A 72089-nucleotide genomic window follows, 5' to 3' on the forward strand; every position below is an offset into this window, starting at 1 on the left:
ACTTACCTGCTCCCTTTGGGATTCAGTACGGGAACACTCAACACATATTTCTACTCCAGAGACTTCCAGTTTACAAAAACGTCACGGGTTCTATTTCAATCAGGAACATATATACGTGAAAAAATAAATCTCTTCTTGTACCATATGTGCCCGTGCCAAGGAATTACCTAAACGACCAGTGGGCTTGTTACAACCTCTTCCAGCCCCTTCTAGACCATGGACGGCCATATCAATGGACTTTGTCACAGACCTTCCATCTTCTAATCATTTCACTACCTTACTGGTAGTCGTTGACAGGTTCACCAAAATGGCACATTTTGTTCCTTACGGTCACCTTCCATCCGCCACCGAGACAGCCTCCTTATTCGTAAAGGAGATTTTCCGTCTGCATGGATTACCCGAGAACATAGTGTCCGACCGGGGAACCCAATTCACCTCACGTTTTTGGAAGGTGTTCTGTAACCAACTTCATATAAAACGCTTCCTATCTTCTGCATACCACCCCCAAAGCAGTTCCTTCAGTTACCGAACATGTCAATCAACTCTCTAAGACATTTTTACTGTTACATAACACCTTGGTCAATGCCCTAACCCGCTGTAAGACATTTGCTGATCGTCATTTGAGTGTAGCACCACCCTATCACCCAGGACAAAAGGCATGGCTCTCCACAAAACATCTTACGTTGACCTGTCCTACAAAGAAACTGGGGCCCAGATTCATCGGACCCTTCACCGTTTCACGTATAATATCCTCCTCGGCAGTGGAATTACAGTTACCGGCCTCCATACCCATCCGGTTTTTCATGCGTCGCTATTGAAACCCTGGAATGCCAACCCATTCCCCGATCGACGATCCTCCTCCTGTGATAATTGATGACGTTCCTGAATAGTAGAGGAGATTCTGGACTCCCGCTATCACCATAATAAATTACAGTATCTGATACACTGGAGGGGATATGATTCCAATGAGGACTCATGGGAATCAGCCAGTACTGTTCATGCACCTGACCTAATCTCTTCTTCTCATCGTCTGCACCCAGATCGCCCAGGTCCCGTTAGAGGCCTCTCTTTGGGAGGGGGTACTTACTCCAGACCTCGACGCAGTAACTCACCAGAGTACCCGCTACCCAAGGGTACCGGGTCCAGTGTGGCAGCTCCGGTCCTCCCCGTCTCCTCTGCATCCCTCGTGATCGCGCGCACCCTCACTCAACTTTATGCGTCCCCGCAAAGGGGCAATGCTCAGGTGGCAAATTTAAAACCGGGCACTGAGCATTGCTCAGTTATTGTGCTACCTATCCCGTTATCCTTGTGCATTCTCACTTACTGTTATACCTGTGTACCAGACCCGGCTATTTCTTGACGCTGGATATATACTTACCTTGATACCTGTGTACCAGACCCGGCTATTCCTTGACGCTGCATATATACTTACCTTGATACTCGTGTACCAGACCCGGCTTGTTCCCGGGTTTAGGTCTGGAGACATGCTGGGCCAGTCCATCATCTGTACCCCCAGCAAGGCAGTGGTCGTCTTGGAGGTGTTTGGGGTCGTTATCATGTTGGAATACTGCCCTGCGGCCCAGTCTCCGAAGGATAGCTGGTTCGCTTTCACTCAAGACCCCTGAGTGAGACGCATCATAACAGACAGGAACCATTTACAGTTTCCTTTCAGACCTCCAGATCCTGGTTTCCCACATCCCTCAGGACCAGACAAGGCATGCCTGGGACCTGGTTGCTATCCCTCTTCCCGAGCTAGGACTGGGAGTAAATTCTCTGGTCTTCCTGGTGCCCAAACCCTCAGGAGGATTCTGTTTGATTATAGACATGCGCTTCTTCAACACTCACCCCCGATATGTTGGGTTCAAGATGGACACTTTATGCCTCCAGGACTTCATGGTCTCCATAGACTTCATGTTCCTATCCATTCATGCCATCAAAAGTTCCTACGCATAGCCATCCCTCGGGATTCAAACATACAACATTTGAGTGTCTTCAGTCAGTTTCCCTATCTGTTGTCATTCAAGACGGCTTTTGAGTGGCCATTACCTTCCCTAGGCATATTGGCGAACGTCGGGCTCTATTTATGAAGGAACCATATTTTCCTGGATAAAGTAGTGCTTTCTCTGCCTCCTGAATTTACTCCCAACGTTCAGTCAGCCTTCCACAAGAACCAGGAGATAGTATTGCAGACCTTTTTCATCTCCCAATTTGACTGAGGAAGAGGTCCTACACTCCCTGAACTTTAAGAGGTGCCTCTCTATCTACCTAGAAATGACTCTGCCCTTCTAGAAGTCTTCACGCATGTTTGTGGCTTCATCCACAGGACAGGCTCTGCCACACCGATACTCAAACACACACACCAGGACAGGCTCTGCCACACCGACACCCAAACACACACACCAGGACAGGCTCTGCCACCCAGACACACACATCAGGACAGGCCCTGCTCCACGCTCCCTAGCATGCAATCACTCCCTCTGCTACCACACCAAAAAAAAATGTGCCACACTGACTGCAGATTAGTGGAAGACTGTGAGAGTCAGTGCAGTCTTCCCCCTTCTCACCCTGACCATGACTTTGAGAGGTCTTCTCCCCTGAAATCATTCCCTGTCCCTTTGTCCCTCATTCACTAAGCCATACCTCTCCTTTCCTTCCTCCCTGTGAACTATAGATCAAACACATATAAACAGCACTTGCATGTATAGATCACATACAAACCCTATATTTGCAGGTATGCATAAATGATGTATGGAAACATAGCATAACAGGTATAGATCAACAAAATCAACACAAAAACCAAGCTTTGCAGGTATAGATCAATTGAAAATCACATGTTAACTCAGCGTTGAAGGTCAAATAAACAGAATCAGACATACAAACCCTCTATTTGTAGGTATACAATAATAATGTATGGAAACGGAGCGTACCAGATACAGATCAACAGAATAACACACACCCGGCTTTACAGGTATAAATCAATTGGAATTCACATATAAACTCAGCATTAAAGGTATAGATAACCCCTAAATTACTGGCATAGATCACAGGTTGCACACCCCAAAGGCAGCCCTGGTGTCCACACTGCCCACATAGAACCTGATCAGCACCCAGATTACACAAATATTACAGCCCAGCTTGAGCCAACTTTGTCCCCTAACAGCCCAGTGTAACACATGTTTGTCGGGAAACAGCCCACCCTTCATGTACCATCTTTGCATTTCCCCAAATCACTTAAACATTCATGATAGACACAATCACTTACACAGTTACTCACTCATTCACACAAATCATTTACACATATTCATTAATGCAGTCTCACAAATCATTCAAGCAATTCATCCACACATTAATTCATTCTCTTACGCATTCACACAATTCATCCACACATTTATTCATTCTCTTACGCATTCACACAATTCATCCACATAGTAATTCATTCATTCTCGTACGCATTCACACAATTCATCCACACATTTATTCATTCATTCTCGTATGCATTCACACAATTCATCCACAATTCTACCCCCTCTCCCCCTCTCCTTCTTATCTGCCCTTCTCACTATGTTCCCCCTTATCAGTATGTACCCCCTCTCCCCTTCTTACTGCCTTCCCCCCTTTCTCACTATGTATTACCATCCCCACTTCTCAATATGTGCCCCTTCTCACTATCTAACCCCTCTACCCCTTCTCACTGACACCCCCCTCTGCCCCTTCTCACTATCTACCAACTCTGCCCCTTCTCACTGCCCCCCCTCTGCCCCTTCTCACTGCACCCCCCCCTCACCATCTACCCCCTCTCCCTACTTACTTACTTACTTACCGGAGTCCTGCGGTGGGGGTGCGAGGCGTCCCTCTTCCCGCTCTGCGCGCTTCACAGCTGAGCGCTGGAATATGACATCGTATTCTGGCGCTCCCCTGCCCGGGACTTAAATTAAAACATCTTAAAACATCGGGGGTTTTTTGTGTTTTTCTTTTAACTTTATTTAACATGGAGGATGTTAAATAAAGTTTAAAAAACAAAATAACAAACAAAAAAAAGGGGCCTGCTCGTGATGTGCAGAAATGTTGCATTGTTCAGGCTCCATTCTCTTTGAAGAACAGATGTTCTGCTGAGAAAATCTGCAGTAATGTTCTCCTTCCCATGAATATTAACCGAAAGGTGGAAGAGATGGAACTCGGCCCACTTCCCGATCTTCTGAAAAATACCGCCCCATTGAAGACTCCTTGCTTGTTCAGGAAAGCCACCACCGTGCAATTGTCTGACAGAATTCTCACTGCCCTTCCCCACAACCTGGATTACCAAGAAAGGAGCGCTTTCCAGACTGCTAGAAATTCCAGCACATTGATATGAAGACGACACTCCTGGCTTGACCAAAAACCTTGTCTGAATTCTTCTTCCATCGTGGCCCCCCAACTACTGTCCAAGTAGGCTCGGTCTAGACCAGACCCGAACTCAGTCTTTTCAGCCACTATCTGAGGGAAAGGCGAACACTGGCTGGAATGGCAACCTTCTTTGAGAGAGCTGGAATGGATCGATCCCATGTCCCCAGGACGAAACACTGTAGAGGTCCAAAAGAGCCATTCTCCTGAAGGGATCCGCAGGGGGCGTAGATATCCGGGGGAGAGCTGACAAGCTCCAGACCGTACCGTCTGGAAATGATTCCCAGGGTCCAGGCATCCGAACATAATAGAGCCCATTGATGATGAAATCTCTTCAGCCTGCTTCTGGTGTCATGCTTTCTTTGAAGCCCTGTCCTCCTATTTAGAGGAGGAAGGTCTGCCTCTACCACGGAAGTGCTGAAATCTGGAACCATAAGGTCTATCTCATGCAAACCTATAATGCTTTTGTGTTGCACAAAAAAGCAGACACTGGGCTGAAACTGTCTTTTTTGCAGTTTCAGCTCCTAGTAATTTCAGGTATCTAGTACCGGGATGCACCTGGTCCCCAAGTGGTGATGGCAGCAAGCAGAATTGGGGCTACCCATTTTATTTTTAAAATCCGCCATACAGCAAAGAAGCAGAATCCCCAAAAGAGATGCAGAGTGTGCTACCGCAAGGGGCAAAGAAAGGATACCACATTTTACTGTGAAAACCTGCACTCTGTCGGTAACTGCTTCAAGTTGTATCACACAGTTTCCCATTTTTTATTTGTTCCTGCTCCACTTTTGTATTTTTTTCAAATTTTTTTACATTTACTGTTTTTTAGATTTTATTTGCTCCACCACTTTGAAGAGTTTTTATTTGCACTGACATGTGTCCCCAGTGTCTATTCCGAGGGTTCGCTTAACGGTGCTAGATCAAATCCCTTCTTGGAGATAGGCCAGACTTTCCCTACTGATAGTTGGGTACAAGCATTTATCTTTACCCAGATGTAAAACTTCCAAGTTCCAACAACTGAATTGCTCATGTTCCAAATGTGGCCCTTTTGCCCCCAAACAATCTGACAAACCCATGCATGTGGGGTATCACTGTACTCAGGAGATGTTGCTGAACACATATTGTGACAGTGACCTATACCAGGAGCTGTAAATTCACACCTGAAGTACAAAGCGTGTAAAAAAACCCACCAAAAACAATTACCATCACAAACTTTGACAAGGGCTGGTGATGGGATTAGTGCATGGAAAGCATCTGAAATACCCTGGGGTGTCTAGTATTCAAAAATATATGGTTTGCCCCGTAATGTGAAGAAGAAAGCAAAAAAAAAAACATAAAAACATTGGGTATTTCTAAACTCAGGAAAAATAGTAGAATCTATTCAGCAGGTTTTTTCATTAGTTTTTGATGATGAATAAAATATTTTTCAAATAAAAGTGAGAAAAGGTTTTTTCTTTTTTCAATTTTTCGTCGTATTTTATTATTTTTATTATAGGAAATTACATGATATGAAAAAATAATGGTGTGTGAAGAAAGCCCCTCTTATCCTGAAAAAAACAATATATAACTTGTGTGGGTTCAGTAAATGGGTTAAGAGAAAATTACAGCTAAACACAAACACCGCAGAAACGATAAAACAGCCATTGTCACGAAGTGTACAAAAAATAGAATCAGCCTTTGTCATGAAGGGGTTAAACTTTTCAATGCTGGAGTGCAAAATATTGTGTGAGGACAAAATGTAATATGCCAAATAGGTGCTGAAGTGTAACTTTTATATGTTTTTTTAATTTGTTTTTTATACAAAGTACAAAAAAAGAAAAAAAAGGAACCCACAAAACAATAAATAAGCATACAACAAATAAAACATACAATTAAAAAGACCCACAGTTACAAACAAGACATTTCATGGATTCCATTATCTCATATGTTGCTAAAAATAAATGTATTAGTTGAGTATGTTATTTGACTCTTTTGGGGTTTAGTGTTTGCTCAATTTATTTCGCCCAAAGTGCTTCATTAGGATAATTTTTAAGAAATAATTATAGAATAGGCTGCCAAACATATTACCAATCCAATTTACCCTCTAAAAGGGTTTTAATCCAATATTCCCATATTTCATGGGTTTTATTAGTCCCTCTATCACGAGTTAGAATCAATTTCTCCATATAGCACTGATGTAGAATTTGAGATCTTACTTTTATCCACAAAATCGGGTCTGGAATGCTCCAATTTCAAGCTATTACTATCTTAATAGCCATCAAAAGGTGTAATAAAAATTGTAGGTCTTGGTTTGAAGCTTTAGGTAAATTTATATGTAAGAAAAACTATAGTGAACCTAATTCTCGTGCTCACAGGTGTTGGTGAAAATAAGTGAAAGTGATTTATTTTTTTTTTTTTTTTAATACTTCCCAAATGACCGCAGCAACCCAAAAAACACTCTTCCTCAAAGTGTGGATATACAGATGAACAAATGGTTGGGGCGCAGGTACATATAAGGGAAGAAAAAATATAATCCGTTTGTGAGTGCAACCACAACATCACTTATTTCAATTAATTTATACTTTTTACACTATATTTTTTCTTCCCTTACATGTACCTGCGCCCCAACCATTTGTTCAAATTTATACGTAATAAGGCTCTATCTGGTGTTAATTCCCAGTGAGGGCCAAATAGATCTGTAAGTTTCTTTGATACTTTCAACCAAACTCTATTTAGCATGGTACATCCCCACCCTATATGGAGGAAATTCGGTATATTATTAGGGAACATTTTCGCCAATCTTGTGGGTATTAAGTACCAGCGGTTAATTAATTTATATTGCAACTCATTCAGATTTAGGCAATGTATGTTTTTGTATGTTAACTTTTATATGTTGTAGATTGTAAGATCGTTTGAGCAGGTCCCTCCTCACTCATGGTTTCTGTATGTCAAATTGTTCTGCTATCTATTGCACAGTATTACAGAATATGATGGCGCTATATGAAACAATAATAACGTGTGTGGTTAAACTTTACAATGCTGGAGTGCAGTGAGGGGTGCTGTAACCAATATGCTGCATTGAAGTTAGTTTCTCTCCTTTTCGTTTTGGCAAGCATATTTTCACATCAAGGCACTTTTATACACAAATCAGCATTCAAATGTTCTCCAATCTAGTGAGTAAATCTAAAGTTAACATCTATACTACCTGCATCAAAAGCCTAGTTAGGATTTTGATAAACCACACCAAGGCAGATCAGGTACGATAATATTGGTATAAGTTCAGAGATTTACTTAAAAACTAAATGTATGAGGAGTTGTCTTAACATGTGGAAACTCGCCTCTAAATCAGTGAGTCCCCCCACAACAAACTTGGGATCTGTTTATACATTAGCTTTGGCAGGATTCCAAGTAATCACTTATTTTCAACCAAGAAAAATACAACCAAGGTCCAACTCGGGTTTGATGGACAAATCCATGAACTTACAAGGGGTATATATTTTCAATCACACACAATTGGAAATTATTGTAGCCTGGGTGCCCGAATAATTATAATTTTAATAAAGACAGGAGGCGAGTATTTTGCATATCTTCCTTTACTTCTCACCAATAGCAGCAAAGAAAGAAACATTGAAAAAGAAAAACAACCAATAGGCATACACCACAAGGTATATAAACCCTAGCCAGTCCTTCCACTTCCTCTTGCGACCGCTGCGAACCGGAACCAACGAAGAACAGCCAAACACCGGCGACGAACACCGAACACGAACTGGAACTCCAACCAGAAGTCGAAAGAAGGCGAAGAACAGCCGACGACCTCCGACAACGAGAAGACTGGATCCATGGCAGGCTCCAAACAGGAACAGGGGAGTCCGCATGGGAAAGAACCTCAACAGCAGGTAACGAAGGATCTCAACCCGGAGGGGTACCACCCGGACAGGGCATCAAGCTGAAAAGCAAAGAGAACACCTAACAGTACCAGATACCAACGATACGGTAAGGGAGAGCACAGGTACACAGAAGCCGTAACATCACAGGCAACAACCACAAGAAAAACGCCGAAATGCACAAATGACAATAACAGGAGTAAAAGACTCCACAAACGAAAATCACCTCACCATGGATCCCGAAGCTAAACGGGAGGGAAAATACTCGCCTCCTGTCTTTATTAAAATTATAATTATTCGGGCACCCAGGCTAGAATAATTTCCAATTTTAAGGCAAGACAGGAGGCTTCCTATTTTGCAGTTTTAACGCCCGACACCAACGCGGGAACTGCAGAGGATAGCGGACGAAAGTAAAAGGTGCGAAAGGTAGCAGCACGAGACCAGTCCGCTGCCGACAAAATATCGCTCAAGGCCCCCCCAGCCCGAAGGGCACCCGAGGCCGCCGCACCCCTGACCGAGTGGGCCCCAAAAGAGGTCGCTACACCCGCCAGGGAGAGCAACCAACGAACCCACCTGGCCAAGGTAGGGCTCGAGACCGGCTGAAAAGGCCGAACATACGAGATGAGCAACTGAGAAGAAGAGGGAGACCGAAAGGCCGACGTACGTGCCAGGTAAGCCTGAACGCATCTGGCAACGCAAAGTTTAGGATCGTCGGACAGGTAAGGGTAGGCTACCAAAGAGGACAGAGACTTAGTCCTCCTGTGAATGGAGAAGCGAATACCGTCAGGCGAAAAGGAGATAGCCGAGGCATCAAAAGCCCGAACGTCAGAGACCCTGCGAAAAGACAAAAGACATAAGAGCAAGGTAAGTTTAGCTGACAACTGACGTAAAGACAGGGAATCGTTATCGGGGATGGCCCGAAGGAAATCCAGGACCAGGGCCACATCCCACAGGGAATCATACCGAGGGGCCGGAGGCCTGGACAATCGAATGCCCCGTAGCAAACGGCACACCAAAGGAGCCTTACCCACAGGCTCACCCGAGAAACCCACCTGGCCAACAGAAACGGCTGACCGAAAAAGGTTAATAGTCCTATAAGACTTACCTTCCTGAAACAAGCCGGCCAGGAAATTAAGAACACCCTCTAAAGGGGCCGAATAGGGATCCATGTGTTGTCCCAAACACCAAGAAGCCCAACGTCCCCAAGCCGCCCGGTAAGACTTCCGGGTGCCCGGAGCCCAAGACTCTCGGAGCAGGGACTGAGTGACCTCCGATAGGCCCTGGACAAGCTGGGGTCCCCCGAGATCGTCCACAGGACCAGAGATAGGCGTCCTTCTAGGAGGAGGGGGTGAAACCGCCCCTCCGGGTCCGTCAGAAGAGACGGAAACACCGGAATGGCCAACGGATCCTGAACCGACAGTTCCAGCAGAGCCGGGAACCAGGGCTGTGCGTGCCAGAGCGGAGTCACCAGAACCAAGGAGCCTCCTGCACGCCGAAGAAAGTGGACGACCCGAGGAATCAGGGCGAAGGGGGGAAAGGCATAAGCGCCGGACACCGGCCAAACCTGAGTGAAGGCTTCCGTCGCCAGGGCCTCCGGATCTGGAAGCCAGCTGAAGAACTCCCGGAGCTGGCGGTTCGTCCTCGACGCGAAGAGGTCTAGGTGTAGAGGCCCTCGGAGACGCAGGATGTCCTGGAAGACCCTCGGGTGAAGCCTCCAGTCACTTGCATCTCTCCAATGTCTCGAGAACCAGTCTGCTAACAGGTTCTCCGGACCCGGGAGGTATTCCGCCTGCAAGGTGATGTTGCGAGGGAGACAAAAATCGAAGATGCCTTTGGTCAGTTCTGCGAGAAGCTTGGAGCGCGTACCTCCTAGGCGGTTGATGTACCGCACCGCCGAGATGTTGTCCATACGGAGAAGGAGACAGCAATCGGAACGGTCCCTTGCCAAGCTGCGGATAGCGAACGACCCCGCAATCAGCTCCAGACAGTTGATATGGAGGGATCGCTCCTCCAGCGACCAGGAGCCTCCCGTTGCCTCGGTGAGGGATGCTGCACCCCAGCCTAGGGAACTGGCGTCGGACTCCAGGATGAAATCGGGCTGGGACCCGAATATGGCCCGGCCGTTCCAGGCCTCCATATGACGAAGCCACCAGTTCAACTCCTGACGAGCTTCTTGATCGAGCCGGATCGGCTGATCGTAGGAAGGGAGAGAGCGGAGGTGTCGCGCCTTCAAGCGCTGGAGAGCCCGGTAGTGCAAAGGGGCTGGAAAAATGGCCTGGATGGACGCCGAAAGCAGACCCACCACTCGAGCTAGCATGCGAAGTGAGCAAACCTCCTTCCGCAAAAGGACGCGGATCTCCTTCCGAATAGTCACCATCTTTGATCTCGGCAGACGCAGCATAGCCGCCGTGGAATCTATGATGAACACCAGGAACTGAATCCGCTGACGAGGAACCAACTCGGACTTGAGCGTGTTGACGATGAAGCCCAACTGATGTAGCGACCGGACCACGAAATCCGTCTGTCCCTGGAGGAGAGTCCGACACCTGGAGAAAAGAAGAATGTCGTCGAGGTAAACAATACACGTAATCCCCCGAGAGCGGAAGAAAGCCATCACCGGCTTGAGGAGCTTCGTGAAGCACCAGGGGGCCGAACTGGGGCCGAACTGAGGCCGAACGGAAGAGAGCGGAATTGCCAAAGTTGATCGCCCCAGAGAAACTGAAGGAACTGCCTGTGATCCGGGTGGATAGGGACCGAGAGATAGGCGTCCTTGAGGTCCAACCTCGTGAACCAATCCCCTTCGGACATAAGGTCCCGTAAGAGGTGAATACCCTCCATTTTGAAGTGACGGTAAGCCACGAATGCGTTGAGGGACCGGAGATTTATTACGGGGCGAAATTCTCCGGAGCGTTTCCGGACTAGGAACACAGAGCTGAGGAAAGAGACGGGACCCCTGGACCGTTCGATAGCCCCCTTGGCCTGCAGAGACCGGAGCTCTGACTCTATGAGATGTTGGTCGGACACGGATCTGACTGCCGGAGGAGGTTTGCTTACCTGGAAGGGGGGAGACACGAAGTCTATCAGATACCCGCGAACCGTTTGGAGGATCCAAGGGTCTGACGTAATCCGCACCCAGTTGCGGAAAAAACGGGAGATCCTGCCAGCGACCTGTGGATGGGAAGAGAGACAGGAAACATCTGTACTCACCGAACCCTGAGCGTCCTCTGGGGATGCCGGTAGAAGCTCTGCCTCTGCTGCCTCCACGTTGTGGAAAGGGTCGCTGCTGGAAAGCCCCACGGTAGGACGGTTGAGGCTGCTGGGGGTATCTGGAGCCTTGGAAAGAGTAACGGCTGGCGACCCAGCCCCGCGGTCTTCCAGCCCTGGAGGAAAAACGAGGGGCTGGCTGGAAAACCTTCCTCATGGAGAGCTTCGCTTTATTCCACGAAGACAGGAGGGAAACATGACGATTGAGCTCTTTGACATAGGCGTCGCCAAAGAGCATACCGTTGGCGGCTGCCCCCAAATCTTTGGAGCCCAGTTCTGCCAGCCGAGGATCCATACGGAGCAGGACCGCCTTACGCCGTTCTGTGGCAACGGCGACGTTGGCGTTTCCCAGAAGGCAAACAGTCCGGAGAGCCCATTCCCGAACAAGCTTGGGATCAAGGGGAGAGGCCTGGAGATAAGCCTTGTCCGCTAAAGACAAAATTTGGGTAATGGGGCCAACAAGATCCAGGATCTTATCGTGGGCGGATTTAAGACCCTGTTCCAAGCCCTTTCTAGGGTAGCGTGAAGCAGACAAAAGGGCGACCACATTAGGGTCAAGCTCAGGAGCACCACCTTGTCGGGTATGCAGGGACGGGGACATTCCGCCCGAAGCTTATTGCGCACCTCTTTAGATAACGGTTTGCGCAGCCATTTGTGAATATATAAAGCAATGTGCTCAGGAGGAGCCCATTCCGTGGCTCTGGGATGGCGCATTGTGGTGGGGTCAAATAGGGCAGAACCGGAGGGGTCTACGACCGGTAGGTCCGTAGAAGTAGAGGCAGAGTGGGGGTTAACCGAGGGGCCTCCGGAACGATGGGGTTCATTAAGAAGGGGTTCCTCCACCAAACACTCAAGTACGTATCGTGAGTCTAGAGTCCTGGACGAGGCCAGGTTAAGTGAAGTCTCAGAATTATCAGAACCCTCTGCCTGCCATTCATCTAAGATGGAGAGGGGGAGTTGGAGGGAATCCTCATCCCCAGCAGTATGGTGCACGGAGAGCAGGGAAGGGGCAGGAATTTTCGGGCGTTTGGCAGGAGCCTTGCCCTTGCCCGCCGAGGCACTGTTGCCCTTCCAGGGGCGTTTAGAAGCTCTAGTCTCCTCCTCGGACTTTTCAGACCCAGAATCTGAGATGACATTAGAAGGAGCCACCGGGGCTGGAGGTGGAGGAAGGGCCAACTGGGGCATAGATGCCGACATTTTGGAAATGAATGACTCCACAGAGGAGGAGAATTTGGAATCTAGCCATGCCATGAAGGCGTCTTGGCTCGGGGCATTATCCTGAGACATGATATGATCACAGGGGCTCAGCCTGATGTATATGAGGATATGAGGATATGAGACAGGGACTCAGCCTGCCGAAAGCCAATGTGATAATGGCCCTCAATATATAAGCGCAAACAGGGGCTCAGCCTGTATAGTGTGACAGGGGCTCAGCCTGTCTGAAGCCAGAAGCAATAAAGGCTCCAACAATAAACTCTGAGGCACACAGAGAATAGAATAAATTCAGGGGCTCTGAAATAGAGGGACCTGCAATAAAAAACAAATGAATTGAAATGAAAAACGAGTAGAAAATATAAATAGACTGAAAACAAATCACAAATGGTGACCAAATCACGGAAAAACCCGAGATCCGGCCGCCACCAAAAACATGGCCGCCGAAAACGGCAGCAAGGAGACAAAAGGAAACCAAGATGGCCGCCGCCACTGAAAAACCGCGAAATAAAAAAAAATGGCGGCGAAATCTCGCAAGGCGAGATCTCCCCGTCAAACCAACATGGCCGCCGAGCGGCAACGAGGGAAGAAAGGAACAGAAAAGCCCGCGAAAACCGGCAATGGCTCCACCAGCACAACGAAAACGCCGGCAGCCAGAAACGCCGACAGAAGAGAGAGAAACCAGGTACTGAAAGTGCGGAACAGACCGGGGGGGGGGGGGGAGCTAGTGGAGAAACGGGAAAGCCCTCAGGAGAGGACTAAAATAGAAAAATAATAAAGCCTAGGGGAGCATTCCCTAAAAGGCAAGAAACATACCGAAATCACAGCAAAGGACAATAGACCAAATAGAGTAATAACACAGAAATCTGTAATACACGAAGCTGACCTGTCACTATCGGTGAGCAGCAAAGAAAGAGAGGAAGTGGAAGGACTGGCTAGGGTTTATATACCTTGTGGTGTATGCCTATTGGTTGTTTTTCTTTTTCAATGTTTCTTTCTTTGCTGCTATTAGTGAGAAGTAAAGGAAGATATGCAAAATAGGAAGCCTTCTGTCTTGCCTTAAAATTTGTCTCTTATAGATAAAGTGAGCAGTCCGCAAGATGATCTACATTCCTATACGTACAGAACAAGAAAATTTTGCTGTTCAGTCTGTTCAGGTTTCAAATTGATAAACTTTTTGAGGCCATTTAATAAATATAACGAAAGAAAAAAAGTCTGCCAAAAAATGATGAAGACCACATAACTTTTATTTACAATTCGATGTCAAGAGGATCAGTGATACTTCAAATGTAGTATATAATCTGAAGGTACATTTTTGAAAGGAACAAAAATGGCAATCTTCAACAGTTCCAAATACTAGCAAACAAAACAAAAAAAGGAAGAAAAAACTTTAAATACATTTTCAAAATGGACTATATCTTTGGAAACAACTTATGATTTGAAGGTTAAAACTATGAAATGACCATTTTGGTTGAATCAGCAAGTAATGTACCACTATATCCAAATATGATTTTTTCACAACAAATTATTCTGACATTTTGTGGGTTGTTTAGTATCGGAATTTAAAACACAAAAAAAAAATTCTGACATGGCCTTTAGAAGCAGCTGGAGAAATCCTTAACATTCTGGTACAAAATCCTAGACTGGAAAAGATAGACAGGATTGTCTACCACTTTTAATGGTGGGAAAACAAATATTCATTCTTCTAAATCAAGTGTGTTTAGTTCTTCCTCAAGCTCATCTAGATCTTCTCCAGTAAATAGATTTTCATCAACAGGGACAGCATCAACCAAGTCATGTTCCAGATCATCATCTTCATGGCCACTTTCCGCTCCGTTTTCAATTTCCCCTCCTGATGCCTCACTTAGCTTTATGTCTGAGAAGAAAAAATAAATAAAACAATAATAATAATAAATAAGACAACAAAGTACTATGTGCCAGAAATCGATTTTTTTTTTATTTTTTTATTCTAGTATACCCGATTAGATTAAGGGCCTGATCATGAGGTGTATTTATGACATTCTTTTAGTTAAAACAGTAGAGCAAGAGAGGGCAGGTAATTTCTTAATTTCAAGTGGAAAATAGTAAAACGCTGAATATTTCCTGCACGTGTGGTAACTATATACGGAAGATATAGTAAACTTAAAACAAAACCATGATAGCATATTCTGAAAGGTTTTTGCCTTATTATTCTTTCAGTTTTTAGGGTGGGGGAAAAAACTAATAAGGTTGTGAAAACTAGAGACAGCAACGAGCACTTACCATCTTTTTCTGCCGGTGTATTGGACGTGCTGAAGCGCTCCAGACTTGCAACTGTTATGCCAGTTTCATCAACATCTTTTAGAACAAACCGACTCAAGTCTATGTCCTGAATGTTATCTGTAGTATCAGCCTTAAAAGAATCACAATATTTATACAGATTTTTTTAAAATAGTCTACATTCATAACATGCATTTTAAATATAATATGAAGGCATCCTGGCCCTTACACTGGAACATTAATACATAATATTAAATGTCTAACATTTAATACAGAAGTGCCTACTCACCTCCTCATCGTCATCCCTTCCCTGTGTATAGTGTGTGTCATCTGCTTCCTCATCATCATCGTCAACAAGCTCAGGTCGAAACTCAAACACTTCTCGGCCACTGACCTATTAACATAGAGCATATGTAATTAGGTCAACAATACCACAGCATATTGGAACAAAATGGACATTCCAGCTATTATGAACACTGTCACATGAAATCATTCAGCTTGGGGAAATGAATTTTGGCTCCAGCAAGAAATATAGCTCTGCTGAAGCTTAAAGCAACAAGATGTACTAGTATGTCCTCTGGTGTCACATACCCCCAATGATTTCCCTGCTTTGAAATCAGCCTTTCTTTTTTCCATTTCTTCCTCAGCTTTTATAATCCGGTCTTGTCTTTTTCTTTTTTTCCATGCAAGAAAAGATTCTAACGTGATTCTAGTAACATTTGGTCCAAGAGCTGCCCGCTAATGTGAGAAAATAAAAGCAGTTAGAATTATACCTTGTAGTTTAAATTACTTATATTAAAACAATGGATCACTTGAAATTAGACACAGGGTAACAATATCAATCAACTTTTCGAGTCTGGTTTATCTCACCTTTGGTGACATTAAAAATATATAGCTATTTTGCTTATTAAAGAAGGTTGCTGCAAATCTCTAGGTATATCGCATACAAATTATTAGGGAGACACTATATTGCATTTCTCCAAGAAATACTGTACGGTAGTTTGTTATTAAAAACAAGAGCTATCAGTAAATGGGTCCCAAACTATTCAAGGACTGGCATACCTCTTTTTCTATTAAATCTTCCAATGAAATTTCCTCTTCCTTGTCTTCCTTCTTTTTGTCTTTTTTAAGCACGAAACCAGCAGGGAGGGCATGACGATAAATGCATGTATCCCCTCCACCAGGACACACCCAAAACCATCCATATTTGTTGGTTTCTATCGCATCAAGGAAAAACTTGCAAACCTACAACACATGGAAAATAAATAAATATACATACATACATATACACACACACACATGCTTATATACAAAAAACTTTCATAATGTGGGTTTGATTGTGTGCATGGACATCACACACTTATTAAGAGATGCATGACTAATGTATACACAGATAAATAAAATGAAATATCTGTTTGGATGAACCATGACTAAGGATGAGTTAGCTCGTATAGGCTTGAGTCAGATTAACACTCAATGTCAGGCCTCTATGGTTAGCAAAGGAGAAGCACAAACCGAAACAAAGGCACTTCCTCTACTGAATTTGAAAGCAGATGAGAACCATTTTGGGCTATCAAGTCTGCCCATGTTTCCATACGTAAAGACTCTATGGCCATAAACAGTCCTTGGTCTCATCTTAGAGTTAGGATAGCCATATGAATACCAGGCAAGTTTAAATTCCTTCACTGTTTTACCCTCTATCACTTCAAGCCCATCAGCCCTGAGTGCAATGCAACATTAACTTAAATTGCTGGACGAGGCTTAGCTCCGGCACTGCTACAGCTTGCTGGTCCACCAGCAAACATTAAGTGGCGTCATGACTATGAATGGTTATTAATCAGCATTTCAAAACTATGCACATTAAGTCTAATTTATCCCAGGCCCAGACTGCTTTAATATGGAAACAAGCAGTGTAGTCAATGTTGAAACAGACAACTTGAACCTTGATTAAAGAATACAACAAAATGATCATCAGGTTTGTGTGAGTTGGTGGCCATTTTAGTGAAGTCTATGGGCATATCAGAAACAAAATATGCTCTTTCCATTACTTTGCAACTTCCAGGAGAAAGACAGCAGTGTCTGGTCTCAAAACTTAGTTATATACTGCCAACACATTCTACCTAAGTGACTGGGTTCAGCTAGACAGGCTAATGTGCTAAACACCTGAAACTGACAAGGCTTGTGTTACTAACAGAGAAACTCTCCAGGATACAAAGGCTAATTTTTCAATAGTAAAAACAAGACATTTTGAGAAATATAAAAGTCTGAAACACCATGAAAATGCATCTTTAGTGTACTGAAACAGAGCAGATAAATATTAAATAAATTATTGTGTTTCACAAACTGAGAACAAAATACATACAATTTCTGTTTTGGGCTTCTTCTTTTCAGCTTCACCGTGCTTCTTGTTTACCACCTCTTCCAACTTCTTTTCATCCCAGTTTTCCATTGTATCTGTGGATAAGTATTTTTAATTCAAGACAGTTGTTTGCAAGACATTCACATATATGTGCTCTTTGTCATGACTTAACCAGTAATCTTACCCTTTTCAAGTTCGTCATCCCTTCCATCAACGTAAACACTTCTTTTTTCACATTTGCGTTCCAAAGACAGATCGTGAGAAAACTTGCACTTATCACCTTTGGTGCATTGGCCTTGCTTGAAGAATGCACAGACTACGGATTTTGGATCTGCACCTATGATATAACAATATTTAAGATTTTTAACATAAAATAGAAAATAAAATAAGTAGCAACATTTAACCGAAATGCATGCCAAAAGATCAAGAAACCCCCCCACCCCCCGCAAAATCCATACAGAAATGCTAAACAGACCTGAGAACATCCACATGAACATCAGAAATGTAAATGACACACAACCCCTAAACTCAAAATGCCTGATTCAACATATTTTATTAGGAGAGCAAAAGTTGGGAAGTCTGGGTAAGGCAGGTTTATACTAAATCACTAAGGTTTATAGGAAGCAGTCACCAAATATAACCAGACTATGGTTCTTACTATGACTGCATGTTAAACTAAGTTTGCTCTCAGCATTTGATAGTGGTCACTAACCAAAACTTCTTGCCTAGTAGAAAGCCTGTCATCAGTGAAACAGAGTTTCACTGTGAAAAAGTTAAGCATTAGCTCTTGTCAAGTCTTAAAAGCACCACTGGGAGGGGTGGGGGACGGGACTTTTATTATTACTGAAATGGAGCAATCACGGCAAAAAATAATTTTGTGATGTTGTGTTCAATGACACACTGACATTTTGCAAAAACAAAACTTCTGTTTATGTTTAGATGGGAATACTTTTCTTTTCCTTGCTCGGGTATATAGTAATTGAATTCAAGACTAACCATAAAACTAAGCAGGCAGTTATTTAGGACACCAAGATGATATTTCTAAAATAAAAAAAATATAAAAATGTTATGTCATCATGTCTTGTATATGCGAGTTCCATAAACATGATATGGGAAAAAAGGTACAATATAAGCTTGCACTAATTTATTATATCTGGGGTGGTCAACACCCTTGGTGTACATAATCTTTTTAACATCAACACTGGTAACAGCCGAGTACCCCCTTTACAACTAGGGCTGCAACTAACGATTATTTTAATAAATCGATTAGTTGGCCGATTATTTTTTTAAAAATTTAAAATAATGTAATAAAAAACTTTATTGCAATGGCCTCTCTCTCTCTATTCACCTTCTTATTTTACTGACATAATAAAAGCTACAAGAACCCAAACACAGTGTTTCTCAAACTAGGTTTTAATACAAAGTTATTAGTAAATAATAATTCATATGTTAACTATTTTTCATATTTAATAAAAACTGAGAAAAAAGACGTTTATATTTTCTTTTATTTACCAAACTGCCTCCAGTTATGCACATCTGACCCCCAGCTTGCCACTCTGCCCCCATATATATATGCCTTATACCTCTTATATGCCAGATTCCACTGTGCCCCCTGATATGCCACTGTGCCCCCGATATGCCTTATACTCCTTATATGCCAGTGATATGCAACTGAGCCCCCTAATATACCTTTTACCCCAGATATGTCTTATGCCCCCCTGATATGCCTAATATCGATATGCCTTATACCCCCTATATGCCTTATAACTTCCAATATGCCACTCGCCCAATTTATGCCTTATACCTCCCTATATGCCACTGTGCACCCTGATATGCCACTCCGCCCCCCCATTAATGCCCTGCACCACCCTGAAATTCATTATACTCCCTGATTCACCACTCTGCCTCCCCCAGATATGCCACTCTGAAATTCATTATACCCCTCCCATACTCCACTCTGCCTCCCATACACCACTTTGGCTCCTCCCCCTCCCATACTCCACTCTGCCTCTCTCCCGACTCCCTGGTATTTTGTGAACCTCCGTTGCTGACAGGCACTTTCACTGCAGCTTGATAGAAGGCTCAGCGTGAAGTGAAGGGCAGTAACGGAGGCTGTCTGTGCGATGCAGATCCCCACCAACTGACAGAGAGGATGATCCTCTGCAGGAGACCTCGATTCTCTGTCAGCCGGTGGGGGGTCTGCGCGATGCGCACAGACAGCCTCCGTTACTGCCCTTCACTTACGCTGAGGCTTCTATGAAGCTGCATTGAAAGTGCCTGTCAGCAACGGAGGTTCACAAAACACCAGGGAGTCGGGAGAGACGCAGAGCAGTGTATGGGAGGGGGGAGGAGTCAGATGGGTGTATGGGAGGGGGGAGAGAGACGGAAGTGAGAGACCGGCCGGCGGGGGATCTGGATTCTAGTGTTATAATCCGATCTCTGTTTGAGGTCGGATTATATAAGGAGAGGAGTTTTTCAGAGCATTTGCTCTGAAAAAAACTCTTTTTATAATCGATAAAAATCAATAATGAAATTCGAAAGTCAACGATTTTAATTATCGATTAGTTGTTTCAGCCCTATTAACAACCACTCAAGAATCTTGAGAGACAGTCTATAGTCACTTACAGCCTCATCAATGAAGAATGCAGATATTCAGTACTTTAAATCAGGGCTCGACAAATCCCAGGCGCCAGGTCGCCATGGCGACAGAGAATTTTGTCCTGGCGCCTAGGTTTTGTCAGCCTCTTACATCCATAAAAAAATGTGGATGTAAGAGGCTGAGTAACCACACGGGGGCGCTGCTGCTGCTGTCTGCCCAGGAGTCTGGGCAGACAGCACAGCCACTCAGAGCCCGCCCCCGAGCCTGAGATCACTCCCACGGAGTGATCCTGTAGGCTGAAACCGCGGTTGCTGCAAAACCAGCAATCGTGTTTTCAGCTGCCACAGGCAGCTTCAGGGAAGGGGGTTGAGTGTTGATTGGTTCCCCACACAAGTGTGGGGACCTGACCCAACACCCCCCTGCTGCCTGATCGCTCCATGAGAGCGACAGTGCAGCGTTAACCCCTTCAATGCCGCGATTGCGGCATTTAGGGGTTAATTCCCGTTTTGTACGGGGCTCTGCTGCTGGTGGTCTGCCTGGAAGCCCAGGCAGACCAGCAACAGCAAAAACGAGCCCCCACAAGCCCTTTGATGATTCCTGTAGGCATGGAAGCCTACAGCAGTCATCAAAGACTCCCCTCCCTGCAATGGCTGGTCTATAGACCAGCAATTGAGTCCCAGCTGCCAGAGGCAGCTTCAGGGACAGAGGAGAAGGTTCTTTGGTCTCCACATGAGTGTGGACACCAGCCCCAACACCCCCCTGCTGCCTGATCGCTCCATGAGAGCGACAGTGCAGTGTTAACCCCTTCAATGCCACACTTGTGTATGACACATTCGTGGCATTGCAGGGGTTAACATTTTTCCCCACAAGCTTGTGGGGACTAAATATCAGTCAATGCTGTGCTCCAATGGAACATCAGCATCGAAAGAGTTAAAAAAAAAAAAAAAAAAAATTAATAAAAAAATAACAGCACTGACCTGAAAGTCCAGGGTGCTTCCAGGTCAAACGCTGTGAGTTTAGTAAGTGGGCTGATGATGATCCGATCACTCCTAACCAACTGTTAGTTTAAAAAAATCCTGGCTCCTAACTTTTTTACCTGGCGCCTAGATTCACAACAAATTTGTCAAGCCCTGCTTTAAATGCAAGTACTTTAAAGTGCATTTCTTGACCTAGGCAGTTTAACATAAGGAGAACATGGCAAGAACATGCTCACACTGAAATCAACAGGCAAGCTTTCTATGCATGGAGAGTCTCATTAGACCACATAGAGTTCTTTCTTAAGATAGTGATCGAGCTGACAGATGGTGAAGATACAGTGTGTCCACTAGCAAGCAGACAAACACATCTGAAAGCTAAGGAGCAGATTAAGAGAAAATGCATGGGGAGTGTGGGGATTATGCTGTTCCCCCATTGCAAGGGGAGAAAATGGTACCTTCAAGGGGACACTATCACTTGTATTGAAAATGCATATGCCTGCTGGAGTTTCTCTTTGTTTATTCACTGGGATGTGACCAGGATTTCAAAACAACAAAATGAGCAAAGCTAAAATAATGAACTAACCACCAGAGGAGTTCAGGAATTCTAGGAAAGAGTGCAGGTACATTGACAACGGTTCTAAAACCTTTTAAAAACACATTTGAAACATGCAGATTATCTACCTTTGCTGACCTTTTGCGCAGCTACTACCGGTTTAAAAAGATCATTCAGTTCCAGAAGTTCCTTCTTTTTGGCATCTTTTGTAGTTTTCTTTTCGCCTTCAGTCTGTGTAACCTGTGAAATGATGGCATTTTAAACTTCCTTACAGTAGAGACAAGTTTAAAAAAAAAAAAACCCTACAAAGCCAGTGCTCAAACTGGCACACAGGATGGGTATGAAAAGTAATCTCAGATTTATCACAAAAAAACAATTCCATTTATACAAACAAAACATGCCCATGAAGAACAGCTTCTCATGTATAGCCTCTTATCTTACAGTGTTGTCCTGCCTTATAATGCGGGTTGATATTAAGAAACCCTAAAGCATTTCAATTATTTTTAACACACGCATACATAAACTATCTGGAAAAAAATATTGGGACACCTGACCATTACACCAACAGGACATTGCATTATAAATACATAGACAATAACATGTAGTTGGTTCCCCCTTTGCAGCTATAACAGTTTCCACACTTCTGGGAAGGCTTTCCACAGGATTTTGGAGTGTTTCTGTGGGAAGTTTTGCCCATTCATCAAGTAGAGCAATTGTGACGTCAGGCACGGCTTTCATTCTCCATCCCAAAAGTGTTCGCTTAGGTTGAGGTCAGATCTCTGTACAGGCCAGTCAAGTTCTTCCGCACCAAACTCATCCAACCATGTCTTTTTGGAGCTTCCATTGTGCACTGGGGCACAGTCATGCTGGAATAGAATAGGAAGCATAACGTTTTCCAAAATGTCTTGGTATGCCCCCTTCAGTTGATTGTGTGTATGCCCAATTTGGGCAATTCCTTTCTGCAGGTGTCACTGCTGACACCCACCGGAAGGTCACTTGAGGACTGGTGAGCCTCAGCAGGGTTTTTCTAGACCCTGCTGGGCTATCCCATTGGTTCCCTCTGGGTAGGCTGTAATTCTTGCAATCTGCGATCTCTCTAGAACATAAAAATATTTATGTGCGGTATGACTAATCATGAGATGGAGCAGAACATAAAGTGGGTAATTGTCCTGCTGTGTCACAGTATAGAAATAATGCAAGCAAAAATGTCATTCTTTTCCAAATTTAATATAGGTTTTTAAAATCTATTATCACTAATAGTTATGTTTTATGTATTTCTACTTCTCATGAACCACATGGTGTATAATTTTGTGCGGGTTCATCAAATATGGAAAAGGGGAATCATGGTTTAACAAACAAGGTAAAGGTGACAAAAAAAATATTTTGCTCCTTTGGTTATGAAAACCCCTGGTCAATATTATCCAGCAGCTGAAAAAAGCAATGTTTCACTTTGCTGGTAGACATGGTCAAGACAACTTGCTGAAGCTCAAACCAAGCATCAGAATGGGAAAGAAAGAGGATTTAAGTGACTTTGAACATGGCATGGTTGTTGGTGCCAGACGGGCTGGTCTGAGTATTTCAGAAACCACTGATCTACTATTTTTACACACAACCATCTCTAGGGTTTGCAGAGAATGGTCCAAAAAAGAGAAAACATCCAGTGGGTGGACGAAAATGCCTTGTTGATGTCAGAGGAGAATGGGCAGACTGGTTCGAGATGACAGAAAGGCAACATTAACTCAAATAACCACTCGTTATCACCAAGGTATGCAGAATACCATCTCTGAATGCACAACACGTCAAACCTTGGAGCAGATGGACTACAGGAGCAGAAGACCACACCGGGTGCCACTCCTGTCAGCTAAGAACAGGAAACTGAGGCTACAATGTGCACAGGCTCACCAAAATTGGACAATGGAAGAATGTTGCCTGGTCTGATGATTCTCGATTCCAGCTGGGACATTCAGATGGCAGGGTCAGACTTTGGCATAAACAACATTAAAGCATGGATCCATCCTGCCTTGTATGAATGGCCCAGGCTGCTGGTGGTGTAATGGTGTGGGGGACATTTTCTTGGCACCCATGGGCCCCTTAGTTCCAATTGAGCATTGTTTAAATGAGACAGCCTACCTGAGCATTGTTGCTAACCGTGTCCATCCCTTTATGACCACAGTGTACCCATCATCTGATGGCTACTTCCAGCAGCATAATGCACCATGTGACAAAGCTCACATCATCTCAAACTGGTTTCTTGAACATGATGAGTTCACTGAACTCCAATGGCCTCCAGTCACCTTATCTCAATACAATAGAGCAATTTTGGGATGTGGTGGAACAGGAGATTTGCATCATGGATGTGCAGCCAACAAATCTGCAGCAAGCACGTGATGTCATCATGTCCATATGGGCTAAAATCTCTGAGGAATGTTTCCAGCACCTTGTAGAAAGTATGCCACAAAGAATGAAGGCAGTTATGAAGGCAAAAGGGGTCCAACCCAGTACTAGCAAGGTGTACCTAATAAAGTGGCCAGTGAGTGCATATACATATCTATATACACACACATCCACACATCAATCCAATAATTGCTCACACTCAAGCAGTTAACAATTACAATGCCAGAAAAACATATATAAGAAACAGCACAGGCATGACAGCTCAGGAGTCTGGGCAGACAGCACAGCCGCTCCGATCCCGCCCCCGAGCCTGAGATCACTCCCACGGAGTGATTCTGTAGGCTGAAACCACGATTGCAGGAAAACCTGCAATCGCATTTTCAGCTGCCACAGGCAGCTTCAGGAAAGGGGGTTGAGTGTTGATTGGGGACACAAGTGTGGGGACCTGACACAACATCCCCCTGCTGCCTGATCGCTCCATGAGAGCGAAAGTGCAGTGTTAACCCCTTCAATGCCGCGACAGCAAAAACGAGCCCCCACAAGCCCCGTGATGACTCCTGTAGGCATGGAAACCTACAGCAGTCATCAGAGACTCCCCCCTGCAATGGCTGGTCTATAGACCAGCAATTGCGTCCTAGCTGCCAGAGGCAGCTTCAGGGACAGGGGGAGAGGGTTCTTCGGTCTCCACATGAGTGTGGAGACCAGCCCCAACACCCTCCTGCGCCCTGATCGCTCCATGAGAGCGAAAGTGCAGCGTTAACTCCTATTTTAGTGGTTAATTCCCGTTTTGTAAGGGGCTCTGCTGCTGGTGGTCTGCCTGGAATTGCTGGTCTATAAAGGCCAGAGGCAGCTTCAGGGACAGGGGGAGAGGGTTCTTTGGTCTCCACATGAGTGGGACAGGGGGGAGAGGGTTCTTTGGTCTCCACATTAAACTGTTAGTTTAAAAACAAATCCTGGCTCCTAACTTTTTTAGCTGGCGCCTAGATTCACAACAAATTTGTCAAGCCCTGGTATAAAGAAGGAATTACAAGGTAAATCATGTTGCAAAATATTACCATTAAGGTGAAGTTCAAAATTAGAAGAAAATTAACTCCAAGCGGCAGCTTACCAGTCGAGGATTCTGCTGTCCGAATTTAACTTGATGAGTAACATTTTTGATGAACTTCTGTTGTTTGGCCCCCTTTTTATTCTTAAGGCCGAATGTCTTGTCCTATAAAGCAAAACAACACATTAACAGCTAAGAAAATAACATGACAATATCAACTTAAGAATAGAAACGTTTATCCAGAAAAAGGCCATTCTTTCATTTTTATTTTCGGATCAGCTTTCTAAAAATCCAGTATTTTTTTTTTTACAACCTACTAACGTATACTGGACATAACAGTCCATGGGGTAGTATTTGTATATAACATGGCTCCTTCAAATTTACACTACTAAAACCCATTCCTTGAATTTCTAATGTATTAATGGTTGAAACGAGACAACCTAAGAAGGTATAATTCCTCACAAATTTAACATTTTGGTGCTGAAGAAAAAAAACAAAACGTAGAAGCATTAATAATGTGTCAATAGTCCGCAGACCTGTTGAGCATAACAGGTGACAGCAAGCATCAGAAACAATGAAAACATGGGGAAACACGGTGGAGATTCTGTCATCAGCAGACATGTCTAAAATAACATTTACCCTTCTAGAAATCATATTTATGGAACTTTCATGCTGCAACAGTAACCATAGAAGCAAAGAACACAAATATCTTTCATATATAATTAGAGATGAGCATACTTTATCTTGCTTTGGAATTACATATACAAATATTAGATATTGAAACCGGTTGTCCAAAACCTCTTAGGAACATTTAAATGTGTTATGACTCAGACCAGATACGTGGTTATGTTTCATAGTCATCCACCTACAAGTAATAAGCGATCGAGCAGCTTTGTACATCTACACCAATGTATTCTCGGTGTCTGAAAGGTTGCTCAGCCAATCAACAATACATTGACTTGAAAATACAATAACTACGTATATAATTACATTATCACTGAAAACACATCCAAAGTCTTCTTCATTAACGGTGATAAAAGTTCAGAGATCATCTGATACTCTACTAAAGGATCCAAGGCTGATAAACCAAACGAGTGGATTTCAATCAGTATGATAAGAGAATCGTGTGAAAGCACTACAGATGTTTCAGAGGTGTGTGTCACATTTACAAGCGGCCGGACTGACATGTGCACCGTAGGCCGCGAAACAGCAGAATTCGGCACTTGTCCTATTATTCATTAATAGTTTAATGAATTAGGTACCGCCGCACCAACCTCTATTATTTTCTCCTTCTTCTTCTGGTCAGTTTTCTTGCTAGCCTGTGGCGCCGACGGTTTCTTGGGCGGCATTGCGGTACACTTCACTCCAGACCTGCAGTGGGCCGCTAGGCAGCTCACTTTACGGCACTCGTAGGATACCGGTAGTGACGTAAGTAACATTGCTGCAGATAACGCGAGACTAGCACAAATATGAGAAGTGACAGGAAACCTTTGAGCTCTGATTCAGTCAATTCGTGTCGAGATTTCCGGTAAAGAAGCGACGTGTAGCGGTCACTGATGGGGAAAATAATAAGGGGCACCAATGTATTTTGGGAATGTCGTATAATACTAGTGCGGAATTTCATTAAATGTAAACCAAATTACCGAATGGATTCGCATGTTTTTGTAAAAGTATGTTATGGTGAAATAGCATAATTCTACATTAACATAGGTCTCGCTCTTACATTCTATGGTGGGAGCACTGAGTTGGCGGGTTTGTTTATAGGTATATAGGTATATAGGTTATTGGGTCAGGAAGAGTCACGTGACTGTTCCAGATGCAATTGAAATTCCTATATTCTTTAGGCATGCTGGTGTTCGCTCCAGTATACAGTCAACGGGAAGCTAAACGAGAAGCATTTAGAAACAAAAGTTCATGAAAAGAAGTTGCCAAATTCTCGAAATTGTGTAATATTTAAGTATGAGAAAAAAGCAAACAATCCCAATTTAATACATAAAATACTTTTACATTTTGGTTTATGTAGGAATAACCAATTAAAATACTTTAGTAAAAAAAATAAATAGAAATATAAAAGTCAATATCACACCTGTAATCGAACACAAACTGCCTGCTGCATGTCTAAGTATGTTATGGTACATCAAGAGATGCTTAAACGTTAGATACTCAGTAGACCCCTTGGGACCGGGCCTCTCATATTTAGCTTAGAACCATAGGTAAGAATAGTAAGAACCACTGAACACCCACATGCTCTATAATTTGCTGTATATGGTAACAGAATTCAACAGTGTATGAAACATTTTCTCTATTAGATTCCAAAGTAGAAATTATCTTCCAACTTGGATGACATTGAAGCAGATTTCCATTTTACAGCAAGTGCAAATTGGGTAGCAATTTTTTTTTTTTTTTGGTGCCAGCCAATGTGTTTGGGATGAGGAAGTAGAGCAGTGCAGTTTCGGGGGGGTGTTTGTTGGTCAGTGGCTTTATTCACCATTCTGAAGACCTTTTCCCAAATTTTTCAATGGGCTCACCAAATTTGCCACATATCGCTCCTATTTCAACAACCTCTCGGGCACAAGGATGCTACACCTGGGAATATCCTTGCTAAATGGATAGCGGTCAGGTGCTAGCGACAGATAATGTTTTAATGCAGCTCTACGTGTTGCAATGGGGTTACCCCACTTGTTTTTTTTCCTCTCATTGCTCACGACAGCATGTTTGATTTAAACCTCTTTCCCAGGCTCACATGTATAGTACCGTAATTTGCAAAGACACCTAGATAAATTAAACCTCTAACATATTGAAACATTTTTTGATGCAAGGAGCTTCTAGACACAATGATGTAGTAGGATGCGTTGAAAGTATAACAGTCCAAAAGACTAGTTTCAGTATTTAAAAAGTGGCTAACCTGTAGGTACTTAAAGAAATCAGCAGATTTCAATGGTTTCCTTTCCCTAAGAGTTCATATGTCCCTTACGCTTTCATGAAATAAAGGATGTTAGGAGCACGCCAATAGAAAAAGATTGGAGTAGCTAAGGAAAATCTGGACAGCAGTGGGATCATCTGTGAAGCCTTATCCCATAATTCTAATGTTAGAGATGTGTTGAGTCTTACTTCTTCAGCAATAATAGCTGGGCAGGGTAAAGGGGTGTAAATGGTCATTCTCATGATCCAGCCAAGTTAAAAAGGTCAGAAGACCGACAGAATAAATAACGTATGTGTTTCACTTGTAGCCATAGGGCTAAAGAATAATGGCATAAAATTTTTTTTCCCCCTGTATTATTTTCCACCAACAGGGTAGAGTCCCCCTATGTAGCAGTGGGGAGATGTCCCTGTTGCTGCAACAACGTTAAGCACAGGAGGCTCTAAGATTGGTTAGTTGCTGTTGGCCACACAACAAGTTAAGGAGGGTGTCTAATCTTAGAGGGGTTTTTGGTTCAACAAGATGTTGTGGCTTGAAAGTTTTGCCTGCTGATGATTTGGGGGCACATTGTGACACATGTGGTATTGCACTATCCAAAATTCATATGCAATATATTTTATTTGGCTAGCATGTAAGGAGATACATAGCCAAATGTCTGGATGCTGTAGAAGTCTTTCAGGCCATTGAGATTGATTGGTATGACAATCCCACTCTCCCCAGCGGTTACACTCCTTAACTTGGATAGTCCCTTGGCTTTTATGAAGCACTCCATTTCTAGACACCTGATGTTGCACAATGCTTGACCCTAGTGTATCAGAGGTGTCAAGGGTGGAGAAGATCAGGGTGATGGAGGAACTAGTGAATTTTAATTTTAGAGCCATAGCTAGGTTTACAGAAATCACTAGCACCCAGCATCAAAAAGCACTCCCTATTAAATTAAGCCTATGGATACCCACTTAATTTCTCAGTCGTGAGCATTTGTAACTGGATGGGCTCAAGCATGCTTACTAGATCACCCATTTCCTAAAATTGTACTTTAAGTGATGTTTGGCCTTGGGATTCATGGTAACAAAAACACTTCCAAAGTTTTGCTTATAACTTTATTACTTAAGAAATAGTAAACAAAATAGATGCTATACCCATTTTGGCCAATAGATAATTAGAAGTTGAATGCATCTTTATGCATATTTGGGGCCTGAAATGCAAAGGCATCATTGGTAGCTTCTGGTTGCAACCCAAGCATATCATCCACTTCCTGGAGGGGAAGAAAAACAAGATTACTATATGTAGCCATTTAATCTAATTTTATGTATGAAAGCTAAAGTAGCAGTGACTTTCTCCATTATGCCAAAAAAGGGGACAACCCAAGTGTGTATGAACCTGGAACACATTTAACCCCAAAACACATTAAACTACAGTCAGATTGATAAATACCTCTCCAGAAAAGTACTTCTCTATGAGAGACAAAGCTGCATGATAAACCATGTGATTGTCATGTGTTTGAAGAGCTTCTATCTTCTCTAGTCCGCCAAGCTCCTCAACAACCAGACAAAGCTTATCCAGTTCTCCAAGTTTCTCTGCGGCCTGCAACAAAGTTTTTAATTGCAATGAAAAAATATCAAAGCTACATGTATAGAGTTTGATGCCTTTTTGTCAGTAATTCTACTTAAATTAATGTTCTCTTTAGCATTGGAAGCACAAAAAGCCAACTTCAGAATTTACACAAGATGACTGATAAGACACATTTGCTAAAATGTAGTAGCCATTAGTTGTAAAATGCAGTATTAAGATGAAGTCAAAATGTAGCTAGCTACACATTAGAATGTAAATGCAGACAATTGAAGCAGCAGCACTCGCCACACACTAAAAGCATCACATTCATTCTTAATGGAAGGCTTGCACAAGACTTCCGGCTTGGGGAGGGACACTAATAGCAGGAAAAAGCTTAACCTAACAGAAGAAATAATGGCTCAGCTAGTTAAGGCACTGCGCACACACACGAATATGTAACTTACCAGGAATATGTTTGATATGGCATCAAGGATCACGAGAATAGTTTTACTGTCCTTAACAGTCAGCAGGTTGAGTAGTGGCTCCAACACACCACATTGGACCAGCTGTACTACCTGTTCAACAGTGCCACCACTGGTATAGTTTGTCACTGCCCATACTGCTTCTTTCTGTGCCTTAAAGTCTCCCTAAAAAAGGGAAACAAGACAAAAAAAACACACACAATGTGGGCCTGCAGTTACTGTAATCGATGATCAGTTATAGCCAGAAGGGAAGTAGAACTAAGTAAATGTAAAACATTCTAGCACAGAACAAATTACTGCCATCAGTAACCCAAGCAAAATCAAACAAAATGTGAAATAGGTGAATTCAGCTAGAGGGGCAGATTGTATTTTATTTCACCCCCCTCCCCATCAGTATAAATGATTTGGAGACACTATTTAAAACTATGCCCAGCATTCGCCTCTCCACCCCACCTTTACAAAAAGAGTAGAACCAAAAAGTATTTCTGAAGGAAAACTAGCAAGAACAGTAAATTAAAAGGGATATAACCATTCTATACACCTATTGTTCTAATATATAAAAGGTGTTTTTTCCCCATAAGCTAGTGCTTAGATTACTTTCCTAAAATAATTTTTATTACATAGAATATTGAGAGAAAGCAAATAACTTGTAACTCACCTTTTTAAGCAGATCAACAAGAGGAGCAAGTAGTCCACAGGTAATAAGCTGCTGGATTTGAGATGATGGGCCTGCAGAAATATTACTGAGCGCCCACGCTGCCTCTTTCTGAACGCTTGGTTTACTGTGCCGCAGAAGCTGGGGCAGGGCAGACAAGACACCTGCATCAATGGCAGACTGAGTTTGTTTGTCTGTCCCTGTGACAATGTTTCCAATGGTGCGCAATGCAGGTGTCTGCAGGAGGGGGAAGAGGAGAAATAACGAATGTGTTTTAAAATACTTTAGTCGTTACCTACATTTGTGCTGTCCACCTTGCAGGTGGTTAGAGAGATTGTGCAGAATCCCCTCCTTTGTTTGACCCTTTGCATATCCCCCCAGCTATTTTCTGTGTGGGAGAGGTGTTGGGTTTTTTTTATACTTTGTCAGCCAGCTTCCACACTGGCTCAGATAAAATCTGGGGGTAGCAGGCCATCTAGAATTACATTTCTAAAGCATGCATATTAAAAGTACTTTAATATGCATTCTTCTGTACTAAAGAAAAACATTCACCTGACCTAGACGTTGCAGCCCTGCTGCAGAAGCTGCCCTCCTCTGTTATGACATTTGTTGCTATTGACTGCTTCAAGCAAAAGTCCTCCCAATGACATCCTTGGCAGCTGAAGACTGGATAAGGAGTTTTGCATGCAGGGAGAAGTGCTTCCTGAACACATCTCTTCCAAAACAGCAAATAACTACCTAACCCCAGTAGGGCAGTCTAACATATAGAACATTATAAATTTTTGTTCATGAGTAGGTAGTGCCGCTATGTTCCCTCATTTCTCAAACCCAGAGATCCTAGCTGGACTCACTGCAGTGTTTCAGGGGTTGTTAATACCAGAGTTACCACTCGCCATTTTGTTGAGTTGATCATGTTATGCAAGCGGGTGCCTCCTCTAAAGCGTTTAGATGGAACACATTTCATCTAATGCTTTAAAAGTTACCAAAGATCCTCCTACTTATTGAAGACACTGATGTCAAGGCAATCAGTTTACAGTACCACAATTCAGACAGGAAAGAACTTATGCTTATTTACTTACAACAATGCTCAGTTCCGGGCTGTACATTAGTTGAACTAGTCTGTCTACAGCCCCAGTCTTTACCACCACATCAATACGATCGTTAGAACCATCAGTCAGATAAGACATTGCCCAGCAGGTATCCGATAGAATATCCTTGTCATCATGGTGAAGGAGCTGTGTCAACACTGGTAGAATTTGGAGCACAGCTGTCATTGGGGGATACGGGTTCTTGTTCCTGCACAAGTTTGACAAGGTCCAAGTTATGTTCCGTAGGTAACCAACCTACAAAGAAAGAATGACATGTACTTGGCAAATCACAAAGCCAAACTTGTCCGGCAAATCCATGCTTCAAAGATTATACCCAAGCTGTAGGGACATCTCCCTACACAGAAGAGCAGGTTGCTGCTGGATTCCTGCTGACAGGTGTGTGTAACAGTGCTCGCTGTGACACATATCCCCTGGAAGTTCACCTGAGGAAAGGAGAGTCTAGCAGGGTCTGCTTAGGCTCAGCCATTGCTCCTCTTGCTGGCCGATTGATCAGCAAGCAGGACTGCATTGCCAATTGCACAGTGTGACCAGCACAACCCGTAAGGAAGAGGAGAGGAAAATAGTGGAATCATGGTTTAACACACCTATGACAATGTCTTAGTCAAAAAAAAACAAAAAAAACCCAAACCTGGACCTGAAGGGGTTAATGGTATATTTATTTTAGTCCACAAAATCACTGCCATATATGCTATAATGCTTGCATTATGAGGAACTTGATCCAGGGAGTAATGAGATTGCCGCTATGGAATCAAGAAGAAATGTTTCCCCTGTAGCATAGTTGGCAATTGCCCCAAGTAGGGTGTTTGCCTTCTTTTGGATCAACATTAGAACTAGGTATGTGTGAAAGGTTGATCTTGATGGACTGAAGTTTTTTTATGTCCCCCCCCCAACCTTCTATACTATACTAGTAAATCATTGAGGTAATTTCAAGTCAAATAAGTAATTCCTTTTAACTACCTTATGTTTCCACAGCAGACAAAATTATAACTAAAAATACAGAAAACCCTAACCCTGTTAAGACTCGACAGAGTGAATATAATTGTTTATTTTACAAAAAGGGAACCTTATAAATTCATAGACTAGTTTTAGTGTGGGGGCTCCTCTACTACAATAACCTTCTTTTCCTTGCAATCACCGTCTCTCTTTAGTGTCATTAGTAGATACTTCTGTTAAATCTTTTTTTCATGAATTGGGGAACCCTACAAAAGATGTAATTGTGAAATTAATTTATACCGGTGTTTGTGGAGTCACAAGAGCAAGTAGTGGAGGAATCACATTGCAGTTAATCAGCACATCTCTGTACATTGGACCATCACCTGTATTAAGGAAAAATATATTAAAAAAATAAAACACATTCTGCGATAAGTTAGTTTGCTTTGGAATCTTATGGATGCCAGTGAGCTCTTCCTTCCCAGCCCCATCCTTACAAAAGCTACCTGGGCCCAGATAACATGCTTTCCTTTTCTCAGATCCTGAGAAAAGGAAGACAGTTGACCTTGTGGCAAACATTAGATGTCATTTCTCCCCTCAAATATGTCATAAATCAGTAATACACTACTGCAGTACATAACAGTGATTGGAAAATTAAAATCTTACCAGCAATGTTTCCCAATGCCCAAACTGCCTGTTCGCTGATATGTGGGTGTGGGGACGATATCAGAGATATGAAAGGAGGGATAGCACCCCCATCCACTACAGACTTTGTTTGATCAGAGGTACCAGAAGCTATATTTGTGAGGGCCCAAGCAGCTTCAAACTGCAGTGTACTGTTATCATTGCGGCTCAGGAACTCCACCATCTTGGGGATTAGCCCAGCATCTATGATATCATTAAGAGGAGGATTCCTTTCTCGAGATAAGATTTTTCTGCAAGAGAGGCGTTCCGTTATTGAACATGGAACATAACTACACAGACCCCCAGGTCTTTCAGCCTTTACCAACAGCTAACTCTTCTGCACTTAAATACCACACACCTGGCTAATGCATAGAATGATTTCTCAGAGTCTGACCCTCCCCATAAACATGCATCTGTATCATCTCCCTTCACCCCAGCCCTTTGGCTTACAGGAGATGCATTGGAATGAATGCATCTCATGCCAAACACTGCACATTTTGACCCCCCCCCCCCCACCAAAATCCAGTTCCAGTACTTTCAACTGAGCGCATTCATGCCAGCTAGTGGGTCATACAAATAACGTATCCGAGTGGGCTGGTGCACTGTGGTGTCTGCTAAAATTATGTATTTGCGTCCCCATCCAGGTAAATAATTGGGTCTTACACCTACACAATTCTATTCAAACACTCTTGGCAATTACAAAATCAGTTGAGTACCTTGCTGCCTGAGTGCTCCTTAGCTCAAGATCTGGATTTCCAGATATCATTCCTTGAACTATTTCATCCAAGGAGAGTTGAGGAACCTGTTGAAAAGAAATGACAAAATCCAAATGAGAAAAAAAAAAAAAAAAAAAAAAAAGGGGGACATTTGACAAGGGGGCCTAGTCTTAAAATCAAAACAAGATTTAAATGAAAGCACATTTACAACTATTATATATTAAAGTTACCTCCAACTCAGCAGCATTAGACTTACCACCACAGAGTTAGTTTTCTGTTCTGGGGACAGAGGCTGTTCGTCTGCAAAGGAGGACACATTCCTCCTCTTCAAGATCTGTTCATCTTTTTTGGCTTTCCTGAGCTCCACACTAACTTCCACCCTCCTGCGCCTCAGCTCCTAAAAAGAAAATTAAAATCAGTTTCCTTGACCAGGCTCATTTGTGGAAGACTTCCCAGTCATAAAAGAGTAGGCCTTCATCATACTCAAATTTCGACTGCTTGAACCAGCCCATGTTCAGTTACCCCTCCTTCTGGACATATAGCCTGTAAATTTGTCAGACCTTTAGGCAAGCTGTTGCAGGGAGTTCTAGGGAAAGGATGATTTGCGATCTCAAAGCTAGGGGGCAGAATAGCGGCTATTAAGAGAACAGGTTCCATGCACAAGGAAAGGAATGTCAGATTAGATGCAGATAAGGTGAAGTCCTTGAAACATGAGTGGCAAGTTGCAATAACAGTAGAGTAATGTGCTGAGCAAATGCTGCAATAAGGAGAGTACTGGTGTTTAAGATGGTATTGTTGACGCTAAGCACCCCTACATTACAAAACTAGAAACTGTTTTTTGTTCGGAACTTTTTCTTGGGATAGCGGCTTTTAAAAAGCTCCTAGTCCCATTAATTTGTGTAGCAAAGAGGGAGACGAATACCCCCCCCCCCCATTTAGTTTATTAATAGCTGTAAAACACCACAGATGTATTTTATATCACTTTAGTGACGAAGGTGCAGTTTACAAATACTTAGTGCTTTTTGGTGAATGATTGACTACGCTCAGACTGTCATACCCCTACAATACAGATGGTTTTATCTAAAGAAAAAAAAAAAAAAAAAAAACCAACACAAAAAAAACTTGAATTTACATTCAGGCGTTGCAGAGGCCTTGCACCATAATTTAAACAATACAAGAGACACCCTAGAAACTTACCGTTGTATCTTTGCCTTTATTTTTGAACTTTTTCATTCGATCATCTGCTTCATTTGTAGTCGGCATCTTGGTAGATGTTCTACACCAACTACTAGAACCTGTCACCGTTCTGCAGAAGTAGATTCACCCATTGTGAATCATTATATTTATAGAAATTTCACAGATTTAGAAGTAGAATATGTTTAATATAACCTTGTCCTTCACAGAATATAACAATTCGGTGCATAAAAAAAACCACAAGTGCCATTATTGCAGGGCAAGAAGAGGGAATCCTAAGGGTGCTAAAAACAATGGATATTTAACCCCTTAACGACAATTGCCGGTCCTGGCACGACACGGAAAAGCATGTGCTTTACGACAATTGACGTGCCAGGACCGGCACGTCTTTAAACGGGTGCAGAAAGCGATCTGTTTTCGCTTTCTGCACCCAAAAAACGTTGCTGAATGCCTCGACCTCGAGGCATTCAGCAACGCCGCGATCGGAACGAAGGGGCCATCTCTGGCCCCTCCACGGGGCGTCAACATCCGCCATACTTTGTATGGCGGCGGACGCCCGTTTTAAAAGCGTTTAGGAGGCGATCGACGATCGCCTCCTAAACTTAAATGGTGTCGCTGGAATGCCTCGATCAGGAGGCATCCAGCGACACCAAACACTTACCTTTCGATGGGCTGTGACCGCTCCGGAGAGCGGTCACAGCCGCAGCTGCCGATGATCTTCGCCATCAAGCAAGATGGCCGCTGCCCTATAACAGGAACCAACAAATTTTAAAAGTTCGCTAGATGGTCTAGACCATCTAGAGAACTTTGGCTCCACTTGCAGGTTGAATACAGGTACTGCATTCACCATGCAAGTCAATGGAACCCAGCTTTCTAATCACAGTGTGATTAGAAAAAATTAAAATAAAATTAATAATTAGAAAGAAAATAGTAAAAAAATAGTAAAATGTAAAAATCATTTCCCACTGATGTCACTATCAGGGGAACCTTCAAGTTGAAAAAAAGTTAAAATTTGTTTTTTAAAAAGCCAAAAAAAATAAAAATATATATATATAAAAAATATATTTTTGTGAGCAAGTCCTAAAATTAGCATATTAGCTTAAAACAATTCTCGCATGGAAAGAGTTAAAATACTGGCATATTAAATGCCCGTGGGGTGTCTACTTTTAAAAAAGGTATGATTTGATGGGGTAAATTGAATTGGCCAGGTTCAACAACGTCCCAATTAACACCGGGGGAAGGATGGCCACACACCTAATTTCCAATTAGAAAAATGCACACGTACCAAATGTGGCCTTTTAGTTCCCACAAAAATGACACACCCATGCATGTGGGATATCACTGCACTCAGGAGATGTTGCTGAACACATTATGGGGTGTCGTGTGACAGCGGCATATACCAGGAGCTGTAAATTCATACATAAAGTAGGTGTGTGTGGAAAAAATACACACACAAAAATACTACTGCAAACTTTGAAAACATGCTGGTGGTAAAATGTGTGCATGCAAAGAGTTAAAATACCAGCATTTAAAATACCCTGTGGTGTCTAGTTTTGAAAAATATATGGTTTTGTTGGGCACACTGAAATGGCCCGGCTCAAAGATGTACCAAATAGGGCATGGGCAGTGGATCCCCAAATGCCAAAGTTCAACATTGAAAAATGCGCATGCCCCAAATGTGGCCCTTTTGCCCCCAAACAGCCAGGCAAAATCATTCATGTGAGGTATCGCTGTACTCAGGAGATGTTGCTGAACACATATTGGGGTGTTTTGTGATAGTGACATAAACGAGAACCTTTTAATTCATACCTGAAGTAAAATGTGTGTGACAAAACAAATGCAAAAAAATGACTACCACAAAGTTTGACAAAAACTGGTGGTAGATATGGTGCATGGAAATAGTTAAAATACTAGCATTTGGAATACCCTGGGCTGTCTAGTTTACAAAAATATATGATTTGATGGGGTAAATTGCATTGGCCGGGTTCAAAGATACCCGAAATGGCACATGGGGGGAAGAATTACCAGATTTGGAAAAAATGGCTTTGAAATAGCAAAACGCTACCTGTACTTATTGCCCCATAATGGGTAGAAAAAAAGCAAAAAATACATAAAAACATTGGGTATTTCTAAACTCAGGACAAATAGTAGAATCCATTTAGCAGGTTTTTTCATTACCTTTTATAGATGAGTAAAAGATTTTTCAACTAAAAGTTAGAAACAGTCATTTTTTTCTAAATTTGTCACCATATTTTACACTTTTTTTAGTAGTAAATAATATGATACAATCAAAACAATGTCATCTAAAGAAAGCCCTTCTTGTCCTGAAAAAAACAATATCTAATGTGTGTGGGTTCAGTAAACGGGAAAGAAGAAAATTACAGCTAAACACGAGCAGCGCAGAAATGTTAAAAAGGCCATTGTCACGAAGGGTACAAAAAGTAAAATCAGCCTTTGTCACAAAGGGGTTAATGTGGAAGATTACACGTGTTGCATAGATCACATGGAAGCAGTGATATAGTAGAATTATTTTTCCCTAACTAGATATTCTATTATATTTTCAAAGCATCAAATACTTAATTTAAACAAGTATAGAACACGTGGTTTATGCACCCCTGAATTACCAACACAACCAAAGAGCCGATCAGAAGCAAGAGCCATTACAGCAAACTGTAGCCTTAATCCGTTATAGTTTAATCGGTCATAGCAGCGTTATGAGAGAGGGAGGGGGCACTTCACCGGTTTACGCATCCCACGAAGACTCATCGGTGGGCTCAGCAACTATAAATCCGCTTTAATCTCCCAGGCGTTAGTTACTTGGAATTAAGAGAGAATTTTGCAGCCTGTGCTCGAACGGATATTTCAAAAGATTTTGCGGGAGAAACAAATACGGCTGACATTTGGATTTCTTATAAAAGGGACTAAAATACCCAGAATGAAATCGGACTTCTGTCGAAGTTTTGTGAGCCCAATAACCCGGACCTCACCCAAAACCAGTCTATATAAATAACGGTTATCTGCATCAATAGTACTAAAAATCCGAGCAAAATGCTGTTTTGCCCTCAACTCACATTACAGTCCGCATACAGCAGTAAATCACTTATAAAGGCCCACGGCCTATGCCGGCATCACAATAAACCACAAGTGCTCTCCATGACCCAAACACACCTTTTCTACCCTCTCAACGAGTTAATACACGGACCTAAGGCTCTGTCTTTAAATCAGACCAGTGGGCGTAGCAATTTAAAATAAGACCAATCAGAGCAATATATTAACGATAATAACTAGCAAATGAGCTCAGGGCACAAAAAAAAGACATTCGAAATAGTGATGAAATGTGTCCAAAAGTGCACGGCGGAAAATGCCGTCTAACATGGTACTTCCATTTTTTATATTTCATCAGTTATCGTTATCTGGTCTGTATGTGGAATGTTCGATGGTACTATTGATACGTTACATAAATGTATAATCTGTAATGGATTGGCACAAAAATACATGTTATAAGAACACCTCTACAACACCATAACGGACGTCAGCGTTCGTACGTATGTATGATAACGTAACATTACGTTTTGTGTCCTCAATTTGCGCATGCTCCTGGCTGACTATCCGCCTACGCTACTTCCCGCTGTGCTTTCCTTTTGCGCATGCGTCGTACTGCTTCCTGACTGTCTGTCTGTCTGTCGCTACCAACCATTTTCGCCGCCGTGCAGGGTTCGCGTTGACTGCCCAGAGTCCGCGAATCAGCACCGCACAGGTAAACGATTCGCCCTTTGTGCTTTTGCATTTATGACGGAATGGGGCCGAAGTATAGTACCAACTGCTGTTAGTATATAATTACCCGGTGGTCTGTAGGCCGAACGAAGGGGCAGTTGAGGAAGAATCATCGGGCGGGGACGACAGAGTGGGGTAATCAGGCAGACGTATATGAGGTTTCGCCTTTTACACTTTGCTTAGACCTGCCTGTAATAATATATTCTCTTATCTGTTAGTACCTGCACTATTTCAACGTTGCACTGCTTTAATTATGGCGTCGAATCCAATGTTTTCATCTGCGTCTGTCTCTAGCTTTAGCACGGAGTCTTTAGACTTGCATATGGCCGGTACTCCGTTTTATATGTATATGAAACACTGTATCATCTAGTATTGATTATTTAATCCCCAGGATGACGATGTGCTTGTACGTTCATGGACCATGATGAATCATTTTCCCTTATACCACTAATGTAATATAGCTTCAGTGCCTGGATCCGGTAGAGTAATGCGTGATTCCACACTTTAAGGGGGGGCAAAAAATATAGGCATTTTATGAATAAAAACAAGAGGCCATTCCATTGGTCAGCTCTTGCGTGATGGGGTCTGGTTATACTGCCTGGTGTCTTAGTGTTTCCTGCATTCCTAGCGGCTTTATGGTGAACTATGCCATTCCAGAAGCAATAAACGGGTCAGGTGTGGGCTCATATGGCATTGCCTGGCCCGTTTTACTAAAGTTACTTAAATGGGAGTGAACAATAGTCAGTACAGCAAAGAGTGCTTCCGCCAGTGCTGCAGAAATCAAAAGGGTCACCTTCAGTATAAAGTATGATAGAACCAGTGAACGCCCATGAAATGTCATGTTTCTGTAATCTGAGCTATTTACAACCTATAACAAAACCTTTATGTGGCAGATGATGGAATTTGTTAGCACAGCGGGTATGGCGCTGGATTATTGAGTTGTTAGATTATTAACTATTGCTGTTATCAATACGGATGGAGGCTGTAAACCAATCCATGATCAGATCACTCAACAATATCTTCCCACTTCTCGGTATTGCCATTTGATATGTTGGTGTGGTCAACTTATGGCACGCAATTGCTCCTTCCATCTAGCCCATGCGCACACCTTTTTCTTTGTTACAAGTGACTGTCTTTCAAAATGAGAATCTGACATCAAAGTGGAGAAATCGACTTGATACGTCAGATCACACATGAGTAACATTGTTGGTAACTGTACCTAAATTCCATATTTAATTCGCACAAAGACAACTGCAAAAATGCCACCAGTTGTAGCCAACGTGTGAATTTGTGGTTTGCCATTTTTATATAAATACCAATTATTAAAGAAATACAAAGCTGCACCACTGAACATGTAATAAAGGCACATTTAGGCTTTTTTGGCATGTTGTATGCCAGTGGGCCCTGTTCAGTGTTTACAACTCTACAATAGTTCTACTACCATTTGTTCCTTATGGTAAAATAGTACCTATAAAACCAGATATAGCAAAATGAATTGACAAATAGCACACGCTATATGTGTTTTTAATGACTGTATTATACCAAAAGCAGTGAAAATGGTAGAACATGCAATTTAGAGGACACTCAAAATCCATTTGCTACTTTTGCCAATGCACCTGTGGAAAGCCCCCCACTGAGTTCAGTGAGGTATTAATTTTAAGTAATAATGGTTCATGTGCGCCACTCTATTATACAGCTCTACTCTTGGGAGTGTTACACGCATTAAATGTTTAAGTCAATTTGAGTGTTAACGATAAGAGAATGAAAGTCTGTCTGTCAGGCTTACATGTCATGGGGGGAGCACACGTGATCAGAATTCCCTGCCCTGAGTCTGTGATGTAAGCAGTAGTGCAGATGGTAACACCTCTAATGATATTTTCTCATAGAAATGTCGTCTTGGTAAATTCCTAAACATTTGCAATTTCCTTTAATATATTAGAGTTTTAGGTTTTGTGAATTTCTCAGATTTTAATGTGTGTGTTTATGTATATGTACCGTATTGGCTCGAATATAGGCCGCACTTTTTTCCCCCACTTTAAGTTTTAAAAGTGGGGGTGCGGCCTATATTCGGGGTCTAGCGCCCGACGCCCGGGACATGCAGTCCCGGGCGCCGGGCAGGCAGCGGGGTTTGGATACAGATCCCCGCAGCGGTGCAGGGGACCTGCATCCTAATCCCCGATACGCTCAGACAGCCTCCCCTGCCAGCACTTCCCACGGGGGGGGGGGTGCCGGCACGGGAGGTTGTCTAAGTGCATTGTGCGGACCGTCCGCACGATGCGTTTTACCTCTGCCCCCCCCCCTATTTACCGGAGCAGACTCCCGGGTGTCTTGCGGGGCCGGCGGGGGACATCTACGCGATACGCGTATATAACTTCCGGTGCTGGCACCGGAAGTTATATACGCGTATTGCGTAGATGTCCCCCGCCGGCCCCGCAAGACACCCGGGAGTCTGCTCCGGTAAGTGAGGAGGACAGTGGCAGCATATCTCGGGGAGGGAGGACAGTGGCAGCATATCTCGGGGGGGGGAGGACAGTGGCAGCATATCTCGGGGGGGGGAGGACAGTGGCAGCATATCTTGGGGGGGGAGGACAGTGGCAGCATATCTCGGGCAGGGAGGACAGTGGTAGCATATCTTGGGGAGGGAGGACAGTGGCAGCATATCTCGGGGGGGGGGGGAGGACAGTGGCAGCATATCTCGGGCAGGGAGGACAGTGGCAGCATATCTCGGGCAGGGAGGACAGTGGTAGCATGTTTTTTGGTGCTTTTTTAAAGAAAAAAACTTTTTCTTTAAAAAAGCACCAAACTTTTAGGGTGCGGCCTATATACGGGGGCGGCCTATATCCGAGCCAATACGGTAATTTTTTAAATATTGTTTTACTTTGTTCTTTCTGTAGGGTAAATACTCAGCCTTTTAGTTGAAAAGGAAACTTGTAAAATGTCCTTGCATCAGTTTTTACTTGAACCGATCACTTGCCATGCCTGGAATAAAGATCTCACTCGTAAGTACCAAACGCATCTGTGCTGCAATTAAACATACTTTTTCACTTGGCCAAAATACTAATTGCACTCTTTAGTATGTCAAGCATATAAACCTTAGCATATCTTATTGTTTTCCATTGAAGGCTCATTCACATGAAAGCAACACCTACCGGTGTCTGCATTTATGCTACATGACAATTAATTGTTCCCAGCAGAAATCTGAATAACACAAAATTATACTTTTATAAAGCAATTATTTCTGGGCAGAGCATGGGTGTTTGGTGTGGCATTGATGTTTCTAATGTTGCATTTGGTTACAAAAATGTTAGTAGGTAGAACAGCACGGCAATATTTCAAATTCAGTAGATCATGTAACTGAAGGCTTTTTCTTGCTTTTTCCGCCCTTAAGAAATTGCAATCAGCCCAAATAACCATGAAGTGCACATCTACAAGAAGAGTGGCAATCAATGGGTGAAGGGACATGAGCTTAAAGAACACAACGGACACATTACAGGTAGGATACCGGGCAAAAAGCTGTCTGTTGTAATTGAAAAGATGATATAGCTATATACTGTGTTGCATTCCAATTGAACTTATTTGTTTTTATGTTTGACTGCTTTAATTTATTTATTGTAACAGGATTTTGAAAACCACAAAATAGCCTTTGATTACCCAACCTTTAACCCCTTCGTGACAAAGGCTGATTTTACTTTTTGTACCCTTCGTGACAATGGCCGTTTTAACATTTCTGCGCTGCTCGTGTTTAGTTGTAATTTTCTTCTTTCCCGTTTACTGAACCCACACACATTAGATATTGTTTTTTTCAGGACAAGAAGGGCTTTCTTTAGATGACATTGTTTTGATTGTATCATATTATTTACTATTAAAAAAAGTATAAAATATGGTGAAAAATTTAGAAAAAAATGACTGTTTCTAAATTTTAGTTGAAAAATCTTTTACTCATCTATAAAAGGTAATGAAAAAACCTGCTAAATAGATTCTACTATTTGTCCTGAGTTTAGAAATACCCAATGTTTTTATGTTTTTTTGCTTTTTTCTACACATTATGGGGCAAAAAGTACAGGTAGCGTTTTGCTATTTCAAAGCCATTTTTTCCAAATCTGGTAATTCTTCCCCCCATGTGCCATTTCGGGTATCTTTGAAGCCGGCCAATGCAATTTACCCCATCAAGTCATATATTTTTGAAAACTAGACAGCCCAGGGTATTCCAAATGCTAGTATTTTAACCCTTTCCAAGCACTAATTCTACCATCAGCCTTTGTCAAACTTTGTGGTAGTCATTTTTTTGCATTTGTTTTGTCACACACATTTTACTTCAGGTATGAATTAAAAAGTTCTCGTATATGTCACTATCACAAAACACCCCAATATGTGTTCATCAACATCTCCTGAGCGCAGTGATACCCCACATGAATGATATTGCCTGGCTGTTTGGGGGCAAAAGGGCCACATTTGGGGCATGCGCATTTTCAATGTTGAACTTTGGCATTTAGAGATCCACTGCCCATGCCCTATTTGGTACATCTTGGACCCGGGCCATTTCAGTGTGCCCAATAAAGCCATATATTTTTGAAAACTAGACAGCCCAGGGTATTTCAAATGCTAGTATTTTAACTCTTTCCATGCACCATATCTACCACCAGTCTTTGTCAAACTTTGTGGTAGTCATTTTTTTGCATTTGTTTTGTCACACACATTTTACTTCAGGTATGAATTAAAAAGTTCTCGTATATGTCACTATCACAAAACACCCCAATATGTGTTCAGCAACATCTCCTGAGCGCAGTGATACCCCACATGAATGATTTTGCCTGGCTGTTTTGGGGCAAAAGGGCCACATTTGGGGCATGCACATTTTTCAATGTTGAACTTTGGCATTTGGGGATCCACTGCCCATGCCCTATTTGGTACATCTTTGAGCCGGGCCATTTCAGTGTGCCCAACAAAACCATATGTTTTTGAAAACTAGACACCATAGGGTATTTTAAATGCTGGTATTTTAACTCTTTGCATGCACACATTTTACCACCAGCATTTTTTCAAAGTTTGCAGTGGTATTCTTTTGTGTGTATTTTTCCCACACACACCTACTTTATGTATGAATTTACAGCTCCTGGTATATGCCGCTGTCACACGACACCCCAATATGTGTTTAGCAACATCTCCTGAGTACAGTGATACCCCACATGCATGGGTTTGTCATTTTTGGGGGGAACTAAAAGGCCACATTTGGTACGTGTGCATTTTTCTAATTGGAAATTAGATGTGTGGCCATCCTTCCCCCCCCCGTGTTAATTGGGACATTGTTGAATCCGGCCAATTCAATTTACCCCATCAAATCATACATTTTTTAAAAGTAGACACACCATGGGCATTTAATATGCCAGTATTTTAACTCTTTCCATGCGAGAATTGTTTTAAGCTAATGCTAATGCTTTATGCTAATTTTAGGACTTGCTCACAAAAATATATTTTTTATATATATATTTTAAATTTTTTTTGCCTTTTTTAAAACATTTTTAACATTTTTTTTTTTAACTTGAAGGTTCCCCTGATAGTGACATCAGAGGGAAATTATTTTTACATTGTACTGTTTTTTTTACTATTTTTTTCTAATTATTATTAATTTTATTTTTTTATTTCTTTTTACTAATCACACTGTGATTAGAAAGCTGGGCTCCATTGACTTGCATGGTTGAATGCAGTACCTGTATTCAACCTGCAAGTGGAGCCAGAGTTCTCTAGAGGGTCTGGAGACCATCTAGCAAACTTTTTCGTCTTTATTGTTTTTTTTCCCGGGCCGCCGACATCTTGCTGATGGCGAAGATCACCGTCAGCTGCGGCTGTGACCGCTCTCCGGAGCGGTCACAGTCCATCCTAAGGTAAGTGTTTGGTGTCGCTGGATGCCTCCTGATCGAGGCATTCCAGCGACACCATTTAAGTTTAGGAGGTGATCGTTGATCGCCTCCTAAACGCTTTTAAAACGGGCATCCGCCGCCATACATTGTATGGCGGCTGTTGACGCCCCGGGGAGGGGCCAGACATGGCCCCTGATGCCGATTGTGGCGTTGCTGAATGCCTCGAGGTCGAGGCATTACAGCAACGCTGTTTGGGTAAAAAAATCGGTCACGGATCGATTTTTTTTTTTTTTTTTTTTTTTTTTACCCGTTTTAACAAATGACGGTCCTGGCACGTCATTTGTCGTTAACGACATGTTTTCCCGGACCGGCAATTGTCATCAAGGGGTTAAAAAAGTGCATATTTAGGTACAAATGCACATATTTAAAATAGCGTTTCATAGATTTGCTACTTACCCTCCCTTACAAAGAAGTTCACCAGGTTTTAATGTCGCAGTTGTGTTACCTGCATTTTTATTTTGAAACAGACAAGTTTTAGACTTTATTTGCTCTCCAACTCTATATTTATTTGACTTAATTTCTGTAGGCATTGATTGGGCTCCTAAAAGTGACCGTATAGTGACCTGTGGTGCTGACCGTAATGCCTATGTGTGGAGCCAGAAGGATGGAGTTTGGAAGCCAACACTGGTTATCCTTCGTATCAATCGTGCAGCAACTTTTGTTAAGTGGTCCCCTCTAGAGAATAAGTTTGCGGTGGGGAGTGGGGCCAGACTTATATCTGTGTGCTATTTCGAATCAGAAAATGATTGGTGAGTTCTATCACTGCTTCTTTTATATTCAACTAAATGTGATTGTCCACTTGTCGGAGCAGCTCAGTTTAATATGCTATAGTTTATCAAATCCATTCTTTTTTTTTTTATCATGTATGTAAATGTACTATATAGCTTTCTATTTTACATAATTATTGCCCTTACATGGCATTTCTGCTTTATTCTCAGGTGGGTGAGTAAGCACATCAAGAAACCGATTCGCTCCACAGTACTGAGCCTTGATTGGCATCCCAATAATGTTTTGTTGGCGGCTGGTTCCTGTGATTTCAAGACCAGGTATATTATGGATTTTCTATAAACATGCCCTGACCAGTTTTACTGTGCTATCATTATTCTTATATAAGGAATGTCAGAAACGGCCTTTGTGTGGCATTTCATGTAACATTGTGATGTTAATATTCCAGTGTCCCAGTGTAAAACAAACAATCCACATGAAAGTAGTATCTGCAGTTTTCCACACATTCTGTGGTCTGAGAATTGATTGGTCGATTGAAGCAGCCACTGATGGGCAAGAAACAGTTCCCATTAGATCAATGAGAGCAATTTCCACACAAGTGCGTAGTGATCTCAATAGACCCCCCACATGCAGCATTTGCCAAGCCTGTGCTGGAGATGACTGTTGGAAACCGCAAGGGTGTGGGCAAAAGGGGAAATACATATAGGAGGGCTCTGCAGAATCCTCCCCATGCATTTGCAAGGAGGACACCACATTCATTAAAAGCGGATGACAACTGACAGGTTCCCTTAAAGTGCCCATGGTGGCTGGAGTGTCCCTTAAAAGGTTTTCTAGGAATTATCTGATATTTTCTAAACTGTATTAAGATTTATACGGACCTAGCAAATATTTCTGTTCTTATTCGTAGATTCTGTTTTACTTACATCTTTTGCTTCTCATCTACATTTGTAGGGTGTTCTCTGCTTACATTAAAGAAGTTGATGAAAAGCCAGCTAGTACTCCGTGGGGATCCAAAATGCCATTTGGGCAGCTTATGGCAGAGTTTGGTGGAGCTGGCAGTGGTGGTTGGGTACACAGTGTAAGCTTCTCAGCCAGCGGAAACCGTTTGGCATGGGTTAGTCATGACAGCATTGTGTCTGTAGCTGATGCATCTAAAAATATGAGGTACGTTTTTAGTATTTTAATATCTAGAAGATATAATAAAATATATCATTTTAATTGTGTATTTTGTTGTTCATTTTTTTGGTCTATCTAGTGTTGCTCAGCTGAAGACTGACTTCCTGCCATTACTGAGTGTCATCTTTATATCTGAGAACAGTTTGATAGCAGCTGTAAGTATCTATTTGGAACTTTCCAATTTTTCAATTCCGTTTTTTTAAAGGGTCCTTCTAATGCCCAGTGCAGCCCACCAACAAAAATGCAAAGATATACTTTAATGTGCATTCATTATCTGTTTTAATTAGACTTACGTGGTGAAAACACTGCAATTCCACTGCATATGGTGACTGGAGTGTCCCTTTTTTCATACACCAATATAATGGGGATTAAGGAATACAATAAAAATAAATATATACTAGAAAGTCACCTTACCAGTATGCCAGTGAGAACAAATACCTTGTTTGAAGAATGTATGCGCTTATATGTCCCAGTATTGGAACCACACACCTTTGCTCCTTTTGGTAGCAACATTTGCTAGTTATTTTCAATATGGGATAAGGAATAAATTGGCTCTGCAAGTTTTGTCTCGGATAACAAATTTCAGCTCTGCTGAATTACAATCTCCTCATTGTAAGATTCCTATGCTTACAAATCAACTATGCTTACAAATCAAATCAATCTAAATAACTATGATTGAAAACAAAAATACACACACATTTACTAATCCAGGAGAGGCGAGCATTTCAAATCCCTCACAGTACCTTGCATTAGGAAATGCTAACGCCTATGATCTCCTCATGCAATAGTTGCCCTGATAATGTAGAGAGAGATCTTAATTCATCACTCAGATGAATTATGCAGCATCAGCTCAGCCCATTTTGCAGAGACTTACTGCGGTTGATCCCAGTGAAATGATGAAGTGTCTTCTACGACCACTTATTCTAGTGAATTTACCTTCTGAATAGACAGTTTAGCTTCCCAGGCGGTCTCGCAAAGGAAAAAATAATTTCCTTAGGTAGAATCTCCAGCTCCTAGTCTCTTCTATGATCCGACAATTTAAAGCCGCCAGTTAGTGGGAAATTACAGGGTTCTTGTCAAACACTTTTCTACAGAATCCCCCCCATGCCTTTGCAAGGGTAACACCACATACACTTAAAGGAAACACTGAACTATCATACATTAAAGAGTATATGATGGCTGAGGTGTCCCTTTATACACCCTAAAACCTGTATAGGTGTCCTGGTGTTTGACTATATTTCAGGTATAACTGAGATTATATGTGTGAGTGAAAATATGGTCACACTGCTTTAGTATTTTATTCAAAAAATGGTGCTGGTATAAGTATAACAGTTCTTCCAAAAGGTAATAAGTGTCTTGCTTAAATATTCAGGCCTCTTTCGTAATCCACAAAAAGGGTGTAATATTCCTTTTGAGAAAAAAAACAAAAGCTATAATGTATAATCAAATCCTTTTTATGTGAATATGATTCATTGTATATGGGTTTACAAACATAACTGTATTTGAGCCTGTCACATCACATAAGAGTAGAAATGCTCATAGTATAAAAATGTCTCAAACATTTGTTCTGACAAAAAAAAGCCATCCATGGGAAGGAGCTTGTGTGTGTGTGTGTGTGTATGTATGTATGTATGTATGTATATATATATATATATATATATATATATATATATATATATATATATATATATGAATTTTTCACAGCACTGTACAATGAGTAAACGGAACATAACAAGTGGTACACAACAGAACAATTTGACCAACAGTCTGCACAAACAATCTAGTTGATGACTTTTTGAGGTCGTCAAATTAATAATCTAAGGGAAATCATTTTTTATTCAAAAATATTCCAAATATGTGCCACCTTCTTGTACATGTTTAGCTATTGTAATTAAGAATTCTTGAAACGTGCTTGCCCGTTATTTCCTTGGCATGGGCTTAAAAGGCAATAACTTCTCTGTCGGCCCAGGCATTCAGGATAATTAATTTCAACAGTATCATACTAACATATACTTGATAATGCCTTTTTTTAATCTTAAATCATTACACAAAGGCAGATTTCTTATTATAGATGTCCTTAGATTTTGAAGAGTTTCTAAAGTTCCCATCTGTCGCGAATCAACTTGAAGACAAAAATTGCCGTTTATTATACAAACAAAAAGAAAAGAGTAAATATGTTCAGCCTAATTCATCTGGGTCATTTACCTGTCTTGACTTGAAAGTGGGCAATTATTTTGTCTGACAGTTGTCCTTTTGGGGATTTACCGTATTGGCTCGGATATAGGCCGCACCCGAATATAGGCCGCACCCTAAAAGTTTGGTGCTTTTTTTAAAGAAAAAGTCTTGTAATGGATATGCTGCCACTCTGCCCCCCCCCCTGAGATATGCTGCCACTCTGTCCTCCCCCCTCGAGATATGCTGCCACTCTGCCCCCCCCCCCCCCCGACTTACCACTCAGTGGAAGCGTCGGCACCGGAAGTTGTATACGCGTATTGCGTAGATGTCCCCGCCGGCCCGCAAGTCTTGGGGGCAGAGGTAAAATGCATCAGGTGGGAAGTGCTGGCAGGGGAGGCTGTCTGAGCGTATCAGAGAGTAGGATGCAGGTCCCCTGCACTGCTGCTGGGGATCTGTATCCTAACCCTGCTGCCTGCCCGGCGCCCGGAACTGCATGTCCCGGGAGTCGGGCGCTAGACCCCGAATATAAGCCGCACCCCCACTTTAAAGACTTAAAGTGGGGGGGGGGAGTACGGCCTATATTCGGGCAAATACGGTAAATATTTAGTCATGCATGGTGTTCGGGGCTTGACAGAGAATCCATAGGAATAGACAATAATAATAATTATTATTATTATTATTATAATTCTCAATGTGTAGCCCAAAATCAGTCTAAGGGGTAGGGCAGGGGTGTCCAAGTTTTTTCTGCAGTGGGCCACTTCATCAGAATTGTATACGTGCGAGGGCCGCACTCATTTTTCACTGGGAGAAAATATGGCCTTTAATAAGATATGCAGATTAAAATAAAGTAAATGACACAAAACCTTTACTTTTCCTCTCACTGATTTCTGGGATTTCTGGGCCTACAAATTCAGGATTCTGGATAAGTAAAAATAAAATAGTTCTATTGGACCAAAACCGAAAATTCAGGGTTCACTTAGCCGAAACTGAAAGTGACCCCCCACACACTTTTAATAAAAGTAAGTTACACACCAAAATTGTACAAAAAAATTATATATTATGATTGTTAACAGCAATCTCAGGCATACCCAGATTCCAGCATGTACTGGTTGGCTGGGCATTGTATTTTTTGTCCAATTTTAGTGTGTAACCACACTTTTATTAAAAGTAACACACCACAATTGGATAAAAAAAATCAACAATATGACTTGGCATGATAGGAGTGTGATTGCTAACAGCAAACACACTCTTTTTATACCCAGGCAACCAGTGAATGCTGGAACCTAGGCATGATGGGACTGTGATTGCTGTTAGCAATGACACTCCTATCATCCCAAGTCAGCCAATACATGCTGGTACAGGGTGGCTGTAAGTGCAGACCCCATACTGCTGGCAGCATCAATACACAAGGTACTGGCTGACTTGACATGATAGGAGTGTGATTGCTAACAGCAATCATAGTCTCATCATGCCTAGGTTCCAGCACTTACACATCCATGCTATCACACACACACACAAATTCATTCATTCACAAATTCATTCCCTCAATCAGACATACTCATTCACACAACATACCCCACCATCTTACCTGCTCTACAGCTCTCGATGCTGCTCAAAGACTTCAGCAGGGGGCGTGGCCTCCCTCGTTTTCCCCACAGAGGAAGCAGAACTGAAGCAGAGAATAGACCCTCCCACAAGTAAGCAGGGCTCTTGTGATCCTGGCTGCCGATCTCACGCGGGCCGCACCTCGAGGGCATGTTGGACGCCCCTGGGGTAGGGCTTACTGAACATGAAGTGGTTATAGTTGGAAACGGAGCATAACCATTTAGGTCACAAGCAGTTTTGGCTCAGGAGACAAAATGAAGCTGAATCATGAAGTAGAATATACCGGATAGCAAGTGGTGATTTTTTTCCGTTTTACTTTTTTTAAATAAAAGCTGAAGTAGCTCAGTTGCATGCAGTTTGCGAATCACTGTTCAATAAAGCCTTCTCACAGGAAGGCAGATTTTGTACATGTATTAAAGGGACCATTCAGCCATCATATGCACTTTAATGCTTTGCGGTGCAAATGCATGGCAGGCATTCTTCAAAAACCTCCCATATGCTTTAATCTCCAGTTAAATGCTATGCAGGTATTGTGTTTGGATGATTCAAAACCAGTCACCTCCAGGCTGCTGGCTTGGGGAAGGCTGCTGGCTTGGGGAAGGCTGTCCAATCCAGCCCCAGTGCGCATTTGTGTGGAATTTCAATAGGAGTTTTTTCTTGTCACTGATTTGATTGCTTCAAGCAACCAAATAATGGCAAGAACAGTTGGATCATGGAGGAGGGCTGCTGCAGGACAGCCTCTTCTGTGTCAGATAAGAGATTTTATAAGTTATACAATGGCTATCGTGTTCTGATGATTGATTATGGATAAGAAAGTTTACCCCCCCCCCAACACGGAGGAGAGGGGTGCCAAAGTTTTCAGCAACCGCTCGGCACCCCTCGATCTCTTCCGCAAAGGCCTCTCGCTCGGTCGCGGTGCCGGCATTTCATGCAGCATGCACCGCGGCAGAGCCGGGAGACCGAGCGCTCACGATCCCACCGTAGGACTCCTGGACGGTAAGTGAACTTCAAAGGGGGGAGAGGGTAGATAGTGAGAACGAGTAGATAGTGAAAAAGGGGGGGGGGTGGATGGCGAGAAAGGGTGGAGAGGGTAGATGGAGAGAAAAGGGGGGGTAGTAAGAATATTGAAATAGAGAGAGAGAATGAAAGTGGATTATTACAAAAATTAATAAATATTTTCATAATAGAAGTAAAATGTACAATAAATGTAATGCACTTGAATTAAACCCAAAACACCCCACCCTCGATCCGTGGAAAAATTGTCTTCCACAAAACCTGTCCGTGATGCCAAAAAGGTTGGGGATGGCTACTCTAATAACTTGCTTTACCTGCACCATGCACTATTACGAGAATTGCAGAGGTGAAATAACAACTTATAGAGTTTAAATATAAAGTAGGGAGTTAGTAAATACTTTTAGGGGTTGCAGATTATCAGGTGCTATAAATATTTACCATTTGGTTTGTGGTGTTGCAGTTATGTCATAAATCCAAGGGGTTGTAGCCTCAAGAAAAATAAAATGCTTTGCATCGTGCTCAGTTTAGTTATTCTACCTTCTTATGCCCTAGGGCCATGATTGCTGTCCAATGTTATTTACTTATGATGACCAAGGCTCCTTGACTTTCATTTCTAAATTGGACATTCCCAAGCAAAACACTTTGCGCAATATCTCTGCCATGGAGCGCTTCCGAAACATGGACAAACGAGCCACTACAGAAGATCGTAACACCGCTTTGGACACGTTGCATCAGAACAGTATCACGTATGTCATGGGGAATTAGGGTTGCAGAGACAAAACCACGGTTTTTAAATAAAATGTACATCGGTTAAAGACTGCATCTAAGAATATAATTAGCATGATGAACAGCCTTAGTGAGAAGACTTGAAAATAAAAACAAAAAAAAATCTTCTCTATTTAATATATAGATTTGACAGATTTTTCCGGTTTGTAACCTTTTTAAGCATTATAATCCCTTCTACATTTTGTGTTTGATAGGGTATGTATGGCCCTGCAGCATTGCTAGTCTGTGAAATGAAATAGGGAGGAAGTAGGTATGCAGTTAAAGTGTCACTGGATCCCCATCAGTTCTAAACTATTGCTAGTTTCTTTTCATTTTGATGTAGCAAGAGGATGAGCCAAATGCTACACTGCATATAAAATGGAAGTGTCTTAGTAGCATGTAACCATGACCTCTTTCCTCTCTGCCTCAGCCAAGTGTCCATCTACGATGGGGATAAATCTGAGTGCCGCAAGTTCTGTACAACGGGGATCGATGGTGCTATGACTATCTGGGACTTCAAGGTAATGTCTCTTATAATACAGGGCACAACAGAAAGAAAGGATACCCAAGTTACTGATTTTGATAAAAAGGTTTCAGACCAAATGGGCTTGCAAGGCCGTACAGAGAATTTTATAGGTAGTACAACTGGAGACCCTGTCTTTTCTTAATTCCTACCCATTTTATTATAATTTTAAGCCCCACCTGCCAGGTCTCTAACATCCCCTGGATATGCTCCTTCTGAATCCAGGTCTTCCACGTCACGACATACCTTACTGCAATAGTAGGGATAGTGTTGCAGGAGGTTATTAGAAACCTAGGGTGAAATATGTGAGTTATTTGGAAAACTGATAAAAGCGCCAATTTTATAGCATTTGAAAAAGCTGACAGAACATTTTTTGTATGTTGGTAGTTATTTATATACTCTAGCACACAGTGGTAGGTGGTGAAATCACAGAGGGAATTAACGGGGTGTTCATACTGATTGTTACAGAGCAAAATAGCTATAACAAACCCCTGTCAAAACATATTTTCTATGACCCTTTTCTTTTTTTCTTCAACCTACCAGACCCTAGAATCATACATTCAAGGACTACGAATCATGTAAGGAAAGAGCAGCAAGGTGAGGAGAAAAAAAACCCAAAACAAAACAGAAGTCTGAAGACCTCATGGAGCCTGGCATATCTAGAACAACAAGGTGGAAACAGACTGAAGACCCTTCAGCATGCAGCCGGATCCACCAGCAGTAAAAGGCTTCAATGTTAATAATGGGCACTCAAAGATACAGGCTAATACGTGTTCTCTCCTCCTGGAAATGAGCACTTTTAAAACAGAGCAAATTGTCAATTAGTTTGCAGAAATTTGTATATGCGACATAATGCCAATCTCTGGTGAAGATTGTCAAACATGATATCAGCTAGTGTTTTGGGTTTTTTTCGTGTTTTTTTTGTCATTTACCAAAGCTGCTTCTAGTAGTTTTTGTTGGGAACATAAGACACTAAATTAAAATCATAATTTTATGTAAATTGTCTGCTAGAAAATAAAATTGCAGAATGTTCAATTTTTTAATCAACTCCTTCCACTGCCCAAGTGAAACTGTTTGCATTGGTAAAACTTAGTCAATGCAGGGGTTACATTTCTGGTCTTCCCATACTGTTCCTTGAATCAGCCCCCTGCTCCGAAGAGCAACCACAAGTGCCATCATGTAAATGACGTTGCCGACACTCACAAGATGGCGTCAACAACGTAAAAATGAATGAGTTCATAGAGGGTCTATCCAGATTGAATGTCAGTACTGCATTCCACCATGCAAGGTCAATAGAGCCCAGCTCACTAATCAGTGTGATTAGTAAAAATTTTTTTTTTTAAATGTTACTATATTTTTGAAACGTAAAAATAATTCCCCACTGTCACCAAAAAAAAGTGCTTGCTTATATATATATATGTTTTTTATGAGCAAGTCCTACAATTTACATTATATCTTCACAAAAATTCACACATGGAAAGAGTTAAAATATTGGCATTATAAGTGCCCATAGGGTGCCTAGTTTTAATAATAATGTATGATTTGATGGGGTAAATTGAATTGGCTGGCTTCAAAGATGTCCCAATTATGGGACGTGGACACAGACTGACCAGATGTCTAAATGGCAGAAAAATACATACCTCACAATGGTGGCCTTTTACCTCCCAAATAACCCAACAACCCATATGCATGTGGGGTATCACTGTGCTCAGGAGATGCTGAACACATATTGGGGTGGTGTTTGACAGGGACATATACCAGGAGCTGTAAATTCATAGTAAAACTTGTGTGAAAAAAATACAATTTTTTTTTACTACCATAAAGTTTGACAAAGGCTAGTGGTAGAATTAGTGCATGGAAATGGTTAAAATACCAGCATTTGAAATACCTTGGGGTGTCTAGTTTAGAAAAATATATGGTTTGATGGGGTAAATTGCATTGTCCGGCTTCAAAGATACCTGAAATAGCACATGGGGCAGAATGACCAGCTTTGGGGAAAAATTGTTTTGAAATAGCAAAACGCTACTGGTACTTATTGCCCCATAACGTGCAGAAAAAAAGCAAAAAAAAAAAACCATAAAAACATTGGGTGTTTCTAAACTCAGGACAAATAGTAGAATCTATTTAGTAGGTTTTTTCATTAGTTTTTGCAGATTAGTAAAAGATTTTTTTTAAAAAAGTGAGTCATTTTTTTAACAAAAAATCACCATATTTTATCATTTTTTATAGTAAATTAGATATGATAAAAATAATGGTATCTAAAGAAAGCCCTGTTTGTCCTGAAAAGAACAATATGTGTGGGCGCACAAATGAGAGAGAAGAAAATTACAGCTAAACAGCATCAATGAAAAATCTTTAAAGAGCCTTTGTCCCAAAATGTGTTATGAGTAAGAAACAGACTTGTCATTAAGGGGTTAAAATAATCTAGGCAGCAAATTGTTTTCACCTGAGAGACTTTGAAAAGAAATGCTGCAAATGTTTTGCAAAATTCTTACTGTACGCGGTTACATAAGGTTCACATACCACACACAACCAGTTGAGTTTTTTTTGTTTATATGTATTAAGAACCACTAAACATGTTATAAATGCTTGTGATCAGTCTCCAAGTAGGTTTGTTGAGCCCACAATTTGAATTGTAATGAGACATGAGTGACATGAGAGATCTATACATAGATTTTGTACTTGGGTAATATAAGGCAAAAGCTTATCTGCACATTCACTAATTTTTCAGTGCATTTTAGTAACCAGGACGATGAAGTGGCGGTCCTCTGACTTTAAGCCTGGCTGCCGCTTGGTGATGTAAGTGCAGCCAACGGCTGGATATGTGCTGCCGCATGCTACATTTTTTATGTTCATCCTGCTAGGTATTTCCAGCCGCTGGCCACTTGCTGCAGCCCTGGTCGAGTATATGGTGCTGTTGGCTAGCAGCCCTCCATTAATTTGTCTGGTGGCTCAGATGCCCAGCGCGGGCCTGCTTAGAACACTGTAAGAGGGTGATACTGGTAGATGAAACAGTGCCTTTATGGAGGGTTTCTAGCAGGTGGAAACAGATTTGAGCTTCCCTGCAACTATCTAGCAGCTGTAGATTAAATCATGAGGGTATGACGAATCCCACATCAAGAGCAGATCTCTGTTCGCCAGTGGGTGGCATGTTGACCCTATCATGATGCTGCCCCACGCAGAAGCACTGTTGCTAGTTAAAATGGCTAAGCTAGAAAAGAAAACATCTCGCAGCTCCTCACTTATTACTTGCTGTTCAGGGGGAAATCACTGGATAGTTTGAGGGGCACTTCTAAAGTGTGACCCTTTGCCACAGGCTCCATGCAGCAATACTGTAACGTAGAAATTGATCCCAGCTTAATCTGCAAGCAAACATTGGGGATATAAATTGACTCAAAACTTGGTAACCATATTAAAGGAACAGTTGCTAAAGATAAATTGCTGGCATACATTAACATACCTCACAAATTTCCAATGAGAAGATATAAGATACTGTCATATGGAAAAGAGCTACTGATCCACACTCCTTCAGTTATGTGTGTCTTGTAGCAAGCAAGACATGAAAAGTAGTAAACGGCGATCTCTCCGCATTCAATCAGGAGAAATTAACACAAGTTCTGTAAATGTGATTATGCCTCATCATGTCCCAATTCATAAAATGTGATTCAACTGAAAAGAGAAAATAGAAGAGCTACAAAATGTATAAGGGAAATAAAAGATGAGAGTTGGTACCTTGTTAGCTGTAGAATTACAGGAGATTGTGGAGTTTGAATGATATCTTTATTGGCTAACTGAGTAAATATAGCTTGCAAGCTTTCAAGACCTCTCAGGTCCCTTCATCAGGCATGTTATACAAAAATGAGGAAAACCTCTCTTTAAGTATCGGTCAAATAACATGGTTAAGAATGGGAAGCAGATAACATCAAAAAGTCAGGTTGTGTGCCTGTCTGGTTTGTTAATCGACAAAGTGATAGTGGGGTACAAATTCCCTATCCTGGTTGAGGCCAGCATTGAAATAGTTACACTTGAGTATTAATTTAACCGCCCATATTTTTCTCTCCCTCTGAGTTTTGAACAGTCCCATTAATACAGTCAGTTTGATGTCTCTGATACTGTGTCCATTTTGGCAAAAATGTTCTCCCACTGGTGTCTCTGCTCTCTTGTTGTTGATGTTGAATCTGTGTGAATTAAACCTTTTATGCAATGGCTGACCTGTTTCACCCACGTAGAGGGCTGTTGGACACTTTGCACACATAATAAGGTTAATCACATTAGAAGATTTGCAGGAGAAGGCACCCTTGATCTTATGGTGTGTATTTAAATTTGGTATCGGCACCATGTCCACAGTGTGGATGTGTGTGCATGTTTTACACCTTCCTTGTAGGCAGGGGAAAGTGCTTGGTTTTGTGGACTTGTTCAGGTCACTCCTGGTTATCAGTTGTTTAAGATTGGGGGGCTGTCTGAAGGAAAGTAGGGGAGGCTGCGGAAAAATTACCCTGAGTCTGTCATCGGTGTGTAGTGTTGCTTGAAGTTCTTTAGATATTTTGCGTAGAGATTCTACTTGCGGGTGGTAAGTGACCACCAGAGGCACATGGGTTCCAGTATGATGTTCTTTGTACTTTAGTAATTTTTTTCTGGGAATGTTGGTGGCTTCCTGTATCTGGTTGTCAATAATCCTGGCATTGTAGCCCTGGTTCATAAAGTCTCCCCTAAGGGAAACATAGGATTTTACTTAGTGTTCAGATGCCTGTGAAAGAAGGCAGAAAGAAGATTTTGCAAAGAAAGGGGTTCAGTGCAATATTTAATAAAAGGGTAGAGCAGGCATCCCCATAGTGTGCCTTAACTGAAACAAAGGGCTCCAGCTCTTTTACGTTTGATGGTTTCCACTGGTGTCATACCATAGATTCTCAATAGTAGGATTGGGCCTGGGCTTTGATTAGTCCATTCCAAGACATTTAAATGTTTCCCCTTAAACCGCTCAAGTGTTGATTTAACATTATGCTTAGGGTCATTGTCCTGCTGGAAGGTGAACCCCTGTCCCAGTCTCAAATCTTTGGAAGAGTGAAACAGGGTTACCTCAAGAATGTCCCTGTATTTAGCACCATTCCTTCAATCATGACCAGTTTCCCAGTCCCTGTCGATGAAAAACATGGTGTTGGATGGTGTTCTCCGAGTTCTGAGAGGTGTTGGGTTTTACGTCAGACATAGTGTTTTCCTTGATGGCCAGAAAGCTCAGTTTTAGTCTGACCAGTGTACCTTCTTCCATACGTTTGAGGAGCCTCTCACATGCCTTTTGGCGAACAGTGTTTGCTAATTTTTTTCTGGACACCTTTTCATAAAGCCCAGCTCTGTGGAGTATACGGCTTAAAGTGGTCCTATGGATAGATATTGTGTTGTGGAACTTTGCTACTCTTTCAGAGATATCTTTGGTCTCTGTTCCCTCTCTTGGCAGGTTTGTTCTGGTGCCAAATTCTTCCCATTTCTTAATAATGGATTTAATGGTGTTTCATGGGATGTTCAAAGTTTTGGATATTTTTTTTATAACCCAACCATGATCTTTACGTCTCCACTTCTTCTTATACAAGGTCAGTATAAACAGCTCCCTAGTGATCTATTTACCAAGAGGTCTCTACAAAAGACACATGATCATCAGTTGAGACTTGAGGACAGGAGATTTCAGCATCAGCATAGAAAAGGGTTCTTCACAGTAAGAACAATAAGAATGTGGAATTCTCTGTTAAGGATATTATATTATCTAACTATGTGGATATTTTTAAGAAAGGTCTGGATGCTTTTCTGGTTAAGCATAACATAAAGGGCTACAGCTGTTTAAAGGACAGTAGTATTAGCATGTTGACCCAGGGAGTGATCTATTGCCACTGTGGAATCAAGAAGGTTTTTTTCCCCTGTTGTGGCATAATTGGTAATTGCCCCAAGTAGGGTTTTTTGCCTTCTTTTGGATCAACGTTAAAACTTTAGAAGTGGGTATGTGTGAAAGGTTGAACTTGATGGACTGAAGTCTTTTTTTCAACCTACTATATTATACTATACTATACTACTATATACTGTCCCTGATCTGTTTGGAGAGCTCCTTGGTTTTCATGGTGCTGCTTGCTTGGTGGTGCCCCTTGCTCAATGGTGTTGCAGATTCCAAAAAAGAATAACAATCCATTTTCATTCTAATGCAATAAAATATGAAAAAATGTCAAGGGGGTGAATATTTTGCAAGGCACTTTAGCTGGCCCATCAGGTGGTCCTTTGCTCTAACCACCACTGCTACAATATATCTGGCCGCTGTGACAGAATATCTATCTGTGAGAAAGCTTTTGGGCCAGTAAGATAATCATGGGAGAATACATTTTCACTTGCCTGACAATATTATGTGCAATTATTTAACAATTAAATAAGTCTGTAAGAAGATTTATTGATAGGATCATGGCCCTAGAACAAGAATCTTAGCTGTATTTGCATGTGCTGATGTCAGGTTCGTCGAGGAGACATTAAAGGAGTGTATGACTAGAAACAATCCTATCTCTCAATATTTTAAAGAACTCCACCAGGAGACCATCTGTCTCTGTGCCTTTCCCAACTTTAAGTCATTGCACAGAAGCCAGAAAGGTATGCATGTCAGGGGAACACGTTCCCGGTTTATTATAGTAAGACTAAAATCTACAGTTGATCTCTTCCCCAAAAGATGTGAGGGAGTCATGAATAAAATGTGTAATCCATTTGAGGGGGTTAAGAATACTCCAGATGATAAACAGGTGAAGTTGCCTACAGAAAAGGCCTATCGGCCTATCTCACTGTAGTCTAATTTGGGGTCTTCCCAGGTATTCAAACCATTTTCCTAGGATAAATAAAATAGAAAGGGTAAAAGCGCTAGAAAGATAAAACAATTAGGTAGTAAAATAAGTTTTTAAATATTGGTTAACCCCTTCAATGCCCTATAGACGTACCGGGACGTCCAAAAAACGCCCACTAAGAAACCCCTGTGGACGTACCGGTACACCTAGCCCTGCGTGCAGCGTCAGGGACACATCCCTGCCGCTGCACTCCCCCCTGGCAGCAGAAGCCAGCGTCGCCCCAAATGAAACATAGGTCTACTAAAGCAAAATGTGAAAATTTCACGTTTGGAATCTATGCGCGTGGTCACGTTTGTGCCCTGTAATGTCCAGAAAACCACAAAAAAAACTAGGCATGTGGGGTATTTCCGTAATCAGGAGAGGCGGCTGAACAATTTAGGGTAGATTTCTCTGCCGTAACACATACCCTGTACAAAAAATCCTAAGAATACTACAAAATACTAAGACGCGTTGGTGAAAAAAGTGCAGGAACTAATTTTTGTGGCCACCTTTGAGAGTGATTGGTGGCCAAATACCTGCATGTAGAGTGCCCAAATACCCTTGATAGAATAGCCTGGATTGTCTGCTTTACAGAAATATATACCTTTGTGGGTGTTTTTGTTTTATTTGTTTAAAATTAGAGTTGCAGTCCCATCATACCTAATGTAAAAATTTAACGGCTTTGTATAAAGTAATGTACACCTTATAGTATGTTGCCTATATGTGCTGGGAAAATATGGAAAATCTATATAAATTAGGTATTTCTGAAATCAGGACACCTGAATTGATAAATCTGGATGGAATTTTCTGTCTCTTTACCAAATTTTGTGAGGATTCAGAGGGAAAATGTAAAAAAACTTAGATTTTTTTTCAAATTTTTGCTAGTTTTTACTAAATTTCTAATTCTAAATTTTCAGCTTATCATCCAACTATGGTATCAAAAGAAAGCTCTATCTCTCCTTGAAAAAACAATATATAGTTTATATGGGTACACTATTCACAGGAAAAGAGAATCATCGCTGAACCGACATAGCGCAAAAATTGCAAAATTGCTCCGGGCTTTGAGGTACCAAAAACCCCTGGGATTGAAGGGGTTAAAGTCTTTCTATTATAGAAGGTTTTGTAGATACACAGCTGCAGACCACTTGCCAAGGATCCCTCTTCTTGGCTGGATAGTAGAACAGTAGTCACAGGGGGGTAGTGGTTGCGCTTTACACGGATATCCTTATCGTGGTGTTGCTCTCCCGTGTACCAGACCCGGCTATCCTTATCGTGGTGTTGCTCTCCTGTGTACCAGACCCGGCTATCCTTATCGTGGTGTTGCTCTCCCATGTACCAGACCCGGCTATCCTTATCGTGAGGTTGCTCTCCCATGTACCAGATCCGGCTATCCTTATTGTGACGTTGCTGACCTCTCATTTTCCTGTCCTCGGTCTCCTGCACTTGATTTTCTATTACCTGTATTCCGGCCTCCACCAGCATTTACCTGGTGCCTACTGTGCACCTGACACTTTCCTCTACAGGTTACAGCTCCTTTTCCTCCTCCTCTTCATTCTTCTTCTCGGCTCTTCACCTGTGTCCTTCGGGTGCAGTGAGCGCACAAGGCGGTAGGGCGAGGCTTCAGTGTTGTGCGCCAGGATATGACAGCAAATCCCGATGCACAGCATCAGTTGCCGCGCGCATCGCAAGGGAGCAGGATCGGAGGTCTGCACAGACCTCCCGCCCCCTTGATTGATTTTAAGCCGGTTAGAGGGAGATACTTGATCTCCCCAACCGAGCCTGCTCCTCTAGCGGCGGACATTACTGTCTGTCTCTGGAGGGGTGTGGGCTTGGTGGCACCCCCCTGATGAGTAGCACCCGGGGCAGACCGCCCCCCCTCCTAGGTACTCTACTGCATAAAGAGTCAGACACTAATGGTGTTACAGCATGACTACTATCATTATATAGTGATCCAGACACAGATCGTGGTACAGCATCACTCATATCTTTATATAGTAATCACAACACAAATAGTGGTACAGCATGAATCCTATCATTATATAGTGATTCAGACACAGGCAGTGTACACAGTAAATAGTGACCCAGAAACTAATGGGGTAAAGTATAACGCCTATCATCATAAAGCAAGCCAGACATAGACAGTGGTAAAGCATAACTCTAATCACTATATGAGCTAGGCACTGATGGTGGCACACCATAACTGCCATCACTAGCGTCATAACCCTACTACTTACCCGCTCATGGGATCCAGCGATGAGCAGACGCATAGCAGCGTCTTCTCCCCTGCTCGCTGACACAGAAGTGAGCAGGGTCTCCGTGGCAACTATGGCAATGGGTCTCCTCTGATTATGTCATTTTGGCACCAAATACAAATGTATAAAAGCCCTGATCTCCCAGTAACCTTTGCTCAGGTACCAGCTGGACTTTACCCTATACCCAAGTGTTGTATGCTATCATGACTACCCATGTACCAGGCCTTCTTCAGTGACTTCAACAAGTGATTCTTGCAGCCTGCCTCGACCCTTGCTTTGTGACCTGACTTTGCCTTTTGGATCTTTCTGTTATTACCTCACCTTGTTTGTTTGTTTCCTGCCAATAGGGACCACTCTGTTCCCCAGGTCACGGCCGACCGTGACAACTATATAGTTAACCAGACATTGATAGTGGTAAACCATAACTCCCATCACTATCTACTGAGCCAGACACTGTGGTACAGCATAACTCACACCCTCACTCAATCTGATCCACGCTTTATTAACTCTCATTCACTCTCTCAGACTCACTCATACTCTCACACTCTCTCAAACTCTTACTTTCTCTCTCACACACTCATTCATGCTCTCTCATACTCAGGCTCTCTCACTTACTCTTATTCATGCCCCTTTACACTCTCACTTACTCTCTTAAGCTTTCTCACATTCTCTTACACTCTTACTCATGCTCTCTCACTGTTTGTATGTTACATAGTGTGTAAGCACATGCACTATACAGACAAAAATATTGGGACACATCTCTTAATTAATGAATTCAGGTGTTTTCACCAGACCCATTGCCACAGGTATATAAAATCAAGCACATTGCAATACAGTCTTCATCTACAAACATTTGTGAACAAAATGGTCATTCTAAAGAGCTCAACAAATTCAAGGGTGCCACCTTTGCAATAAGTCAGTTTGTGAAATTTCATCTCTGCTAGATATTCCACAGTCAACTGTAAGTGTTATTATTTTAGGGACAGCAGACAATGTTCTGCTGATTCCATAGCTGAACAGTTCCAAACTTCCACTGCATTAATATCAGCACAAAATCTGCGCAGAGGAAGCTTCACGGAATGGGTTTCCATGGCTAAGCAGTTGCATGGCAAGCCTCTGTTCACCAAGTACAATGCATGAGATCAGGTGGGGTAAAGCAGGACTCTGGAGCAGTGGAAACATGTTCTGTCAAGTGACAAATAAGGCTTTTCTGCTTGGCAGTCTGATAAGCGAATCTGGGCTGCCAGGAGAACATTACCTGCCTGATTGCTTTGTGCCAACTGTAAACAGTAAAGCAAATCTTATGCTTCAGCATACCAAGACATTTTAGAAAATGCTATGCTTCCAACTTTGGAAGAAGGCCCTTTTCTATTCCAGCATGACTGTGTCCCAGTACACAAAGCAAATAAAGACATGGTTGGATGAGTTCGGTATAGAAGAAGTTGACCGGCCTGAACAGAGCCGTGACCTCAACCACATCAAACACCTTTGGGATGAACTGGAACAGAGATTGCAAACCAGGCCTTCACGTCCAACATCAGTGCCAGACATCACACATGTTCTACTAAATGAATGGGCATAAATGTCAAGCCTTCCCAGAAAAGTGGAAGCTATTATAGCTGCGAAGGGACACATTATTGTCTATGTATTTAGAATGTGATGTTATAAAAGTCCTTGTTATAAAAGTAGTGGTCAGGTGTCCCAATAGTTTTGTCCATGTAGTGTACGTTAACTGGAGTCAAGCTATCAGACACTTTCAAATCAGTGGTCATGCCATCAGACGCTTTTTCATTACATTAGCAAAAGGTGATAATGTGATAATAATCATATAATGTTACAATTTTTATTGGATTTTGCAGAGTTCTCACACAAATATATCTCCCTGCAAAATTAGATACGTTTATTAAACAAATTAAAGGTAAATATCCGCTCATATCTAGCAAATTACCTTTTATAACATTTCTGCATATATTACAAAATTCCACTGTTGGACCAATACATTTACACTGCACATATCTCACACACACCCCTATATAATATCTTACAATATGGTGCATTTTTACTGTGGAAATTTAAAGATATAGCACCCCAATTACCAGCGCAGTACTTGATCAATGTCATATTTCAACATTCTACATGGGTTTAAAAAAAATTCCCCCATTGGACCACTACAGTTACACAGCACATATCTCAAACACATGCCCCTTTATTATTTCTGAGAATATGGTGCATTTTTACTGTGGAAATTTAAAGCTATAGGGCCCCAAATATCAGCCCAGTACACAGCAACCGTCATTTTTCAACATTCTACAGGGGGTTAAAAAAAAATTCCCCATTGGACCAATACAGTTACACTGCAGATATCTCAAACACATGCCCCTCTATTATTTCTGAGAATATGGTGCATTTTTACTGTGGAAATTTAAAGCTATAGGGCCCCAAATATCAGCCCAGTAGACAGCAACCATCATTTTTCAACATTCTACAGGGGGTTAAAAAAAATTTCCCTATTGGACCAATACAGTTACACTGCAGATATCTCAAACACATGCCCCTCTATTATTTCTGAGAATATGTTGCATTTTTACTGTGGAAATTTAAAGCTATAGGGCCCCAAATATCAGCCCAGTAGACAGCAACCGTCATTTTTCAACATTCTACAGGGGGTTAAAAAAAATGTCCCCATTGGACCAATACAGTTACACTGCAGATATCTCAAACACATGCCCCTCTATTATTTCTGAGAATATGGTGCATTTTTACTGTGGAAATTTAAAGCTATAGGGCCACAAATATCAGCCCAGTACACAGCAACCGTCATTTTTCAACATTCTACATGGGGTTAAAAAAAATTCCCCCATTGGACCAATACAGTTACACTGTATATATCTCAAACACATAACCCACTATTATTTCTGAGAATATGGTGCATTTTTACTGTGGAAATTTAAAGCTATAGGGCCCCAAATATCAGCCCAGTAGACAGCAACCATCATTTTTCAACATTCTACAGGGGGTTAAAAAAAAATTCCCTATTGGACCAATACAGTTACACTGCAGATATCTCAAACACATAACCCTCTATTATTTCTGAGAATATGGTGCATTTTTACTGTGGAAATTTAAAGCTATAGGGCCCCAAATATCAGCCCAGTAGAGAGCAACCATCATTTTTCAACATTCTACAGGGAGTTAAAAAAAATTTCCCCATTGGACCAATACAGTTACACTGCAGATATCTCAAACACATGCCCCTCTATTATTTCTGAGAATATGGTGCATTTTTACTGTGGAAATTTAAAGCTATAGTGCCCCAAATATCAGCCCAGTACACAGCAACCGTCATTTTTCAACATTCTACAGGGGGTTAAAAAAAATTTCCCGGGGGCGGGGCCGACGCCGATCCAAGATGGCTGCATAAGATTGCAGCTCCGTTCTCCGTCACGGAACTAAGCTCATTTATCTTACTCTATCGTGATCATGGGGAAGTCTAACCGCACTACGGGTACTCCCAAACCCTCTGGTATACAGGAGAAACCCCGGGCGCCCTCGGTTCGGCAGTTTTTTGGGGGCTCCCAAGACTCCGGCACTCGAGGCCATGCGTCCAAGATGGCGCCGTCTCCCTCAAGTCGGGCCAGTGACTGCTCCGATGATCCTTCGCTGGACCAGGAGCCGATACTGCCTGATCCCCCGGCGGTGGTACCTACCTGGCAAGCCGCCCTGAAACAGCTGCCTACCAAGGCAGACCTGGTAGCGGTGATCGATGCCGCTTTGGACCAGGCCTTACATGGGGTTCGCGCGGACCTTACCGCGATTAAGCAGGACGTCCAGCATATAGGCGACCGTGTCGCCACGCTGGAAGAAGACCACACCAGGACTTGTGAAGCTGTGGATGCCCTGTCGGACAGGTGCCGCGACCACTCGACACTTTTTTCTGCTCTCCATAGACAATTGGAGGATTTGGACAACCGAGGGCGGCGCAACAATCTGTGTGTCAGAGGCCTACCCGAATCAGTCTCAGCGGTCGACGTTCGTCAGACATTGCAAGCTCTGTTCAACAGACTTCTCCAGCAACCCGACGACACCCCGATTCAGTTCGACAGGGCCCACAGGGCGCTCCGTCCTAGGGGATCTCCTTCGGCACCGCCGAGGGACGTGGTATGTTGCCTGCATGAGTACTCGGTTAAGGAGGCGATACTGAAAGCGTGTCGTCTTTCAGGCGACACGGACTTTGAAGGGGAGCAGATTAAGATCTTCCAGGATCTTTCCCCGATCACTCTGCAGAAGCGGCGGGCTCTCAGGCCCATCACAGCAGCGCTGCGAGATGCCAAGATACCCTACCAGTGGGGTTTTCCGTTTGTCCTCATTGCTCGGAGGGATAAGGATGTTATTACTCTCCGACACCACGGTGAATTGGCATCTTTCCTTACTCACCTAGACCTACCTGCTATCAACATCCCGGATTGGGAGCCTACCGCGGTGGCCCCGCACCATCTTGCCGTACCTGCCAGGTCCTGGATGACCCCGGTAAATCGTAGGAAGAGGCCTCAACGCACAGCAACTGCAGTGATAGGGGCAGAGGGATGCCCCTGAGAGTCCGGCCCTTTCCTCTTCGATGCGTTTTTGCGATAGGCCCTACGTCCTGGCTGGCGGTGGTTCTTCGGTTGACGTTCTATGCCTGTTTCGCCTGTGAGTGCTGTATCCTTTCTTACCTTTACACCCGAGTTTCCCACACCGTGTGGGCACGGTGGCATGGACTGAGACTTTTGAACTTTTCGGACTTCGGCAATTTGTTTCTGTTCTTATGTTTTTTTATGTTATTCGCTCGGTCGCCCGGTATTTCGTCGTTCGTGCGTCGTTTCACATACGCTACACTAATTTCACATGTCTGCCCGGTCACTTCATTCACGTTTTCCCCTTATTGCTACATTATACTGCCGTAGCCCCTGCGCTGGGTGATCACCCTTCCTAGCAGTTGGGTCGGCCTCTCTATATTCATTCCCCAACGCGGTGTTTATGCTGCGTTCTAGTTCCGTTGACGGGGACATATTGTTCTGTCCCTTCACTTTCCCGTCTCGGGATCGTTCCTTTCGTTCCCTCGTTTGCCCTTCTTGGCATCCCCCCCCCCAGAGCCTTCCTGTCCCCGTGCGGACAGTAGATTTGGGCCTGCTTGCAGTCCCCGTGCTCACCCTGCTCATTGCTACTGCAATGCTACCAGGGATGTTGTCCCTTTTCACCCACCACAAATTGCACACACTCTACACAGTTTGGTTTTTATTACTTTGTTTTATTATTTCTTTTGCATGTCCCAGGGGTCCAATGTGTCGGAAGCTTCCTTCGGGGGGCTCCTTTGTCTTTTTCGATGGCATCTGGGTCTCTTAATCTGGTCTCTCTGAATATTAGAGGCCTCAATAAACCTCAGCAACGTTCTAAACTCCTGGCGTTTCTTCGCTCATTTAAGTCGCACATTGCCTTTGTGCAAGAAACGCACTATTCTGCTGATAGGGAATTCCCCCTCCTTAACAAACACTTCACACATTCGTTTCTTTCTAGCTCTCCCTCCTCCAGGACCAAGGGGGTTGCTATCCTTATACATAAGAATCTCTGTTTTCGCCCCTTAGAGATTTGGAAGGATGGCGAGGGTAGAGCTATCTTTGTCAAGGGCTATGTGGGTCCCCACAAACTCACTTTGGCTTCTCTATATGCCCCCAATAGTAACCAAGCCCGCTTTGTTTCCTCACTCCTATCCAAACTGGCTGATTTCCAGGAGGGTATTACCATTCTGGGAGGTGATTTTAATATGGTGTTGGACCCTAAAATTGATACTTCCTCAGGGCGCTCTCATATCCCTTTTTCGATGATACGCAAGGTTATTCACCAACTGCGATTGAACCAGCTGATGGATGTGTGGAGGGCCCTCCATCCATATGAGAGGGACTATACGTATTATTCTCCTAGTCATGGTACATACTCCCGCATTGACACCTTCTTTCTTTCACATTTCCATCTACCGCTCCTGCGTTCTGCTAGGAGTGACCATGCTCCGGTCTTTGTGACGCTCTTTCTCTCTGATCTCCCTGCGCCTAATTGGCATTGGCGTCTTAATGAAAATCTGTTGAGCAACCCTCATCATGTATCCCAACTGTCCTTGGATATTAAACATTATTTCGAGGAAAATGTTACACCTGACGTTTCGTTGCCGATTGTATGGGAAGCTCATAAAGCTGGGAGCCTCTGTTAAGCGGCTTAACTCGGCCACCATTCTGGACCTTACGCAACAAATAGCCCGCCTGGAGGCGCGTCACAAATTGACCCTTCTTCCTTCCACTCTGGTGGAACTATCGGCCCTGCGCACGCGACTGGCGGCCCTCCTTGATGATAAGACTAGGCGTAATTACCTATTACTGCGGCGTCAGTTTTACGAATTCGGGGACAAACCTGGCAGGCTCCTGGCTCGGGCGCTAAGGGCAAAGCGGGCGCAGAGCTTTATATCTCGTATTAGAGACTCTGCCAATCGACTCCACTTCCGCTCGGATAAGATTGCTGACTGCTTTCGCCAATATTACACTTCCCTGTATAACCTGCCGCGCCCGGGTGCTAAAGTGTCTGGCTCGGAGGAGACTGTCTCCGATTATCTGGCGAAATTTATTACTAAAACTCTGCCACCTGATGCCAGAGCCTTGCTTGACCAACCGATTTCGCTAGCAGAGGTTGCTGCGGCCGTCAAATCCTCTCCCGCTGGCAAAAGCCCTGGTCCTGATGGCTTTACCATTTTGTATTATAAGAAATTTCTCCCTATTCTTGGCCCCCATTTGGTCTCGTTTTTTAATGCGGTCGCCCAGGGCGCTCCGTTCGCCCCGCAAGCACTGACCGCACATATTGTAGTCATCCCTAAACCTGACAAGAATCTCGATTTGTGTAGTAGCTTTCGCCCCATCTCTCTGATCAATGTTGATTTGAAATTATTCTCCAAAATTTTAGCTAACCGTTTGCAGCCCTTTTTATCCCATCTTATTCACTCTGACCAGGTGGGGTTCGTTCCTGGGCGCGAGGCTAGGGATAATACTATCAAAGTGCTCAACATTATTGCCCATGCCCATTCTCGTAGACTTCCGAGGATCGTGGCCTCGATGGACGCTGAGAAGGCGTTTGATCGTGTGTCTTGGTCCTTCCTCTTCAAGGTCCTGTCGAGAATTGGCATCGGTCACCACTACTTGACCTGCGTTGCGGCTTTATATGATTCCCCGACTGCAAGAGTGGCCGTTAACGGTGTATTATCTGACCCGTTTACGTTGGCGAACGGTACGCGACAGGGCTGCCCCCTCTCCCCCCTTTTGTTCCTTCTAGTACTCGAACCTTTTGCGAATGCAGTCCGAGCCCACCCGGACATTACAGGGGTTCAGCTGGGGTCCCATACTTACGCCTTATCCATGTTTGCTGATGATATTCTATTGACTCTCACCGAACCTGTGCAGTCCCTTTCGTCTGTTCTGTCGGAGCTTGCTAGGTTCCAGGCATTCTCCAATTACAAGATCAATCTTTCCAAATCTGAAATCTTGGGATTTCATATTCCCTCTCCGCTGTGTCACCTCATTCGGGCTCGATTCCCCTTTAAGTGGAAAGTCGATTTCATTAAATATCTAGGTCTACTAATCCCCATGGACCTCTCCAAGTTGCGTGTCCTTAATTTTGAGCCCTTGCTGTCCGCACTGGAGTCGGACTTACGTAGGTGGGCTTATCCCCACATCTCGTGGTTTGGAAGGGTGGGGGTCATAAAGATGAATCTTTTACCCAGATTCCTTTATCTCTTTCAGACGCTGCCCATTGCTCTTCCGCGGTCTTTCTTTCGGAGATGCCGGAGAGCTTTTTTGCGTTATGTCTGGAGGGGCAAACCCTCGCGATTGGCGTTTTCTTACCTGGTCCGGCAGCAATCGCTGGGAGGGGTGGGCCTCCCGAGCTTAGAACTCTATTGGCAGGCATCTCATTTGCGCCGCGTTGTTGAATGGTCGGTCGCCTCGCCCAAGCAGTGGGTGTCGGTGGAGGGTTCTTTCCTGACGTGTCCGGTGTCCGTACTACCTTGGATCAGGGAACCGACGAGGTGCGTCACGTTCTCTGCCTACCCCTTCCTTCTCCCGACTTTGAGGGTCCTTCGCAGACTTTTGCGGGACGGCGTGATTGCTAAGATCCCGGGCCCGTTGACTCCCCTTATGGGGAGTCCGGACTTCCCCCCTGGTTGCCCTGGGGGTGGCTTACAGGCTCTCCTTCCTCCAGGGGTGCATACCTTGCGTCTCTGCCATGTGGTTGGTGGGACAGTTTTGAAGCCATTGGGATCTTTGCTGGGTCCGGGACCTCATTCGTTTTCCCTTCAGTTTCTTTACCATCAGCTTAGACATTTTGTGCTCTCTCTGGCGATCCTGTCGCACCTAGATAGACCGCTTACCCAATTAGAGAGGTTGTGCCTTGAGCCGAAGGAGTCCCCCCACCTCTTATCTAAATTATATGCTCTCTTGTTATCCCCGGAACCGGTGACCAAGCCGTATTATTTTAGCCTATGGGAGAGGGACTTGGAGTGTGCGTTTGACCTGGACGACTGGTCCAAAATTCTTGCTATTATTCACAAAGGCTCGGTGTCTAGCCGGATGCAGGAGACTTCTTTTAAGATACTCACAAGGTGGTACAGGGTTCCCCTGGACATTCATAGGTTTGCTCCTCAGGTGTCCCCTACCTGTTGGAGGTGCGGTATTCATCCGGGCTCCTTGTTACATATCTGGTGGTCCTGCCCGGCTATTGGACCCTTCTGGGACTCTGTAACGGCGGCGATCAGAGAGGTTGCCGATCCGGACTTCGAGGCGTCCCCTGAGGCCTTGTTACTCCACCACACACACATCTCCTTCACTAGCTACAAAAGATCCCTGACATTCCACCTGATCAATGCGGCAAATACGGTCCTCCCCCGCCACTGGAAGTCAGCCACCCCCCCTTCTTTTATGGCCTGGGTAAACCAGGTCGAATTCATCTATCAGATGGAAGTGTTGGTGTGGTCCGCTAGGGGGGCGGGTCATAAAGTGGAGCTTAAATGGTTTCACTGGAGGTCCTATGTCACTTCTCTTGAGCAACGCCCTTTGCCAGTTTCTATTTAGGATTACGGAATATGTGAACTTTTGGTTGTTAGACCCTTGCGATGGTTCTGTTATCGCTCCTCTCCGTAGTCGCTCCAAGGGTGGAGAATCTTATTCGACGCCTATATAGCCCTATTATCTGATGGACCCTGGGGAGGACATGCTTCATTTTTGTTCTGTTTGGTTTTTGTTTTCTTTGGTTTCATATATGGTTTTATTAGCTCTCAATGTCTCCTGTTTACATGCCGTATGGACAGCTTCCCTCTAGAGTACCTGCTGCAGGTGCTGGTTATTCTCTTCTGCTGCCTCGTCCATACTATCTCTATTGGTGGTTGTTACCCGTGGGCGACCGCGGCGACGACCAGAGGTCATGGTTTCCACGATATTGTTGCATCCCCCGCTACATTTGGTGTAGTCGCTCCGCGCGCTTCATATCTGACCTGCACTTACCTCGTTTGATATTTTCTACCTGTATTATATTTGCATGTTGGTCGGATGTTGTGCCTTTGTGTCCACTGTTCTGTGATGTGTTTATTTTATCATACGTGCAATAAACGGAGAATTGACAAAAAAAAAAAAAAATTCCCCATTGGACCAATACAGTTACACTGCAGATATCTCAAACACATGCCCCTCTATTATTTCTGAGAATATGGTGCATTTTTACTGTGGAAATTTAAAGCTATAGGGCCCCAAATATCAGCCCAGTAGACAGCAACCGTCATTTTTCAACATTCTACATGGGGCTAAAAAAAATTCCCCCATTGGACCAATACAGTTACACTGTATATATCTCAAACACATAACCCTCTATTATTTCTGAGAATATGGTGCATTTTTACTATGGAAATTTAAAGCTATAGGGCCCCAAATATCAGCCCAGTAGACAGCAACCGTCATTTTTCAACATTCTACAGGGGGTTAAAAAAAATTTCCCCATTGGACCAATACAGTTACACTGCAGATTTCTCAAACACATGCCCCTCTATTATTTCTGAGAATATGGTGCATTTTTACTGTGGAAATGTAAAGCTATAGTGCCCCAAATATCAGCCCA

The 72089-nt window shown here is 42.8% G+C and overlaps 3 protein-coding genes and 1 pseudogene across 5 annotated transcripts; 2 read left to right on the forward strand and 2 right to left on the reverse strand.

Moving 5' to 3' along the window:
• Positions 1–5241: 5241 nt before the first annotated feature.
• Positions 5242–5353, forward strand: LOC149290682 (small nucleolar RNA SNORA35; annotated as a pseudogene).
• A 9060-nt stretch (positions 5354–14413) lies between these two features.
• Positions 14414–26251, reverse strand: LOC149290683 (zinc finger CCCH domain-containing protein 15-like). 3 transcript variants are annotated; one of them, XM_089488497.1, is made up of 10 exons: positions 26177–26251; positions 24966–25067; positions 21592–21703; positions 17519–17671; positions 17338–17429; positions 16038–16220; positions 15567–15713; positions 15265–15369; positions 14979–15108; positions 14414–14592 (listed from the first exon to the last, which is right to left on the reverse strand). In XM_089488497.1, the coding sequence occupies exons 1-10, from the start codon at positions 26249–26251 to the stop codon at positions 14414–14416; spliced, it is 1278 nt and encodes a 425-aa protein (XP_089344623.1). The 3 variants fall into 3 exon arrangements, with proteins under 3 accessions (XP_089344623.1, XP_089344627.1, XP_089344624.1); XM_089488501.1 differs by having other exon boundaries at positions 14979–15095; positions 15261–15369; XM_089488498.1 differs by having other exon boundaries at positions 14979–15090; positions 15247–15369.
• A 2730-nt stretch (positions 26252–28981) lies between these two features.
• Positions 28982–35212, reverse strand: LOC149290684 (importin subunit alpha-5). Its single transcript, XM_089488378.1, has 10 exons — positions 35147–35212; positions 34206–34346; positions 33950–34035; positions 33216–33484; positions 32853–32935; positions 31590–31853; positions 30514–30747; positions 29838–30020; positions 29257–29406; positions 28982–29077 (listed from the first exon to the last, which is right to left on the reverse strand). The coding sequence occupies exons 1-10, from the start codon at positions 35210–35212 to the stop codon at positions 28982–28984; spliced, it is 1572 nt and encodes a 523-aa protein (XP_089344504.1).
• A 6640-nt stretch (positions 35213–41852) lies between these two features.
• Positions 41853–53401, forward strand: LOC149290685 (actin-related protein 2/3 complex subunit 1A-A). Its single transcript, XM_089488484.1, has 9 exons — positions 41853–41916; positions 42306–42410; positions 45362–45584; positions 45774–45881; positions 46513–46725; positions 46817–46892; positions 52084–52277; positions 52727–52817; positions 53363–53401. The coding sequence occupies exons 1-9, from the start codon at positions 41853–41855 to the stop codon at positions 53399–53401; spliced, it is 1113 nt and encodes a 370-aa protein (XP_089344610.1).
• Positions 53402–72089: the final 18688 nt, after the last annotated feature.

This window comes from Sceloporus occidentalis, unplaced genomic scaffold, assembly GCF_023333645.1.
Source record: "Sceloporus occidentalis isolate IW3139 unplaced genomic scaffold, rSceOcc1.0.p SCAF_38, whole genome shotgun sequence".
Taxonomy (NCBI): domain Eukaryota; kingdom Metazoa; phylum Chordata; class Lepidosauria; order Squamata; family Phrynosomatidae; genus Sceloporus; species Sceloporus occidentalis.

Coding starts and splice junctions, on each gene's coding strand:
- LOC149290683 (XM_089488497.1), bottom strand. CDS start 26,251: ATGCCGCCCAAGAAACCGTCGGCGCCACAGGCTAGCAAGAAAACTGAC. Junction 17,672..21,591: donor TGCGCAAAAGGTCAGCAAAG/GTAGATAATCTG, acceptor GTTATATCATAG/GTGCAGATCCAAAATCCGTA. Junction 16,221..17,337: donor AGAAGCCCAAAACAGAAATT/GTATGTATTTTG, acceptor CATGTGTTGTAG/GTTTGCAAGTTTTTCCTTGA.
- LOC149290684 (XM_089488378.1), bottom strand. CDS start 35,212: ATGCCGACTACAAATGAAGCAGATGATCGAATGAAAAAGTTCAAAAAT. Junction 34,347..35,146: donor ATAAAGGCAAAGATACAACG/GTAAGTTTCTAG, acceptor TTTTCTTTTTAG/GAGCTGAGGCGCAGGAGGGT. Junction 29,078..29,256: donor AGAAGTACTTTTCTGGAGAG/GTATTTATCAAT, acceptor CTTCCCCTCCAG/GAAGTGGATGATATGCTTGG.
- LOC149290685 (XM_089488484.1), top strand. CDS start 41,853: ATGTCCTTGCATCAGTTTTTACTTGAACCGATCACTTGCCATGCCTGG. Junction 41,917..42,305: donor CTGGAATAAAGATCTCACTC/GTAAGTACCAAA, acceptor TCCGCCCTTAAG/AAATTGCAATCAGCCCAAAT. Junction 45,585..45,773: donor TTCGAATCAGAAAATGATTG/GTGAGTTCTATC, acceptor CTTTATTCTCAG/GTGGGTGAGTAAGCACATCA.